General features: G+C 43.1%; 5 long non-coding RNA genes across 6 annotated transcripts in view; all 5 read right to left on the bottom strand.

The window, feature by feature from the left end:
• Positions 1–357: 357 nt before the first annotated feature.
• Positions 358–10430, bottom strand: LOC310725924. 2 transcript variants are annotated; one of them, XR_014533551.1, is made up of 4 exons: positions 10234–10430; positions 9783–9894; positions 756–980; positions 358–624 (listed from the first exon to the last, which is right to left on the bottom strand). It is a non-coding gene; the product is annotated as an uncharacterized lncRNA (long non-coding RNA). The 2 variants fall into 2 exon arrangements; XR_014533552.1 differs by lacking the exons at positions 358–624; positions 756–980 and adding an exon at positions 8767–9651 and having other exon boundaries at positions 10234–10415.
• Positions 10431–16386: 5956 nt separating this feature from the next.
• On the bottom strand, positions 16387–16838 carry LOC310725942. The gene is made up of 2 exons (XR_014533578.1): positions 16747–16838; positions 16387–16606 (listed from the first exon to the last, which is right to left on the bottom strand). It is a non-coding gene; the product is annotated as an uncharacterized lncRNA (long non-coding RNA).
• Positions 16839–25186: 8348 nt separating this feature from the next.
• Positions 25187–26765, bottom strand: LOC310725921. The gene is made up of 4 exons (XR_014533546.1): positions 26601–26765; positions 26208–26319; positions 26000–26076; positions 25187–25425 (listed from the first exon to the last, which is right to left on the bottom strand). It is a non-coding gene; the product is annotated as an uncharacterized lncRNA (long non-coding RNA).
• A 12612-nt stretch (positions 26766–39377) lies between these two features.
• LOC310725937 lies at positions 39378–40714 on the bottom strand. Its single transcript, XR_014533573.1, has 4 exons — positions 40599–40714; positions 40320–40490; positions 39738–39896; positions 39378–39453 (listed from the first exon to the last, which is right to left on the bottom strand). It is a non-coding gene; the product is annotated as an uncharacterized lncRNA (long non-coding RNA).
• A 7244-nt stretch (positions 40715–47958) lies between these two features.
• LOC310725940 overlaps positions 47959–55698 on the bottom strand; it is a 39452-nt gene continuing 31712 nt past the window's right edge. The window contains exon 4 of the long non-coding RNA XR_014533576.1: positions 47959–48047. This is a non-coding gene — a long non-coding RNA (uncharacterized lncRNA). The remainder of the gene's footprint in view (positions 48048–55698) is intronic.

Here is a 55698-nt window from a genome sequence, read left to right as displayed (position 1 = left end):
ACAGTGGATAAGAAATTGGAGTTCTGGGTGAAAGGTTCTAATGTCCTTAACTTTTAAATTCTTGGTTGTAAATGTTACTGACCCTAAATAAAAGTGTTTCTAAAAACTATGAATAAATGCTGTAAACTAAATCAGTATAAACTGCAGATTACAGAGAGAATGTTGGTGTGAAACTGGTTCTATAATCACTAGACTGGAGTTGATCTGAGAGTAATTCCATTAAAAGGTTCATGTTCTCTCAGTATAAATGCCCAGTTCCTGGAAGAACCCAGAGTTTGTGAGAGAACATCCCAGAACATCCCAACTATAGAAACAGTATTAAGAAGTGATTATTCAGAGAAACAAACCAAGAGGTCATGAGTTATAAATGTGCTTTAATCTGTGTCGAGGATGGAAATAAATCAGTGCCTGCAGTTACAGGTGTCTTTTTAATATAACATCAATTTGGTTTAAATAATGATACAAATGAAGCATTTATGAAAAAATAAAAGCTAATTCATGGATGGAGAAGGTTATTATGTTGTCCGAGTCTATTCTAATGGATTACGTTAGATTTCGATGATCATCTTCACCCAATCCACCTCAGTATCTACACACATCCGTAATCCCTTTTTTGTTGTAAGACTGCAGAAGAAAGAAGATAAACATGAGGAGAGAACCAGAATCTGTGAATCTCATCATTTAGATTAGATTTTGAAATCCTCTGAGAGAATTTAAAATGAATAAAAAAATAAAGTTAAAATGATAAATCGTACATGAGTCCAGGAAGTGTGCAGTCAGATCTGGTTTCCTCCACAGAGATGATGTTCGCTGCAGGAATTGGTCTTTTATGAAACTCAAAACAGCACAAATCTGCTCCACGCGCACTTGTGACAGAACATTTCATTATCTTGTCTTTTATTTCAGACCGACTGATGATCTGCTTCACCCAATCCACCTCAGGATCTACACACACCCGGAATCCCTTTTTTGTTGTAAAACTGCAGAAGAAAGAAGATAAAGATCAGGAGAGAACCAGAATCTGTGAATCTCCTCATTTAGATTATATTTTGAAATCCTCTGAGAGAATTTAAAATGAATAAAAAAATAAAGTTAAAATGATAAATCGTACATGAGTCCAGGAAGTGTGCAGTCAGATCTGGTTTCCTCCACAGAGATGATGTTCGCTGCAGGAATTGGTCTTTTATGAAACTCAAAACAGCACAAATTTGCTCCACTCGCACCTGTGACAGAACATTTCATTATCTTCTCATTTATTTTAGAATAAAGGCTGGAGTTATACTGAAGTCATGAGACATTTTTAATGATCTACATCAGGGCTCTCCATGTTTTTTTTAGTTCGGTCTCCCTGAAGTGGTTTATTATCACTGATTATTTTTACAACCTGATACTATTGAAACTACTACTAATAATAATAACAAGGAAAAACCATAACTAATAATAAGGTGAGCTTTATCTTACTCTGAGCCATCGTGAAGGACTGAAGGCAAGTGAGAACCAGCAAAACCATCAGGAAAGAAGGAGAGAACATGACTGCTGATGGTGAGAGTGATTAGAGAGTTGATGATGTTGATGATGATGATGATGATAAAGAACACTGTGGTGGAAATTCACCAAGAAAAGAAATTCCAGGAAGGAGACTTAATAGTCCACACAAAGTCAGAATCAGAATCTCTTCCTTCTCTCCTCTTCAGCAGCTTATATACAGATACGGAGAAAATGAACGTCAGGATCAGGGGAGGATCAACAGAGTGTTTACTTCATACTTGTCTCTGCTTTTCCTCTGTAGATAAACAGAAGTGTGTTTTATTAACTCCTGGTTTAGAGAAAACAAAAAAAAGTTTAGTTTCTGAACTACAAATAATACATGAACAAACCTAACGTAGACATCTTCCAGTCTCGAATGAGAAGGAGCAAATCAGATTTATTCCAGTCAATTCAGGCCCGTCCCATGGAGCTCTCGGGAGTTATAGACACTGAACAGGCATAACAATATAACCACCCCCCTAATATTGTGTTTTTCCCCTTTTGCTGCTAAAACAGTCGTGAGCATCAACAGCATGACCTTTTTCAGCAGTTTGAGCTTCAGGAGCTCGTCTGTTGATCGGACCACACGGATTAGCCTTCACTCCCCATGTGCTTCAATGAGCCTCGTCCCCCACGACCCTGTCACTGGTTCACCACTGTTCTTTCCGTGGGGAAGGGTTCCTTGCACTTTTGATAGATACTCACCACTACAGTCCAGGAACATCCCACAAGAGCTGCAGATTTGGAGATGCTCTGACCCAGTCATCTAGACGTCACAATTTGTCAAACTCGCTCAAATCCTTACACTTAACCATTTTTCCTGCTTCTAAAGTCAACTTTGAGGACAAAATGTTTACTTGCTGCCTAATAAATAAATCCAACAGGTGCCATGATGATGAGATCATTAGTGTTCTTCACTTCACCACTCATAATTGTTATAATGCTATACCTGATTGGTATATGAGGTGGTATCAAAAATTATGAAAACAGAACATTTTATAGATTTTTGATTAAATGGAACCAAATTAAGTAAATGAATCATTTTGATGAAAGAGATTTAAAGAGCCGAGTCACTAAAATGATCCGATCTTTCAATCTCTTTTTTATTCAGTGTATCAATAAATACGACTCATAAAACTCACTAATAAAAGTCATTTCTTTTAGCTCTCAAATGATTCCGTTGCAATTTTCAACAACTGTTAATACACAACCATTTACACTTCATTAATCCTGGAAAGCAGGATGTGTGGGGGATTAAGGGGGATTTGGTTGGGATGGAGGGGTAAGAGGATCTTTATCAAATCAAATCAAATCAAATTTTATTTGTCACATACACATAGATACAGAGTATGACATGCAGTGAAATGCTTTATACGACTGTCCGGCATGAGGTAAGGGCATTTAGGGCATTTAGGGTTCTTTAGGAACGGGTGGGGGTCGGGGGGCGTTAAAATTTTTCTATCATGCGTTTAAATGTAAAGATAAACGAGTGAACACTCAGAAAAACAGGAAAAATTTGTCAAATGTCAGGATCTTCCGGTTTAGTGGGGCGCACTTCCGGTTCCCAGGTGCGCACTTCCCGGCTGGCGGCCATCTTGCTGTTTTTCCCGTGCCTCCTGGTATTTGAGGACAACCAAGACTTTAGCTCAGGGCCAGATTATCTCACCGGCTTCCTAAAGTCCCTGGGATTATTCCTACCATTCTGTCTGCTCTGGATTCCTGCTCTTGTTCCTGACCCCTGTTCTGCTTTACTCTGGTTTTGAACTCTGGACTGCTTTTTGGTTTGTGTTTCTGCTCTGCCCTTCATGGTTCTGTTCGCCGGTTTTCTAAATCTTGGACTGTTTTTGGTTTTGGTTTTGCCTGAGTTTTGCTAATGACGTGGTCCAGACCTCAGCAGAGGGCGTTTTTCCACCTCATTACCTGGAGGCTCGCTCCACGCTTTGTTCGGCCTTGTCTGTGTTTTGACCCTGGGCTGTTTTTTTTTTTTTACTTTGCCTTTGCCTGTGCCCAATTAAAACCTGCTTTTTTTCCTTACTTCCTTTGTGCATCCTGCATTTGGGTTTCTCTCTTCTGGTCGTGCATCATATCACGTGAGCTCACTGACATAAGAAGCTTTATGCAAATCTTCATGAAGGCAACAACAAATGAACCACAGGTTATTTGCATGTACAACACACATTTGTGTGTGTGTGTGTGTGTGTGTGTGTGTGTGTGTGTGTGTGTGTGTGTGTGTGTGTGTGTGAGTGAGAGAGAGACAGGGAAAGATGAACAATTCAAAGCGCTTGAATACCATCAACATGGACTTCTTCTAAAATATAAACCCTGAAAATGCTGAAATAATTAATGCGTAAAAAATTAATACATTTATTTCGGCTCTATAGAATAAGATTAGGTTACATTTATGTTTAGATTTTTATTATCATTTTATAGCTTTTATAGCTTCATTCTCTGTAGTGCAGGTTTATACTGTATTAATGCTCTCGTTCTGATACGTTTCTATAGCAACAGTTCAGTCACAGTGACGTGTACAGCAGACGCTCCACATACACCCGTTAGAAATGTGTAATTGTTGATATGGTGACGTTTACAGAGATTTATGTTTGAACATTTATAGAAGTCTCCAGTCTTATAGGAATATATTTAATTAAAACATCAATTTGCTTCAAGAACATTCTGAAAAGATAAAGCTAATTTATGGAGAGGCTTTTTTTTTTTTTATGAGGTCTGATTCTATTCTGATTATTTATTGAACCCACTCCATCTCAGGATCTGCGCATAACCAGAATCCCTTTTTGGTTGTAAGACTGCAGAGGAAAGAAGATCGAGGTCAGGAGAGAACCAGAATCTGTGAATCTCCTCATTTAGATTATATTTTCAAATCCTCTGGAAGAATGTAAAATGAAGAAGAAATAAGAAAGTTAGAACCATAAATCGTACATGACTCCAGGAAGTGTGCAGTCGGAGCTTGTTTTCTCGACAGTGATGATGTTCGCAGCAGGCACTCGTCTTTTATGGAACTCATGACAGCACAAATATCCCCCAGTTGCTCCTGTGACATGTGGTAGTGGTGGCAGTCACATGGTTGGGTGGAGCAATTGGAATGATGGGTGTGTTTCACTTCACTAAATTAGTGAGTCTATAAAGGAATTCGTAGGTGTCTTGTTGAAGTCAGTTTTCCATGATTACTGGTGACGTCACCGGATATCCAGCGCAGCTGGGAGATGTTCGTGTGATAAAAAACATACCTTGAATTGGGTTTTGAGGGTGGTTTGAGTTCTTCTTTGGTGTGGACTGAGGAATCCAGCTATTATCAGGTTAAAGCAATCCCACTTCCCTGTTTTGAGTTTTTCTCCGCACCGTGAACTGTTTTTTTTCGTAATTTGGAAGTAGGGAACTGAGAGCCATTGTAGCAGGTTGTCTGTGGGTCGCTGAAGTGATGAAGGTGGTGCATTTCTGTACCGCCGTTTTCTTCTATTTACGTTCGGAACACCAGCGTGGGACGCATGTTCTGGCCATACAGTGCTGTGGCTGATTACCAGATTAGCTAAGGAGCCTGTTTGAGTGTTCGACACTCTGATAATCAGCTGGGAGGTGGCCTGATGAACTGCTGCCATACATTTTCGCTTTTCTGAGGGGTTGGAAGATCGGGATGATTACTCAACAGTCATCAGAGTGCTAAGAGGTCATGTGTTTCTTTGTGAGGTGTATTAAATGGGACTGATTGTTTTTATTCATTTGTTTGTATTTTCTTTTGTTGTGCTTTTACGGCCATCATTGTTCACTCGTATTTTTGTTTTCTCTTGTTGTGGTTTTCTTCATTGTGTCTCTGTGTGTGTGTGAGCAGGTCATTTGGCTTGACCATACTGTGGTTTGCTTCTTCTCCAGGGGTCTGGGTGACCAGTTCTAGTGTGAGGAACAAGTTCAAATCTGCTTGGTGTTGGTTTCCTTCAGTGTGCAGTGTCCAACAGGGGGTGTTGTGTCGTATAAGTGCACGTGTGCTTGCTGTGTATACGAGATCAATAGAGTGAGGTCCTCAGCCTTGGAGTGATAAATGACAACAAAAAGTGTTGTCATTTAAATTCTGTCTCATGTCCTGACTCAGCTGTAGTTGAACCTGGGTTCCATAAATATTTCTTTATAAAGGGTGATCCCTGTTATATGAGCTCCCAGGGTGGCGTGGTTTCATTAGTAAGATTCTTAAATGCATTTTTTAATCTTACTAGTAATTCTCTATTTGCAATACATTTTCTTTGGGAACAAGTTGGACCTTCCGGCGCCACAGACAGAACAATTAATTATCTTCTCATTTATTTCACACTAAAGGCTGAAGTTCTATTAAAGTCATGAGGTATTTTGAATGATCTATATCAGGTGTCTCTGAGTGTTTCTGTGAGTTCAGGCTCATTGAAGGGTTTAGTAACACTGATCATTTTCACAACCTGATAATACCAATAACAATAATAAAAATAATACTAATAACAATAATAATAATAATAATAATAATAATAATAATAATAATAATAATAATAATTGGGACTTAAAACGTACCAACAACAAAGTGAACTTTATCTTACTCTGAGCCATCATTAAGGACTGAAGGCAGGAAAGAACCAGCAAAACCATCAGGAAAGAATGAGAAGACATGACTGCTGATGCCAGTAAAGACTATAGCAATGAAGATGATGATGAAAAAAATCCAGGAACGGCACGTAATAATCCACACAAAGTCAGAATCAGAATCTCTCCCTTCTCTCCTCTTCAGCAGCTTATATACAGATATTTAGCACAAAGAGGGAGGAGAAAGGAAAAGTCAGGATCAGGGGAGGATCAACAGAGTGTTTACTTCATACTTGTCTCTGCTTTTCCTCTGTAGATAAACAGAAGTGTGTTTTATTAACTGCTGGTTTAGAGAAAACATTACTCTCATCACGGACACATTCATCTTCTATCAGCATTAAAATACTGACTGTTCTCATTTTACAGTGTTTCCATAAATCTTCTAGAAAAGCAGTTACAGAATATCATTTAATATAAATGTTTCTATATTATAGTTTTATCTTTCCTGATGGTAGCAGAATGAAGCGTGTGTGTGAGGGGTGTGTAAAGTGTGTGAAGTGTGAGGGGTTTGTGGGGTCGTCCACAATGCTACAAAAATGTTTGAATATATATTGAATATATTTATTTATTTATATTTTAATAAAAATAGTCAACAGAAATGCTGCATTAACCCCGCAATAATAAAATGATTGATGTTCAAATAAATTTGCGTTAACATTTTATTAATGCTTTAAATTTGACACCCCTAATTAACATATTAATATAAAACAATTTTCTAATTTTGACAAATTTTGTTCCTGGTCATGTTTACATCGCTGACTCCGTCTGTCTCGTCTTCTTGTGGCCTTTTGCCTGCTTGTTGTTGACTTTGGAAACCAGCCCATATCTGTGGTGTGTGAGAGCCAGGAAATAATACACCAGTGGGAGATTAAAAAACACACAGAAAAAATATTGACATTTCACCAAATAGAATAAATCTAAAGTAACGAGTCTGTTTTAAAAATGTAAGAAGTAGAAACTACAGATATTTGTGTAAACATGTAATGAGGGAAAGTAAAATGTTGTTCAAAAAATAAAAAGTAAAGTAAATACAAAAAAAAGTAAAATCTACTGAAGTACAGTAACAGTATTTGTACTACCGTATTTTCCGGACTATAAGCCGCTACTTTTTCCCCACGCTTTGAACCCCGCAGCTTAAACAATGAAGCGGCTTATTTATAGATTTTATAACATTAGACCAATGAAATTGGGGAATGGGTTCAGGTAAACCAATGATACTCTTTATATTAAATCAGATGCGCTCCCACTGAATCGGGCCGCACCACATCATAAATATGGATGATGTTCCTCTGATGTTTGACCTGCCGCTCACTCGGACTGTCTACAGGAAATGTGAATCATTCGTCACGCTGAAAACAACCGGGCATGAAAACACACTTCACCTGTGTTCTGAGCTGCACAGCATCGGGAGAAAAGCTTCACTGATGGTGATTTTTAAACGCACAACGATGCCAAAAGATAAACTCCAGAGAGAAATAGTTGTGAAACAAAGGAGGAAGACAGTGAACAATGACTTTCTTGGTCGGCTACTGTTTAGATACAAGCCGTTGTAGCGCGTTAAGTCTGGGTGAAGGGAGAGCTCGCTAACTCCAGTTACAACAGAAATCATATAGGCACAGACAGGTTTCCAAAACTCGTGCTTTTTTATTTTTCTTGGCAACAGCGTTACGGTTTAGTCAAAGAACCTTAGAAATGAGCAGCAGAAAATAATAAGGACATATTCCTCGGTCTTGCACACACGCAGTTATAGCGTAAAAATGCGGTGGCAGGCTATTCCCAAAATGCCGCTCTACTCTTAAAGGAGCCACAACATATTTCACCCATTACACTGTGTAACAGACACTGTCTTTCATTAAAGACTGTGTAAAATTCATTAGTTTCAGCGTAGACACTTACACTTAAATCTGATTGGTTGCAGCTTATAGACAGGTGCGTCTTATTTATGTTTAAAATAAAAATCTGGCTTATATTTGGGTGCGCTTAATAGCCTGGAAATGACGGTACATACTGTATATACACACACCTGAATTTCTCACGCACTGTAGATGTTATTCTCTGATCAATCTGCGCTGTTGGGGGCACAAGGGGCTTTTAGACACGCCACCGTTTCTGAGTGAAACGCTTTACTGCTTTCAGCTTTTTGTCTGTTTATTGCTGTAAAAGTCTTCTGTTTAAAAGTGACATGAATAAATGCTGTAAACTAAATCAGTATAAACTGCAGAATACAGAGCGAATGTTGGTGTGAAACTGGTTCTATAATCACTAGACTGGAGTTGATCTGAGAGTAATTCCATTAAAAGGTTCATGTTCTCTTAGTATAAATGCGCAGTTCCTGTGTATAAATGTTGCATAAACAAAAACACCATATTGATGATCACACACACCTTCTCTGAACTTCGTGGTTAGAATTTTTCCACAAGATGGAACCAGGATACACAGAAAAGCAGCACAGGAAATTCATTTTCTTCTTTTTTAATATATTATAATATTATTATTATTAATCTTATAATATTCTTATAATCTCTTTCTCTATTGAGACATATTTCTGAAGCTGTCAGTTGACATGAAAACACAGAAATGTTAAAGTTGTTAATGTTAAATGAAATTCTGAATGTTAAAGAATGTCATTAAAACTTTTATTAACTGGATTCATTTGATTCACTTTCATTAATCCTGTCCATTTATGGAAAAAGTGAATTACGTGAAAGAAAACTGATTTGTTGATAGAGATTTGAGGACGGGGATGAGGTGGACTTTGGATTATTCTTTCAAACTTGATCTGATCGATTCATTTCATGTGTTTCTGCACCCACGCGAGTTCAGGGTCTACACACACTGGACAGCTGTTCTTCAGTATAAAGCTGCAGAGCAGAAAGAAGATTTACATCAGTAAAACATAGAACTGAAAATAACTAAACCCCAAACTACTGAAATTATTAAAACATATAAACATATTAAACAAAATCACAATGCAATAATGGACATTAAATAACGACTATTTAATAGCTTATTATATGTAAATGAATAAACATGTGTTCTATAATAAGATATGAAACACTTTTATATCCAGTATAAAATGCAGGTCTGTGTCACTGTTGTTGAATCCTGGATCCGGATTAGTTGCCAGGTGTTGATTAATTCTACAAAACAGCAGATCTGACAGTAGTGCAGGTTTGTACTGAATGAATGGCTCATTTTGGTACATTCACATTCCACAAACACGGATTAAAAACGTGAAATTGTTGATACGGTGACGTTAAGAGAGATTTATGGTTTAACATTTCTAGAAGAAGTGTAAAGTGTCAGACGTATTTTTTTATTAAAACATCAATTTGCTTTAAGTAACATCATAAAAAAGAAGCATTCTGGAAAAAATAAAGCTAATTTATATATAGATTTTTTTTGTGTGTCGTCTGAGTCTATTCTGATCATTTACTTTTGATGATCTGCTTCACCCAATCCACCTCAGGATCTGCACATATCTGGAATCCCTTTTTTGTTGTAAGACTGCAGAAGAAAGAAGATAAAGGTCAGGAGAGAACCAGAATCTGTGAATCTCCTCATTTAGATTATATTTTAAAATCATCTGATAGAATTTAAAATGAATAAAAAAATAAAGTTAGAATCTTAAATCATACACGACTCCAGGAAGTGTGCAGTCAAATCTTGTTTCTTCCACAGAGACGATGCTCGCTGCAGGAATTGGTCTTTTATGGAACTCATAACAGCACAAACCTGCTCCATTCACTCCTGTGACAGAACATTTCAGTTTCATTTCAGACTAAAAGCTGGAGTTATACTCAAGTCATGAGGCATTTTTAATGATCAACATCAAAAATCTTCAAGTGTTTGGTGAGTTTGTCTGCCTGAAGTGATTTATTATCACTAATTAGCTGATAAGCTGATAAACAAGCTGATAATAACTACAAGTAATAATAACAACACCAATAAATAAATAAATACAATTAATAAAATAATAATAATAATAATAATAATAATAATAATAATAATAATAATAATAATAATAATAATAATAATAAAATTAATAATAAAAAATCTTAATTAACAATAAGGTGAACTTTATCTTACTCTCAGCCATCATGAAGGACTGAAAGCAGGCGAGAACCAGCAAAACCATCAGGAAAGAACGAGAGAACATGACTGCTGATGGTGAGAGTGATTAGAGAGGAAATTCCAGGAAGGAGACTTAATAATCCACACAAAGTCAGAATCAGAATCTCTCCCTTCTCTCTTCTTCAGCAGCTTATATACAGATATTTAGCACAGAGAGGGAGGAGAAAGGGAAAGTCAGGATCATGGGAGGATCAACAGAGTGTTTACTTCATACTTGTCTCTGCTTTTCCTCTGTAGATAAACAGAAGTGTGTTTTATTAACTCCTGTAAGCCAGTGGTACTCATTCAGCACTACTGAATCTGAAGGCCCTGGGCAGAATAGATTGACATGGCAGCACATAGAGGCTGAAATCTGCTATGAAATCAGTGCTTCTGATAGTGTTTAGGTGGGCAGAGAAGGCCATGCTGTCCCTGATGGCCCACCACAGCATAAACATATAGCGGTGTATTAACAATGTTTATTTACATAATCTAATATTGATACTACTACTAATAAAAGGTGATCTTTATCTTACACTGGGCCGTTGTGAAGGACTAAAAGCAGATGAGAACCAGCAGAACCAATAGGAGAAAACAAGAGATCATGACTGTTGGTGATGATGAGGATGAGGTTGATGGTCACTTTGTGATCTCAATGGTATTAATGCAGATATCCCCTAATTCTTCAGTTGATAAAGTTGGTATTAAGTGGAGTTGTTTGGGTGTTTTGACTCCAAGAGTCCAGGCCTTGATGGGTCCGAGCTGTTTTAGTGAAACATTTAGTCAATGTAAATGTCTGCAAGACAGTTTAACTGTTTTTTGTTGTCATTACAAGTTCATTTCAGTTCATGGAAATTTAAACAGAAGGTTAAAAATTAAACGTAACGTTCAGAGAATGTGTATGTGCATGTTTCTTTAAACTATGTGATGTACACGTGATGCCAGACATGGACACGTGAACATGCTGATATGAACGGCTTGCACAAATAACTACCATTTATCTGCATGTGGTTCAAAAGGCGCACAAAGTAACTGTTAATATTGTGTCTAATATTATAATGTTTATGTGCTGTAATGTAGAATGTGTTAAGTATTATATATATAAGTTGTATATAAGTGTATTGTGTATTGTAATGTTGTGATTGGGACTAATTATGAATGGATTGTGTTTGTGGATGTTTATTGTGATTGTGAGATGTGAATTTGAATATATGTTATATCTTTATATTTTTTATAGTTTTCACGGTGTTTGAAGAGAGAGCGAGAGAGAGAGAGAGTGCGTGAATAAACTCAAACAACATCAGTACGATGCGTGGGCATTATTAATTGAACCAGTGCAGCTACAGTTAGTATTTACCCAATATCAGGCAGGGTGGTTGAATGTTCTGACTGATCAAAGTACAGTTAATAATTAACAGATGTTTACTGACCACTGGTTTTGCATGTCAATAACAAAAAAATCTGCTGGATTTTCATTATAAAGGTCAGCAACTCTAAGAGGATTTGAGGTCATTAATGAAAATTATGAGTTAATGAAAATGTTGAACTTAGTAAACTTTAATCATTTACAAACTGCTAACAATCAAACTGAATAAATGATGGAGTAATTGCTAGCAGTTAGAATCCTGAGTCATTTATTTAAAGGGTAAAATCCAGTAATGCTTACCAGACACTCTTACAATCATGATTCATTTATTAAGTGTTAGATGCAACAGAGCAGCTCAGAGAACCAGTTTCAGTTGAATTTACCTCAGGATTTACACATGAACTGATTGAATGTGTCCAAATGCTGCTATTATTTAAGCTCCAAAAGATATCATAATTACTGAGGAAGAAAGATTGTATTGGAAACATAGAGGCACAAATGACCTCCTCTTTGTCTTCTTCTTCTTCAGTGTTCTCACACTGTTTTATTGCCATCTATTTGACCACTTCAAACCACAGACCTACTGTTTAATATTTCGTTCCATAAATCTAAAATTGTGTTGAAAAGGATTATAGATTTAACCAGTTTAACTTGAACTTACCTCATTTTTCAAACATTAACACATTTATTAACTTTTTTTGACCCTGCCTCTCTTGTATTGCCCAGTTTGTTGGTTCTTGGTTTTGGAACTGTTTACTCTGATCTACCATCTTATATAATGGAATAGCCAGAATAGAATAGACTTTATTTGTCACATATACATTACAGCACAGTGAAATGTTGTTCTTCGCATATCCCAGCTTGCTTGGAAGCTGGGGTCAGAGTGCAGGGTCGGCCATGATACGGTGCCCCTGGAGCACAAAGAGGGTTACGGGCCTTGCTCAAGGGCCCAAGAGTGGCAGCTTGGCAATACCGAGGCTTGAACCCCCGACCCTTACATTAAAGTGAAAGCTATCTTACTGCAACCGAAATGTTATTAGTTTTTCTCTACAATGATGTTATCTGGGTGTCTCTAAGCTGAGGTCAAAGACAACTCGGCCCACCCATCCCTGCCTCATCCAATGGCGACTCCCCTCTGGACCTCAGCTGTTGTGTGAATTATCATGATCTGGGCACAGTCTTCAGCAAAACCTCCAGCACATTCTTCCTGAGATTCACCCTTTTGGCAGTAAGTGTACAGATGAACCCCAACAGAAACATGCCGAGCACCCTTTTGTCATCTGGACTGATTATCACAATCATCACATTCTCCATCCATCCATCACAGTTTGGGCCCCCAACCTTGACATTGAGAAAAAGGTGTACCAGCTTTGTTTTCAGGTCCTTCAGTGGTACCTCACAGCACTTCTGGAATCAGGGTACCCCACACATTTTGTCTCCCTGCAGCAACAGTTTTGATGGCACACAGTCAAGGAAGATGTTTGACAGTTTGTGGCTGCTGGCCCCACATGCGGCCAGCACAACACCCCTAGGGCACCCCCGGCTTGACTGCTTTGCCAACTCCTGGTACCCACTCGCTGTTGTTCCCACATCGCCTCGGAATTTTGCTACCAGTTTGCCCCCTCATGTAGACTCACTGCCATCTTCTCAGCAATAGACCGGTTCTCCATGATAGCTCACTTCATACCTCTTGCCAAACTGTCCTCTGCTAATGAAACCGCAGGGGTCAGACATTACCTTTCGACTTTGGGAGGGAGTTCTGCTGACTCTTGCAGATCTCAGTCAGCCTGTCTTCTGGTTTTTATCCCCAGACAAATAGACAAACTAAGTCGTAATCAAGATCTGGAGATGGCACTTCACATCCTATGCCAAAGACACAACCTCATGGTCCTCCCAACTGGTCGGGTGGAATACGCCTATTACACACTTCCCTTTCAACCACCAGTCTATTGCTTTTCCAGGCTGCCTACAAGTACAACCCACCCTTGGTTGTAGAAACAGGGGGCTTCCGGGTGAAATCCAGAGAGTAGTTTGGCTGCCGATCCATTGCGGTAGGGCGATTCCTTTTTCTATTAAGGTCAGATCTTCTGTCATGGCAGTGACAACACGAAGGAAACAGGATTAACTCAATCATGTTTATTGCCAATTTACAACACAAACAAGAGTCAGGGAGTTATGAACCGTGATGTTGATGTTGATGATGTTGATCATAGCAGGGGAAACTCGAAAAAAAAGCTGAAAAAAGTAATTCCAGGAAGTAAAATTTAATAGTCCACATGTGGTAGAGGGGACAGTCACATGGTTGGGCGGAGCAATCTGAATGATGGCCAGGTTTTACTTATCAAATTAGTGGGTCTATAAAAGGAGCAGTAGGTTTCTGGTTGGAGTGTGTTTTCCCGAACACTGGTGACGTCACCGGATATGGGAGAGATTTGTGTGTGTGGATTGAGGAATCCAGCCATTATCGGGTTAAAATCATCCCACTTTCTCGTTTAGAGTTTCTCTGTGCATCGGGACCTGGTTGAACCAGAAGTGAGGAACTGAGATCCGTTGTAGTGGGCTGTCTTACCAGGGTGTCTTCCCAGGGTGTCTTCGTGCCGGACTGTCTTCTTGCTAGGCTGCCTTTTTGTTGCTTTGCTGGGCTGTCTAGGAGTCTGGTACCGCGACATCGCTTTCAGCAAGTCTGTAAAGCGCGACAGCGCCTTTGGTGGTGTCTTGAAGCGCGAGGCGCGAGACGTCGCCTTCACAGGGACTTGGAGTGGAGACGTCCCTTTCGCAGCCAGGCGGAGGTACGACATCCCTTTCGTGGCCAGGCGGTGGTATGACGTCCTTATCGCGGACGGGTGGCGGTACAACGTCCCTTTTGCAGCCGTGCGACGGTTTAACATCTCATTTGCGGCCCTGGAGCGGAGCGCATCGCTCGTCGGAATACTGGAGCGGAGCGCTCGGCGGAACACTGAAGCGGAGCAGCGCGCACAGCAAAACTCTGGAGCAGAGTGGCGCGCTCGGTGGAACTCTGTAGAGGAGCGGCGTGTTTGGCGGAATTCTGGAGCGGAGCAGCACGCTCGGAGAAACTCTGGAGCGGAAGCAGCGCGATCGGCGGAACTCTGGACCAGAACTGAGGGGGCTGTAGTGGAGGTCCGCCGTTACCATCCCAAACATTCCTGTGAAAAGCCTGATGAAATTGCCGTACGAGTCAACAGAGTCTGAGCATTCTTGTGTGGTAGATTATGTATGGTTTTATGTAATTTTAATAGTTCTTAATAAACTGTGTGTATTATACCTCTGTCTCATGTCCTGTAGACGAACCTGGGTGCTTTGTGCATGTCTTTATAAAGGGTTATCCCCGGTAACTGAGCCCCCAGGGTGGCGTAGTCGGTTTCTATTAGTAACATTCTTAAATCTATGTCACACATTTTATTGTCAAATTCTTCTATGTACTAAATTTCCCAATCAGAATTACACATTACACAGAAAACATTAGACTTGTCTAATAGGTGTCTAATGGCTTAGTACTTCAATTGCCATGAAGTGTTTGCACTCTGGTGTTCATCAGTGAATCAGTCCATCAGTGTCCACCTAGATGAGAATGGTTCCTCTCAAGGTTTCTTCCACAGACCTTCTCAGCGAGACCTCCATCACCTCTAGTTTTCTCATTAGGGATAGATTTATAAAGACTAAATTGTAGAAACTGAATTGATTTGAAATTTGTGTCCATTTTAAGAAACTTCTCAAGTTCTCAGTTGCTCTTGTTAAGCAGTTGTTCCACGGGAACCAGAAAGTCCTTCAAGACCACAGTGCCACTGCCTCACCATAGTGAACAAGTTGTCGCAAAGAGTGATTTGTTTATTTTGTACTGCAGACCAGGAACATCCCACAAGAGCTGCAGTTTTGGAGACGCTCTGACCCAGTCCTCTAGACGTCACAATTTGTCAAACTCGCTCAAATCCTTACGTTTGCCCATTTTTCCTGTTTCTAACGTCAACTTTGTGCACAAAATGTTCACCTACTGCCTGATACATAAATCCACCCACAAACAGGTGCCATGATGAAGATCAGTGTTCTTCACTTCACCAGTCATAATTGTTATAATGCTATAATGCTATACCTGATTTGTTATACAAGGTGGTATCAAAAAGTGGCATCAAAGTTGGTGTGTGTGGAAAAGTGAAGGGAACTACATAATGAAACAGAACATTTTATTAGATTTTTGTTCAAAGGAACCAAATTAACTAAATGACTCATTTTGATGAACGAGATTCAAAGAGTCGAGTCACTAAAATGATCCGATCTTTCAATCACTTTTTTTTGTCAGTGTATCAATAAATATGACTCATAAAACTGATAAAAGTAATTTCTTCCAAATGAGTCCTTTGCCATTTTCACTGATAAAATGATTCTATAGTGCGTTTTAATGTGAAGATAAACGAGCGAACAAGAGCGAAGAGGAAAAAGGAGTAAAAATGTTTATGCAAATGTTCATGAATGCAACAACAAATGTGTTGTGTCATGTGTGCGTGTGTGTGTGTGTGTGTGTGTGTGTGTGTGTGTGTGTGTGTGTTGAGAGAGAGAGAGAGAGAGAGAGAGAGAGAGAGAGAGAGAGAGAGCGAGAGAGAGAGAGAAAGAGAGAAAGATGAACAATTCAAATCAACATCAACATGGACTTCTTTTAAAATGAAAAGCCTGAAAATGCTGAAATAATTTATGTATAAAAAAAAAATCAATAAATTTATATCGGCTCTATAGAATAAGTTTAGGTCAGGTTTATGTTTAGATTTTTATTATCATTTCATAGCTTTTAAAGCTTCATTCTCTCCACCTGCACACAAAAGTGAAATTCGTGAAGGTCTTCAGGACTGAGAGGATGAGTTTGTAGTTTTCATCATTATATTATACTCCATCTGGTCAATTCTTCTCATGCATCTCTGCACCCACTCGCGTTCAGGATCTCCACACACCTCACTGCTGTTCCTCAAGAAAAAGCTGCAAATTAGAAAGAAGATGTACATCAGTGTAGAAGTGCAATAAAATCAGAGAATCTCACACTCACACACTCCAAACCTCCACCGTTATATACAGTTATATTATATAAATAAAAAAACAACAAGGAGGTGAAAACTTACATGACTGCAGGTTTTGAACACTGATGGTCTGATACTTTATACCCTGTAATGAGTCTGATAGGGATTGGATTTCTCTGGTATCTGTTACAGCAGTCTGGTACATTTTTGTCTGTAAGAAAACATTTCCACATTCAGTTCTGTGATTAAATGTTCAATAATTCGATATTAAACACTTTTATATTCAGTATAAAATGCAGGTCTGATGTATCTGTTAAACTGTTTCTGATTCCTGGATCCTGATTGGTTGCCAGGTGTTGATTAATTCTGTAGAACAGCAGCTCTGACAGTAGTGCAGGTTTATACTGTATTAATGCTCTCGTTCTGATACGTTTCTATAGCAACAGTTCAGTCACAGTGACGTGTACAGCAGACGCTCCACATACACGCATTAGAAATGTGTAATTGTTGATATGGTGACGTTTTTTAGAGATTTATGGTTTAACATTTATAGAAGAAGTAAAGTGTAAAGTGTCACAGGCATATTTTTTATTAAAACACTGTTAGATTTTTATCATGCCCAAAACGAAACTTGGAGAGATTTTCCATACAACCTGTGATGCTCCGTAGTGCCTTTCTGAATTCAGGGAAGAAGAAATACACAGCACACAGAATGTAGCAATGTTTCCTCTCTTCAGTTTATTGCAGGTGGCAGACACGTATTTATACACACAGGATGATACAGATCACGCACACACACACGAACACGCACACACATATTGGGGAGAAAGCTGACCTAAAGTCGTTTTCCTGTTTAGACAAGAGGATATACCAGCCCGAGATTTGTGAGCCCAGATAAGACTCTCTGTTTACCTTACAGACTAACATCGTAAATATCCTATAGACACTGAATGGACAAAAGAATGTGTGTGAGATAGTGTGAAAACTGTGTGAGATAGTGTGAAAAGTGTTTTAACACTAACAAACACCAATTTGCTTTAAGTAACATCATAAAAGAGAACATTCTGGAAAATTTATATATATACTGTATGTGTCAGGAATCCCCCTGCCACGCCCCCTTCGGAGGCTGTCTTCCCATGGGATTCCCTGACGCACCGCGCACCTGTTCCCGTACGCGTTCCGCCCGCATGCAGCTGCTCGCAATCGGGCTTCACGAGGAGCAGCTTAAACTCATCTCCGTTTGCCCTTACGCCACCCATATAAACCCTTTGTCTGTGCAGGTTCCTGAACGCGCGCTGCTCCGCGTATGCTTCCCCCGCTACGCATCTTCTCCATCCGGATTCCTCGTCCTCTCCACGGCGGCGTGTGAGTTTCCCGGCGCGCCTCGGACTTTTGACGCTTCTCCGTCTCTGCCTCCGCGCCACACTGTACACCGTGGATATTATTTGTTTTTAATTTGTATTTCGGACTTCCGTTTGCCGGTTTATCCCGCGCTGCGGGTGCTTTACGTTGGCTCTGCCTGTTTGTGAAATAAAAACGCCGGCTTCTATTACTGCCTCCGCCTCCATCTACGCCGCGTGACAGAATAACCGACCACCGAAAAGGAATAAAGGACTGGAGAAAAGAGGAAAGAAAAGACTAAAGGACATGATCGGATTAACGCTGTGTTCCCGGCGCGAATCGCACCTCGGTGGGCGGGTTCGCTCGGCCGCGACTACGAAGCAGCCAAGCCCCGCCTCCAGGAAACCCCGGAAACACGCGGCCGATTCTCGTTAATGTTCGGCGGTGCCACACCCCTACGATGACGTCACGGGATTCCCAAAGCGCTTCTCTGGCAACAGAGCAGAATGGGGAAATTTTTTACGGAGCGTATGTAACTTTATGGAGGTGAATGCGTTCCGCTACCCGACAGAGAGAGCCAGGGTCGCTTCAGTCTTCTCTCTCCTGACGGGGGAATCACTCACTCTCGCCGTACAGCTATGGGACGTGTATGGGGGTGAGTTTGGCACGTGCACCCGGTTCCTACAGCTTCTCATCAGGCGACTCGGGTTGGTCACGGCTATTCTTCAGCTCCTCTCACCCTCCCTGAAAGCTCGGCTCCGCCCCGGGACCTCCCTGAAAGCTCGGCTCCGCCTCGGGACCTCCCTGAAAGCTCGGCTCCGCCCCGGGACCTCCAAGAAGGCTCGGCTCCGCCCAGGGACCTCCAAGAAGGCTCGGCTCCGCCCCAGGACCTTCAGGTCCCTGCAGAGAGCTCCGCCCAGCTCCAGGTTCCGCCAGAGAGCTCCGCCCAGTTCCAGGCTCCACCAGAGAGCTCCGCCCAGTTCCAGGCTCCACCCCAGAGCTCCGCCCAGTTCCAGGCTCCGCCCGAGAGCTTTGCCTCTCCGCTCCAGGCTTCTCCCGAGAGCTCCTTCTCTCCGCTCCAGGCTCCGCCCGAGAGCTCCGCCTCTCTGCTCCAGGCTCCTCCCGAGAGCTCCGCTCCAGGCTTCTCTTGAGAGCTCCGCCTCTCCGCTCCAGGTTCCTTCCGAGAGCTCCGCCTCTCCGTTCCAGGTTCTTCAAGGGAGCTCCTCTCCGCCTCCGAGCGACTCCGTGAGCTCCTCTCCGCCTCCAAGCGACCCGTGAGCTCCGCTCCGCTCCAGTGTCCCAAGGAGTGCTACGCTCCGCTCCAGTGTCCAGAGGAGAGCTCTGCTTCGCTCGTGGATCTCCAGGCGAGCCCCTCTCCGCTCGTGGATCTCCAGGCGAGCCCCTCGCCGCTGTGGATCTCCAGGCGAGCCCCTCGCCACTCCTCGGCTTCCATGGGAACTCAGCTCCGCCCCAAAACTCCCAGGAGAGATCTGTTAAGCCCGAGCACGTCCCCGTAAGCTTTCCCCGTAAGTTTCTGGCCGCAGCGTTAGGATGTGTTCTGCTCCTAGGTTCAGTGTTGTCCATGGTCCCCTTCCGGCTCTTCTTGCAGGGGGTGGCTCCGCTTCAGGTCCTTCCCGGCTCTCCCCGGCTCCATGGCGGTTCCTACCTGGTCCCTTTAGGCCGTAGACGATCAGGGGGGCCGTCCTCCTAGTGCCCCAGCCCTCCGGGCTTTCTGTGGGTTGGGGGTGTCCAGTGCCGCCCCGTCGGGGGGGGGGGGGGGGGGTGGTGGTGTCAGGAATCCCCCTGCCACGCCCCCTTCGGAGGCTGTCTTCCCATGGGATTCCCTGACGCACCGCGCGCCTGTTCCCGTACGCGTTCCGCCCGCATGCAGCTGCTCGCAATCGGGCTTCACGAGGAGCAGCTTAAACTCATCTCCGTTTGCCCTTACGCCACCCATATAAACCCCACGCTCACCTTCACAAACTGTCGCTTATTGTATGTACGTGTGTGTAGTCTGGTGTTTGTCTGTGCAGGTTCCTGAACGCGCGCTGCTCCGCGTATGCTTTCCCCGCTACGCATCTTCTTCTTCCGGATTCCTCGTTCTCTCCACGGCGGCGTGTGAGTTTCCCGGCACACTTCGGACTTCTGACGCTTCTCCGTCTCTGCCTCCGCGCCACACCGCACACCGTGGATATTATTTGTTTTTCATTTGTATTTCGGACTTCCGTCTTCCTATTTCTGCCTCCGCCTCCATCTACGCCGCGTGACAGAATAACTGACCACCGAAAAGGAATAAAGGACTGGAGAAAAGAGAAAAGAAAAGAATAGAGGACATGATCGGATTAACGCCGTGTTCCCGGCGCGAAACGCAACTCGGTGGAGGGGTTCGCTAGGCCGCGACTACAAAGCAGCCAAGTCCTCAAGGTCGTGACACGAGCCGTTGCTAAGCTGGATCTAGCTTGGCCGGTGGAGCAGCAGAAACAGCGCGCGCCCAGTAAGCTGGATGAGCGCTTTCTGCGTCCTGTGTAGCTTCCTCGGCGCCGGGGCCTGCCGTTCTTCCCCAATCTGCACGCCGAGGTGTTCAGTTCCTGGGAGACCCCGTACTCAGCGCGTTCTTCGTCTCGCCACTCCTCGCTCTATGCGAATGTGGTTGGGGCTAAGGCCTGCGGCTATGGGGCTCCCATGGGTGTGTTGCAGGCATACCAGGCTGACCTGCTACATGATTTGGATGAGGGACTTAGCTCTGGGGCCTCTGACATTAAGGAGTTGCGTCGCGCTGCCGACTTAACCCTTCGGGCCACGAAGCACACGGCGCTGGCCGTTGGTCGGTCCATGGCGGCCCTGGTGGCCACAGAGAGGCATCTGTGGCTCACCCACCTTGTCCGACCTCCCGGACAAGGATCGAGAAGAAGCAGTCGGCTGCGTTTCAGCAGTACCTCCCTCACCGATCGCGTGGGGCTGGTCAGCGGCAGCCCCAGCCCAGTCCCTCAGAGCGCGGCCTCCCTCCCGAGGAGCTGGTTCCCCTAAGGAACTTTCTGGCGGCATGGGAGGGGCTGCCAGAAGTCTCCCGGTGGGTCCTGCGGACCATAGAGGGCGGTTACGCGATCCAGTTCACGTCCTCTCCTCCCCGTTTCAACAGGATGTGTCCCACCCTGGTGGGACCCGAGCAGGCTCTGGTCCTGGAACAGGAAGTGCGCACACTCCTGGGGAAAGGGGCCATCGAGGTGGTTCCCCCCTCGGTTCAAGAGTCAGGCTTCTACAGCCCGTACTTCGTCATTCCGAAGAAGGATGGTGGGTTGCGTCCCATTCTGGATTTTCGCTCCTTATACCGCTCTCTCAGGAGGCTCAGGTTCAGGATGCTCACCCTCAAGGGGGTCGTGACTCAGATAAGGTCCGGGGACTGGTTCGTCACGATAGATCTAAAGGACGCGTACTTTCAAGTCGCCATCCTTCCTGCGCACAGGAGGGTTCTGAGGTTTGCCTTCGGGGGCGTGGCATACCAATAACGGCTCCTCCCGTGCGGCCTGGCACTCTCGCCCCGCACCTTCACAAGTGCGTTGATGCAGCACTGGCCCCGTTGCGGCTCCAGGGCATCCGCATTTTAAATTACATCGACGATTGGTTGATCCTGGCTCATTCAGAGCGTCAGGCGATTCGGCATCGAGATGTCGTCCTCGCCCACATGAAGGTGCTCGGGTTTTGGCTGAACGCCGGCAAGAGCGTGCGTTCTCCGGCACAGAGAACCACCTTTTTGGGCGTAGTGTGGGATGCGGCCAGGATGCAGGCACAGTTGTCGCCTGCTCGGGTCGAGGTCATCCTCGCCGCCGTCGGGAGAGTGCGGGAAGGCCAGCCACTTACTGTGAGGCAGTTTCAGAGGCTGCTGGGTCTCATGGCGGCGGCATCCAGCATAGTTCCGCTCGGACTCCTGCACATGAGGCCCCTCCAGTGGTGGCTCCGGGGCAGGGAGTTCTCCCTCAGGGGAGACCCGCATCGTGCTATCAAGGTCTCGCGGCGTGCCCTTCGAGCCTTGGATGTCTGGAAAGACCGTCCTTTCCTGTCCCGTGCCCCAGTGCTGGGGGCTCCGTGCCGTCGCGTGACGCTGACTACAGACGCTTACCTCACGGGGTGGGGAGCGGTCATGAGTGGCCACTCCGCCCAGGGTCTGTGGAGTGGCCCACGTCTCTCGTGGCACATAAATTGCCTGGAGACGATAGCAGCGTTTTTGGGGTTACAGCACTTCCTCCCGGCCCTGAGAGATCGGCATGTGTTGGTCCGGACGGACAATACTGCGGTGGTTTCTTACATCAACCACCAGGGGGGTCTCCAGTCTCGCCCCTTGTACAAGCTGGCACAAGCGGTCCTCTTATGGTCTCAAGACAGGCTCCTGTCTTTGAGGGCCGTTTACCTCCCGGGTCAGTTGAATGGCAGAGCAGACGCCCTGTCGAGGCAGGGCCCGAGGCCTGGGGAATGGCGACTCCACCCCGAGAGGGTGGAGCTCATTTGGCGGAGGTTCTACAGAGCCCAGGTGGATCTTTTTGCGACCCAGGAGACCTCGCACTGTCCCCTCTGGTTCTCTCTCTCTCACCCAGCCCCATTAGGGCTGGATGCCATGGTGCAGTCGTGGCCGAGGCTACGCCTGTACGCTTTTCCCCCGATCGCTCAGCTCCCTGGAGTTCTGGAGAGAGTTCGCCGGGAAGGAGTCCGTCTCCTCCTGGTAGCGCCTCATTGGCTGGGCAAGCCATGGTTTGCGGATCTGGTGTCCCTGCTCGAGGGCCCTCCGTGGGAAATTCCTCTCAGGAGGGATCTCCTCTCACAGGCGGGCTGAACCCTGGTTCACCCCCGCCCAGAGTTGTGGAGGCTATGGCTGTGGCCCCTGAGGGGGCACAGTTCGTAGCGGCTGGTCTCTCTACCAAGGTAGTTGGCACCCTTCTCCACTCCAGGGCTCCCTCTACGAGGAGGTCGTATGCTGCACGGTGGTGACTGTTCGCATCATGGTGTGTGCACCGTGGTTTGGACTCGGTTAACTGCCCGGCCGGTTCAGTTCTGGAGTTTTTGCAGGAACAGTTTGCCGCAGGGTTGTCCCCTTCGACCCTCAAGGTTAACGTGTCCGCCATCGCGGCTTATGGCACCCCGCCCGCGGGGCAGTCGCTGGGCAGGCACCCACTGGTGACACGTTTCCTCCGCGGCACCCAGAGGCTGAGGCCCGGGACACGACCCAGAGTGCCTGTCTGGGATCTGGCTGTTGTGCTGGCGGCTCTGTCTGAGCCCCCCTTCAAGCCGTTAGCCGATGTGGCCCTTAGGTTTCTGTCAGAGCAGCTGCTGGTCTGCTATGGCCCGAACAGAAAGATTTCCCAGCCAATAAGCAGACTTTGAGCAGATGGGTTGTGGATGCGATTGTGTCGGCTCACGAGTCCTCTGGCCTTCCCGCACCGCTCGGAGTGTGGCGGCCTCGACGGCCTAGTCCGCTGGAGTCCCACTCCAGGACATCTGTGAAGCGGCGGGTTGGTCCACCCCACTGACCTTCGTCAGGTTCTATGACCTTGACCTCAGAGCCACCCCGGGCTCCTCTGTCCTGCGTGCTGGTGCCGAGGCCCTCACTCTCTAGGCAGGGTCTGGTCAGTGTGGCGTGATTGGACACTCGTTCCCATAGCGTTTCGACGCAGCTCGAGTTCCTGAAGGGGAACGTCTCTAGGTTACGACCGTAACCATAGTTCCCAGAGGGAACGAGACGCTGCGTCTCCATGCCACACTCCCTGCATCCCTGCGGCGCTTACTTTCTCTTACAGTAGCTAGCATCTGGTCCATCTCGCAGCTATTTGTAGCTTCCTGTTTACGCGACGTCGCCCGCTGATGACGTCACGTACCAAACGCCTATTGGTCAGATTACACACGTGGTTCAGAGCGCGGTCACGCAGGGACGTTCCCAAAGCGTTTCAACGCAGCGCCTCGTTCCCTCGGGGAACTATGGTTACGGTCGTAACCTAGAGACGAAAAGCTTCACCGATGGTGAATTTTAAACGCACAACGATGCCAAAAGATAAACTCCAGAGAGAAATAGTTGTGAAAGAAAGGAGGAAGACAGTGAACAATGACTTTCTTGGTCGGCTACTGTTAAGATACAAGCCGTTGTAGAGCGTTGAGTCTGGGTGAAGGGGGAGCTCGCTAACTCCAGTTACAACAGAAATCATATAGGCACAGACAGGTTTCCAAAACTCGTGCTTTTTTATTTTTCTTGGCAACAGCGTTACGGGTTAGTCAAAGAACCTTGGAAATGAGCAGCAGAAAATAATAAGGACATATTCCTCGGTCTTGCACACACGCAGTTATAGCGGAAAAATGCTCTGGCAGGCTATTCCCAAAATGTCGCTCTGCTCTTAAAGGAGCCACAACATATTTCACCCGTTACACCATGTAACAGACACTGTCTTTCATTAAAGACTGTGTAAAATTCATTAGTTTCAGCGTAGACACTTACACTTAAATCTGATTGGTTGCAGCTTATAGACAGGTGCGTCTTATTTATGTTTAAAATAAAAATCTGGCTTATATTTGGGTGCGCTTAATAGCCTGGAAATGACGGTACATACTGTATATACACACACCTGAATTTCTCACGCACTGTAGATGTTATTCTCTGATCAATCTGCGCTGTTGGGGGCACAAGGGGCTTTTAGACACGCCACTGTTTCTGAGTGAAACGCTTTACTGCTTTCAGCTTTTTGTCTGTTTATTGCTGTAAAAGTCTTCTGTTTAAAAGTGACATGAATAAATGCTGTAAACTAAATCAGTATAAACTGCAGAATACAGAGCGAATGTTGGTGTGAAACTGGTTCTATAATCACTAGACTGGAGTTGATCTGAGAGTAATTCCATTAAAAGGTTCATGTTCTCTTAGTATAAATGCGCAGTTCCTGTGTATAAATGTTGCATAAACAAAAACACCATATTGATGATCACACACACCTTCTCTGAACTTCGTGGTTAGAATTTTTCCACAAGATGGAACCAGGATACACAGAAAAGCAGCACAGGAAATTCATTTTCTTCTTTTTTAATACATTATAATATTATTATTATTAATCTTATAATATTCTTATAATCTCTTTCCCTATTGAGACATATTTCTGAAGCTGTCAGTTGACATGAAAACACAGAAATGTTAAAGTTGTTAATGTTAAATGAAATTCTGAATGTTAAAGAATGTCATTAAAACTTTTATTAACTGGATTCATTTGATTCACTTTCATTAATCCTGTCCATTTATGGAAAAAGTGAATTACGTGAAAGAAAACTGATTTGTTGATAGAGATTTGAGGACGGGGATGAGGTGGGCTTTGGATTATTCTTTCAAACTTGATCTGATCGATTCATTTCATGTGTTTCTGCACCCACGCGAGTTCAGGGTCTACACACACTGGACAGCTGTTCTTCAGTATAAAGCTGCAGAGCAGAAAGAAGATTTACATCAGTAAAACATAGAACTGAAAATAACTAAACCCCAAACTACTGAAATTATTAAAACATATAAACATATTAAACAAAATCACAATGCAATAATGGACATTAAATAACGACTATTTAATAGCTTATTATATGTAAATGAATAAACATGTGTTCTATAATAAGATATGAAACACTTTTATATCCAGTATAAAATGCAGGTCTGTGTCACTGTTGTTGAATCCTGGATCCGGATTAGTTGCCAGGTGTTGATTAATTCTACAAAACAGCAGATCTGACAGTAGTGCAGGTTTGTACTGAATGAATGGCTCATTTTGGTACATTCACATTCCACAAACACGGATTAAAAACGTGAAATTGTTGATACGGTGACGTTTAGAGAGATTTATGGTTTAACATTTCTAGAAGAAGTGTAAAGTGTCAGACGTATTTTTTTATTAAAACATCGATTTGCTTTAAGTAACATCATAAAAAAGAAGCATTCAGAAAAAATAAAGCTAATTTATATATAGATTTTTTTTGTGTGTCGTCTGAGTCTATTCTGATCAATTACTTTTGATTTTGATGATCTGCTTCACCCAATCCACCTCAGGATCTGCACATATCCGGAATCCCTTTTTTGTTGTAAGACTGCAGAAGAAAGAAGATAAAGGTCAGGAGAGAACCAGAATCTGTGAATCTCCTCATTTAGGTTAGATTTTAAAATCATTTGAGAGAATTTAAAATGAATAAAAAAATAAAGTTAGAATCATCAATCATACACGACTCCAGGAATTGTGCAGTCAGATCTTGTTTCTTCCACAGAGACGATGCTCGCTGCAGGAATTGGTCTTTTATGGAACTCAAAACAGCACAAACCTGCTCCATTCACTCCTGTGACAGAACATTTCAGTTTCATTTCAGACTAAAAGCTGGAGTTATACTCAAGTCATGAGGCATTTTTAATGATCAACATCAAAAATCTCCAAGTGTTTGGTGAGTTTGTCTGCCTGAAGTGATTTATTATCACTGATTATTTTCACAACCTGATAATTCTACTACTACTACTAATAATAATAACACCAATAAATAAATAAATACAATTAATAAAATAATAATAATAAGAAGAAGAAGAAAAAAAATCTTAATTAACAATAAGGTGAACTTTATCTTACTCTCAGCCATCATGAAGGACTGATAGCAGGCGAGAACCAGCAAAACCATCAGGAAAGAACGAGAGAACATGACTGCTGATAGTGAGAGTGATTAGAGAGGAAATTCCAGGAAGGAGACTTAATAATCCACACAAAGTCAGAATCAGAATATCTCCCTTCTCTCTTCTTCAGCAGCTTATATACAGATATTTAGCACAAAGAGGGAGGAGAAAGGGAAAGTCAGGATCAGGGGAGGATCAACAGAGTGTTTACTTCATACTTGTCTCTGCTTTTCCTCTGTAGATAAACAGAAGTGTGTTTTATTAACTCCTGGTTTAGAGAAAACATTACACTCATCACGAACACATTCATCTTCTATCAGCATTAAAATACTGACTGTTCTCATTTTACAGTGTTTCCATAAATCTTCTAGAAAAGAAAATTATGTGTGGAATAAGATATTAATGACATTCAAGCAGCAAGCAGGAATTTTCTGGCAAAACAAAAACAAACAAAAGGGACAAGCAGCTTCGCAAAAGGCTTTGGTTTAACATCTAAATATTTATGTCTCCAAAACCAAATTTTTTGTGGGAGGACCAACCTGTTGGCCTACAACGTGAGATGAGAGAAAGCTCTAATACTAAAGCCCAAAAGTTGTGGCATATCCTGAAAAGAAGAAGAAAAAAGAAGAAGAAAGGAAAAAAAGAAGAGTCTGGAGAGGTGGAGGTACACGCTGGAGAGAAGGGGAATGAGAGTCAGTAGGAGTAAGACAGAGTACATGTGTGTGAATGAGAGGGAGGGCAGTGGAGGGGTGCAGTTGCAGGGAGAAGAGGTGGAGAAGGTGGAGGAGTTCAGTATGTTCTGATAAATAATAATAAAAATATATTCCTCCTGCTCAACTACATAAAAAGTCAATTTTGGATGAATATGAATTATTCATTGGAAAGAGGAGTTTCGATCATTCTTTCATGTTCCATCTGGTCAAGTCGTTTAATGTGGTTCTGAATAATTTGCAGCGCTCCCCAGAGGATGTAAGCCAGTGGTACTCATTCAGCACTACTGAATCTGAAGGCCCTGAGCAGAATAGATTGACATGGCAGCACATAGAGGCTGAAATCTGCTATGAAATCAGTGCTTCTGATAGTGTTTAGGTGGGCAGAGAAGGCCATGCTGTCCCTGATGGCCCACCACAGCATAAACATATAGCGGTGTATTAACAATGTTTATTTACATAATCTAATATTGATACTACTACTAATAAAAGGTGATCTTTATCTTACACTGGGCCGTTGTGAAGGACTAAAAGCAGATGAGAACCAGCAGAACCAATAGGAGAAAACAAGAGATCATGACTGTTGGTGATGATGAGGATGAGGTTGATGGTCGCTTTGTGATCTCAATGGTATTAATGCAGATATCCCCTAATTCTTCAGTTGATAAAGTTGGTATTAAGTGGAGTTGTTTGGGTGTTTTGACTTCAAGAGTCCAGGCCTTGATGGGTCCGAGCTGTTTTAGTGAAACATTTAGTCAATGTAAATGTCTGCAAGACAGTTTAACTGATTTTTGTTGTTATTACAAGTTCATTTCAGTTCATGGAAATTTAAACAGAAGGTTAAAAATTAAACATAACGTTCAGAGAATGTGTATGTGCATGTTTCTTTAAACTATGTGATGTACACGTGATGCCAGTGTTGTGCGCAGAAATAGGGAATTATGGGTCAGAGCGTAGCAAAGACATGGACACGTGAACATGCTGATATGAACGGCTTGCACAAATAACTACCATTTATCTGCATGTGGTTCAAAAGGCGCACAAAGTAACTGTTAATATTGTGTCTAATATTATAATGTTTATGTGCTGTAATGTAGAATGTGTTAAGTATTATATATATAAGTTGTATATAAGTGTATTGTGTATTGTAATGTTGTGATTGGGACTAATTATGAATGGATTGTGTTTGTGGATGTTTATTGTGATTGTGAGATGTGAATTTGAATATATGTTATATCTTTATATTTTTTATAGTTTTCACGGTGTTTGAAGAGAGAGCGAGAGAGAGAGAGAGTGCGTGAATAAACTCAAACAACATCAGTACGATGCGTGGGCATTATTAATTGAACCAGTGCAGCTACAGTCAGTATTTACCCAATATCAGGCAGGGTGGTTGAATGTTCTGACTGATCAAAGTACAGTTAATAATTAACAGATGTTTACTGACCACTGGTTTTGCATGTCAATAACAAAAAAATCTGCTGGATTTTCATTATAAAGGTCAGCAACTCTAAGAGGATTTAGGGTCATTAATGAAAATTATGAGTTAATGAAAATGTTGAACTTAGTAAACTTTAATCATTTACAAACTGCTAACAATCAAACTGAATAAATGATGGAGTAATTGCTAGCAGTTAGAATCCTGAGTCATTTATTTAAAGGGTAAAATCCAGTAATGCTTACCAGACACTCTTACAATCATGATTCATTTATTAAGTGTTAGATGCAACAGAGCAGCTCAGAGAACCAGTTTCAGTTGAATTTACCTCAGGATTTACACATGAACTGATTGAATGTGTCCAAATGCTGCTATTATTTAAGCTCCAAAAGATATCATAATTACTGAGGAAGAAAGATTGTATTGGAAACATAGAGGCACAAATGACCTCCTCTTTGTCTTCTTCTTCTTCAGTGTTCTCACACTGTTTTATTGCCATCTATTTGACCACTTCAAACCACAGACCTACTGTTTAATATTTCGTTCCATAAATCTAAAATTGTGTTGAAAAGGATTATAGATTTAACCAGTTTAACTTGAACTTACCTCATTTTTCAAACATTAACACATTTATTAACTTTTTTTGACCCTGCCTCTCTTGTATTGCCCAGTTTGTTGGTTCTTGGTTTTGGAACTGTTTACTCTGATCTACCATCTTATATAATGGAATAGCCAGAATAGAATAGCCTTTATTTGTCACATATACATTACAGCACAGTGAAATGTTGTTCTTCGCATATCCCAGCTTGCTTGGAAGCTGGGGTCAGAGTGCAGGGTCGGCCATGATACGGCGCCCCTGGAGCACACAGAGGGTTACGGGCCTTGCTCAAGGGCCCAAGAGTGGCAGCTTGGCAATACCGGGGCTTGAACCCCCGACCCTTACATTAAAGTGAAAGCGATCTTACTGCAACCGAAATATTATTAGTTTTTCTCTACAATGCTGTTATCTGGGTGTCTCTAAGCTGAGGTCAAAGACAACTCGGCCCACCCATCCCTGCCTCATCCAATGGCGACTCACCTCCGGACCTCAGCTGTTGTGTGAATTATCATGATCTGGGCACAGTCTTCATCAAACCCTCCAGCACATTCTTCCTGAGATTCACCCCTTTGGCAGTAAGTGTACAGATGAACCCCAACAGAAACATGCCGAGCACCCTTTTGTCATCTGGACTGATTATCACAATCATCACATACTCCATCCATCCATCACAGTTTGGGCCCCCAACCTTGACATTGAGAAAAAGGTGTACCAGCTTTGTTTTCAGGTCCTCCAGTGGTACCTCACAGCACTTCTGGAATCAGGGTACCCCACACATTTTGTCTCCCTGCAGCAACAGTTTTGATGGCACACAGTCAAGGAAGATGTTTGACAGTTTGTGGCTGCTGGCCCCACATGCGGCCAGCACAACACCCCTAGGGCACCCCCGGCTTGACTGCTTTGCCAACTCCTGGTACCCACTCGCTTTTGTTCCAACATCGCCTTGGAATTTTGCTACCAGATTGCCCCCTCATGTAGACTCACTGCCATCTTCTCAGCAATAGACCGGTTCTCCATGATAGCTCACTTCATACCTCTTGCCAAACTGTCCTCTGCTAATGAAACCGCCGGGTTCAGACATTTCCTTCCGACTTTGGGAGGGAGTTCTGCTGACTCTTGCAGATCTCCGTCAGCCTGTCTTCTGGTTTTTATCCCCAGACAAATAAACAAACTAAGTCGTAATCAAGATCTGGAGATGGCACTTCACATCCTATGCCAAAGACACAACCTCATGGTCCTCCCAAATGGTCGGGTGGAATACGCCTACTACACACTTCCCTTTCAACCACCAGTCTATTGCTTTTCCAGGCTGCCTACAAGTACAACCCACCCTTGGTTATAGGAACAGGGGGCTTCCGGGTGAAATCCAGAGCGTAGTTTGGCTGCCGATTTCACCGGTAGGGCGATTCCTTTTTCTATTAAGGTCAGATCTTCTGTCAGGGCAGTGACAACGCGAAGGAAACAGGATTAACTCAATCATGTTTATTGCACGATTTACAACACAAACAAGAGTCAGGGAGTTATGAACCGTGATGTTGATGATGATGATCATAGCAGTGGAATCTCGAAAAGAAAACTGAAAAAAGTAATTCCAGGAAGGAAACTTAATAATCCACATGTGGTAGAGGGGAGAGTCACATGGTTGGGCGGAGCAATATGAATGATGGCCAGGTTTTACTTATCAAATTAGTGGGTCTATAAAAGGAGCAGTAGGTTTCTGGTGGGAGTGTGTTTTCCTGAACACTGGTGACGTCACCGGATATGGGAGAGATTCGTGTGTGTGGATTGAGGAATCCAGCCATTATCGGGTTAAAATCATCCCACTTCCTCGTTTAGAGTTTTTCTGTACATCGGGACCTGGTTGAACCAGAAGTGAGGAACTGAGATCCGTTGTAGTGGGCTGTCTTACAAGGGTGTCTTCCCAGGGTGTCTTCGTGCTGGACTGTCTTCTTGCTAGGCTGCCTTTTTGTTGCTTTGCTGGGCTGTCTAAGAGTCTGGTACCGCGACATCACTTTCAGCAAGTCTGTAAAGCGCGACAGCGCCTTTGGTGGTGTCTTGAAGCGCAAGGCGCGAGACGTCGCCTTCACAGGGACTTGGAGTGGAGACGTCCCTTTCGCAGCCAGGCGAAGGTACGACATCCCTTTTGTGGCCAGGCGGTGGTATGACGTCCTTATCGCGGACGGGTGGCAGTACAACGTCCCTTTTGCGTCCGTGCGACGGTTTGACATCTCATTTGCGGCCCTGGAGCGGAGCGCATCGTTTGTCGGAATACTGGAGCGAAGGGCTCGGCGGAACACTGAAGCGGAGCAGCACGCACAGCAAAACTCTGGAGCGGAGCGACGCGCTCGGCGGAACTCTGGACCAGAACTGAGGGGGCTGTAGTAGAGGTCCGCCGTTACCATCCCGAACATTCCTGTGAAAAGCCTGATGAAATTGCCGTACGAGTCAACAGGTGGGATTGTGGTGTCGTATGAGTGCACGTGTGTTTGCTGTGGATAGGAGATCATTAGAGTGAGATCCCCAGCCCTGGAGTCTGAGCATTTTTTTGTGGTAGATTATGTTTGGTTTTATGTAATTTTTATTGTTCTTAATTAACTTTGTGTATTATACCTCTGTCTCATGTCCTGTAGACGAACCTGGGTGCTTTGTGCATGTCTTTATAAAGGGTTTTTCCCGGTAACTGAGCCCCCGGGGTGGCGTAGTCGGTTTCTATTAGTAACATTCTTAAATCTATGTCATACATTTTATTGTCAAATTCTTCTATGTACTAAATTTCCCAATCAGAATTACACATTACACAGAAAACATTAGACTTGGTGTCTAATGGCTTAGTACTTCAATTGTCATGAAGTGTTTGCACTCTGGTGTTCATCAGTGAATCAGTCCATCAGTGTCCACCTAGATGAGAATTGTTCCTCTCAAGGTTTCTTCCACAGACCTTCTCAGCGAGACCTCAATCACCTCTAGTTTTCTCATTAGGGATAGATTTATAAAGACTAAATTGTAGAAACTGAATTGATTTGAAATTTGTGTCCATTTTAAGAACCTTTTTAAGTTCTCAGTTGCTCTTGTTAAGCAGTTGTTCCACAGGAACCAGAAAGTCCTTCAAGACCACAGTGCCACTGCTTCACCATAGTAAACAAGTTGTCTCAAAGAGTGATTTGTTTATTTTGTACTGCAGACCAGGAACATCCCACAAGAGCTGCAGTTTTGGAGACGCTCTGACCCAGTCCTCTAGACGTCACAATTTGTCAAACTCTCTCAAATCCTTACGTTTGCCCATTTTTCCTGTTTCTAACGTCAACTTTGTGCACAAAATGTTCACCTACTGCCTGATAAATAAATCCACCCACTAACAGGTGCCATGATGAAGATCAGTGTTCTTCACTTCACCAGTCATAATTGTTATAATGCTATAATGCTATACCTGATTTGTTATACAAGGTGGTATCAAAAAGTGGCATCAAAGTTGGTGTGTGTGGAAAAGTGAAGGGAACTACATAATGAAACAGAACATTTTATTAGATTTTTGTTCAAAGGAACCAAATTAACTAAATGACTCATTTTGATGAACGAGATTCAAAGAGTCGAGTCACTAAAATGATCCGATCTTTCAATCACTTTTTTTAGTCAGTGTATCAATAAATATGACTCATAAAACTGATAAGTCATTTCTTCCAAATGAGTCCTTTGCCATTTTCACTGATAAAATGATTCTATAGTGCGTTTTAATGTGAAGATAAACGAGCGAACAAGAGCGAAGAGGAAAAAGGAGTAAAAATGTTTATGCACATGTTCATGAATGCAACAACAATTTAACCACATACATTCATGTGTGCGTGTGTGTGTGTGTGTGTGTGTGTGTGTATGTGTGTTGAGAGAGAGAGAGAGAGAGAGAAAGAGAGAGAGAGAGCGAGAAAGAGAGAGAAAGAGAGAAAGATGAACAATTCAAATCAACATCAACATGGACTTCTTTTAAAATAAAAAGCCTGAAAATGCTGAAATAATTTATGTATAAAAAAAAAAAAAATCAATAAATTTATATCGGCTCTATAGAATAAGTTTAGGTCAGGTTTATGTTTAGATTTTTATTATCATTTCATTCCTTTTAAAGCTTCATTCTCTCCACCTGCACACAAAAGTGAAATTCGTGAAGGTCTTCAGGACTGAGAGGATGAGTTTGTAGTTTGCATCATTATATTATACTCCATCTGGTCAATTCTTCTCATGCATCTCTGCACCCACTCGAGTTCAGGATCTCCACACACTGATTAGAGAGTCTCCACACACTGAGAGTCTCCACACACTGATTAGAGAGTTGATGATCTAGAGAGTTGATGTTCTTTCGGCTTCTCCCATAAAGGGGGGGGCACAGCGGATCATTCGTCTCCATATCCCCCTGTCTCTATTCAATGATGAAGAACACTGTGGTGGAAATTCACTAAGAAAAGAAATTCCAATAAGGAGACTTTATAATCCACCCAAAGTCAGAATCAGAATCTCTTCCTTCTCTCCTCTTCAGCAGCTTATATACAGATATTTAGCACAGAGAGGGAGGAGAAAGGAAAAGTCAGGATCAGGGGAGGATCAACAGAGTGTTTACTTCATACTTGTCTCTGCTTTTCCTCTGTAGATAAACAGAAGTGTGTTTTATTAACTCCTGGTTTAGAAAAAACATTACACTCATCACGGACACATTCATCTTCTATCAGCATTAAAATACTGACTGTTCTCATTTTACAGTGTTTCCATAAATCTTCTAGAAAAGCAGTTACAGAATTAATTAACATTATGTTTATATTATAGTTTTCTCTTTCCTGATGATAGCAGAATAAAGTGTGTGTGTGAGGGGTGTGTGTGTGTGTGTGTGTGTGTGTGTGAGGGGTTTGTGGGGTCGTCCGCAATGCCCCAAAAATGTGTGAATAAACGTGTGTTTTGCTGAATGTTTTAGTTTCTATTCATTTATATTAATTAATTAATTAATTATATTCATTTATATTTTAATATAAATGGTCAAACAGAAATGATGCATTAATCCCGCATTAATAAAATTAGTGATGTTTAAATTAATTTGCATTAACATGTTATTAATGTGTTCATTTTCACAGACCTAATTAACATATTGATATAAAACAATTTTCACATTTTGTTCTCGGTCATGTTTACATCGCTGACTCCGTCTGTCTCATCTTCTTGTTGCCTTCTGCCTGCTTGTTGTTGGCTTTGTAAACCAGCCAACGTCTGTGGTGTGTGAGAGCCAGGAAATAATACACCAGTGGGAGATTAAAAACGGCACAATGAGAAGAAAGAATATTTACATTTCAACAAATAGATTAAAACTAAAGTAATGAGTCTGTTTTAAAAATGTAAGAAGTAGAAATTAAAAATATTTTTGTAAAAATGTAATCTTCTTCTTCTTCTTCTTTCGGCTTCTCCCATAAAGGGGGGGGGGGCACAGCGGATCATTCGTCTCCATATCCCCCTGTCTCTATTCAACCTTCTCTCTACTCTCACCACAAATCACAATATCATCCGCAAACATCATAGTCCAGGGAGACTCCTGTCTGACCTCGTCCGTCAACCTGTCCATCACCACTGCAAACAGAAAAGGGCTCAGAGCCGATCCTTGATGCAGTCCAACCTGCACTTTGAACCAGTCTGTCGTTCCTACTGCACACTTTACTGCTGTCACACTGTACTCATACATGTCCTGCACCACCCTCACATACTTCTCTGACACACCTGACTTCCTCATACAACACCACAACTCCTCTCTCCACTCTGTCATACGCTTTCTCTAAATCCACAAATACACAATGCAGCTCCTTCTGACCTTCTCTATACTTCTCCATCAACATCCTTAAAAAAAAAAAAAACACGTCTGTGGTGCTCTTCCTCGGCATGAACCCATATTGTTGCTCACAGATGGTCACCTCTTCTCTCAGCCTGGCTTCCACTACTCTTTCCCATAACTTCATGGTGTGACTGATCAACTTAATTCCCCTGTAGTTACTGCAGGTCTGCACATGTCCCTTATGCTTAAAGATCAGTACCAGCACACTCCTTCTCCATTCCTCAGGCATCTTCTCAACTTCCAAAATCCTGTCAAACAATCTTGTTAAAAACTCCACTGCATCTCTCCTAAACATCTCCATGCTTCTACCGGTATGTCATCTGGTCCAACCGACTTTCCACTCTTTATCCTCTTAATCGCTGCTCTCACTTCCTCCTTACTAATCCTATCCACTTCCTGCTTCAGCATCTACACACCATCCAACCTTCTCTCTCTCTCATTTTCCTCGTTCATCAGCTGCTCAGAATACTCCCCCCATCCTCCCAACACACTTTCCTCACTAGTCAACACATTTCCCTCTCCATCCTTTATTGCTCTAACTTGCAGTACATCCTTCCCAGCTCGGTTCCTCTGCCTGGCCAATCGGTATAAATCCTTTTCTCCTTCCTTAGTGTCCAACCTCTTATACAGCTCCTCATATGCCTTTTCCTTGGCTTTCACCACATCCCTCTTTACCTGCTGCCGCATCTCCTTGTACTCCTGCCTACTTTTCTCATCACTCTGTCGATCCCAATTCTGCTTTGCCAACCTCTTTCTCCTTCTGCTCTCCTGCACTTCCTCATTCCACCACCACATCTCTTTTTCTTCCTTTCTATTTCCAGATGTCACACCAAGTACCTTTCTAGCTGTCTCCCTTATCACTTCTGATTTAGTTCCACAATCATCCGGCACCTCTTCACCACCACCGAGCTCCTGTCTGACCTCTTCCCTGAACCTCACACTACAGTCTTCCACCTTCAGTTTCCACCATCTTATTCTTCTTTCAGTCCTCACTCTTCCCCTCTTTTTCTTCGCCTCCAAAACCATCCTACAGACCACCATCTGATGCTGTCTAGCTACACTGTCCCCCGCCAACACCTTACAGTCTCCAATCTCCTTCAGGTTGCATCTCCTACACAGAACATAATCCACCTGTGTGCACCTTCCTCCACTCTTATACGTCACCCTATGATCCTCCTTCTTCTTAAAATACGTGTTCACCACTGCCATTTCCATCCTTTTAGCAAAATCTACCACCATCTGCCCTTCCACATTCCTCTCCTTAAAACCATACCTACCCATCACCTCCTCATCACCTCTGTTCCCTTCACCTACATGCCCATTAAAGTCTGCCCCAATCACCAATGGTTAGTTCCTAGGTTCACCATCTACCACTTCATCTAATTCACTCCAGAATTTTTCCTTCTCCTTCATCTCACAGCCGACTTGTGAAGCATAAGCACTGATGACATTTATCATCATCCCTTCAACTTCCAGCTTCACGTTCATCACCCTATCAGAAACTCTCTTCACCTCCACTACACTCTTACTGTACTCTTCCTTCAGAATCACCCCTACACCATTTCTCTTTCCATCCACACCATGATAGAACAGTTTAAACATGTGTAAAAATGTAATAAGGGAAAGTAAAAAGTTCGAAAAATAGTGAAGTAAAAAATTGATACCAGAAAAATCTACTGAAGTACAGTAACAAAGTGTTTGTAGTTCATTACTTCCCTCATATATATATATACACACACATACATACACACACACAAATTGCCCCTGCTTCTGAGTGAAAGGTTCTAATTCTTTCAGCTTTTGTTGTAAATGTTACTGACCCTAAATAAAATTGTTTCTAAGAACTATGAATAAATGCTGTAAACTAAATCAGTATAAACTGCAGATTACAGAGAGAATGTTGGTGTGAAACTGGTTCTATAATCACTAGACTGGAGTTGATCTGAGAGTAATTCCATTAAAAGGTTCATGTTCTCAGTATAAATGCCCAGTTCCTGGAGGAACCCAGAGGTTGTGAGAGAACATCCCAACTATAGAAACAGTATTAAGAAGTGATTATTCAGAGAAACAAACCAAGAGGTCATGAGTTATAAATGTGCTTTAACCTGTGTCGAGGATGGAAATAAATCAGTGCCTGCAGTTACAGGTGTCTTTAATATAACATCAATTTTTTTAAATAATGATACAAATGAAGCATCGTAAAAAATAATGCGAATTTATGTAGATAAATTGTCACAGGCCGGGGTGGCCTTCCCCTTCCCTTCACAACGTACCACCTCGGAGTTACCCAGAGACACCAACAGACCAGACAAGGTAATTAATATCAAAAACTTGTATTTTATTTAGTTAAAATAAGTCCAATCTCAAACTAAAATCCGCCGACTGATCCTCCTCTCTTTTACCGGGTGGCGTGGGAAGTTCGCACAACGATCCCTCTTCAGACGGACAGAAGCAAACGATGGAGCAGACACTGGTAAGGGTTCAGACAACAGTTCCTCTTCAGCCGGAAGTAAGTAATGGAACAAGCATCGATAAGGATTGGCACAGCAACTCCTCTTCGGCCAAAGATGAGTAATGGAGCAGACACAGGTGAGGATCCGCACAGCGGCTCCTCTTCAACCGGAGATATGGGTTGCGGCAGACACTGGTAGGAAATTGACAACAAGGGAAAGGGTTACTTTTCTCACAGGACAGCATCGATCATTTGAGTGTCACCTCTTTTTGGGATAGGGGGGAAGGATCGGGCAGGGGGTCATCTGACGCAATACAATAGTCCGTCGTAGATGGCAACCGGGGAGCTCTCTCGTTCCCTCCACGGGACGCACCCGCTAGCTGGGGGCCACTCCCCTTCCGCAAGCCGACGGCCGTTGAAATACAGCGGCGGACAGTAACTTCCTCACAGAACAGTGATGGCCGCCACAGGGCAGTGATGGCAGCATGCAATAGCAGAGGGCAATCTCTCTATGTTCACAGAACCACAGTGATGAGTACAGGTTTCAACGGTCAACAACTGGGTCTTCTTTCCACAGGGCAGTAGTAGCAACAGTCAATGGCGAAGGACAGTTTCTCTAGGTTCACAGAACAGTGGTGAGTACAGGATTTGACAATCAATAACTAGATCTTACCACGGAGCAGTGATGGCAGCATTCAATGGCGAAGGACAGTTTCTCTAGGTTGACAGAACAGTGGTGAGTACAGGATTCGACAGTCAACAATTCTTACCACAGAACAGCAATGCATAGATCTCTCAAATCCTCTTCAACTTAGACAGAATGGAGCTGCATTCCTGTACAGCATATGCTCAACACACAGCAGTTAATTAATTTCAGTTTGACCTTCAGAGCCCACAAGTAGCCAACTGGAGAACGGGCAGACACAAAATTACAGTTTCCACACCAGTGCACAATTCAGTCACTTCAAATGATCACACGTGTTCACTTCACATTAGGCACGGCAACTCACATCAACTCAGTGAATAGGGTCTCCTCTCGTGGTCCCGGCCGACTCTCTCCGCTCAACTGACAAACTGTACATCCAAGCTGTGTAGGTGGTTGACTATGGGAACACAACTGACATTGAAAGGCTTCACAACAGAACTCACTGAACGCCAGGGCGGCTTCACCACATCATAGCAGGTAGCGGGCACTACAGGCATTTACTTCCTAATAGGACTGGCAGACAACACTTATCTGTTCGATGAGATAACGCAGTTCAATCATACCACTGCTCTCCAGCTCTTCCTTCTCTGCATACAGTCTTTCCCGTCCGTTAACGATCTGCCCTCTCGTGTACTGCTCGACGGGATCAACAGATCAACAACCAAAGATTTCCTCCAGTCTGCACCAACCCCAAAGAGTTCGCTCCAAAGTTTCTTCCCCTGCTGCACATCAACCGGATCCTTTTATAATCCCCCTCACAAATCCATACCCCTCGTGGCCCAATCTCTGCTCATTGCCCAGCTGCCACTCATTCCCTCATTAGCAAGCTCCGTCAGCCTGTTTACACGGAAAAAAACCGGAACTGTTCTGGTGTTACATTAAACTCGCTCCCACCGGAAACAAGAATGGGGAGGAACAGTTCCTCTTATTTGTCACCCCGTGACATAATTTTTTTAATGCTCTGTTTTTTGTCTTGTTTCTTTGACAGTGGCGATGTTTGCTGCAGGAAGTGGCCTTTTATTAAACTCAAAACAGCACAATCCCGCTCCATTCGCTCCTGTGGAACATTTCATCCAATTAAATGTAAAAAAAAAAAAAATAAAGAATTATAAAAATCATGAAGCATTTTCAATGACCAATATATCTGAAATCAATTTTGGGTAAAAAAAACAGCCAACATGTTTATTTATTTATTAAATATGGATGCGTCTTACTTTTTTACTTCCTGTTAACATTATAGCAGCCGTTTCTTCTCCAGCCAATTACACACAATCCCCAATAACCCAAAACCATCTGCCTAGTTTTGTATTGATCCCCCTGGTACCACAAACACAACACTGACCTGAAAATCCCGGACTACATGAGACTTCTGTAGGTGTGTTGAGGGTTTGGGCACCACAACATCTGCAGCAGATCCTTTCAGTCTTGTAGCTTGTGAGATGGAAGCTCCATGGATCGGACATTTTTGTCCAGCACATGTGGAGATCGAGTCAGCACCTTGAACACACACACACACACACACACACACACACACACACACACACACACACACACACACACACACACACACACTTCTACACACATTTCCTCCACATATAACATTTTCATGTTAAATCATCTGCACCACCAATCACATGCCACTGCAATGTTTAATTTAGACAACCAAAAAAGTCTTGTGAGCAGTCTAATGCTGTACCCCCTCAGTTACCACTGCCCACATGACATACCTCCTAACCCACTTACTTACATTTAGATTTATTAATGGCGGAACATTTAGCGAAGCGAATTGTGGAGCATATAACCCAAAGCCCCCAAATCCCACTCTAGACTGGCCCTATATCTTGCCCATAAACATACTCAATTATATGTTCTACCCATAAACTGGGTTGAAAGTGTTTATTGTAGTCACATATCACATACCTGAACGTATATGTGTTTGTACAGTGTGTAGATGTTCTTTGTGATCCTGTTGACCTGAATTCGTTGTGCCTGAAGTAGAGGAGGTTGTTGAGATTTCTTGACCTTGCACTGTTGAGGAATCCATGTGTACAATTGAATCCTCATTGAAACAAAAATGGGTCATGAGCTCATCTATGATAAAAAATTTAAATAAAATAAAAAAACTAACAGAAAATTGGTAATAAGTTTATTCTGTGTGGTAAAATAGTAAAATATGTGAGCGGCTTTTGATAAACTTACCATCACATTCTGCGCAGTAATAAAAGCAGGTGGTTACCAGTAGAACCAGCAGAACCGAATGACTAGTGGAGAACATTGCTGATGTTGATGGTGGAAAATGGACTGAGTAAATGAAAGGAAGACGTCTGTTGGGTATATAAATAGTCACCAGTGATAAAATGGTAGCACAGGAAACTCATGTGTGACTTTTTACAATAACAAAACATGCAAAGCTCAGAGGCACTGGTGTAAAAAAACAACCTGTAAAGGATGTGTACTTACCTAGAAAACAGAAAAATAAGATATGATACAGTGATTATTGACTTTAATACTTGTACGGATTTTTGTGAAATATGATCAAAGTTTTTCTGCTCAGGCGCCAATTTGTTTTGCTGCATTGTGGATACGCAAGTGTAGATTAGTCTTACAAATAATTTTTGTATGTTTTATTGCAGTGAATTTACATTTATAGTATATTAAAGTAGTAGTAAATGCATTAGTGCATGTGTTTATCCAATATTTTGTAAAGGCTGATCAGTGACAGTGTAACTTAATTTTATCAGTATCCTAAGTGATGTGTAGTCTGGTTTATTAATATTTACAGTTATAATGCTAAAAATGATAAATAGATTATTACAGGATACAGTTTACATATTATATTGCACACAAATCCACAGAGAGGTTTTTGTATTGTTTTATAATATATATATATATATATATATATATATATATATATATATATATATATATATATATATATAGTCAGAAAGGGGTGGTGAGTGAAAGACCTTAAATGCAGGACCCAACAGGGGTATGGTGAAAGCTGTCCTTGATGGAGGGAGTGGGCAGAGTAAACAGAGTACAAAATGTGGTCAAGAGCAAAAACACGGTCCCAAAAACAGTCCTTATTCAGAGAGCAGGCAGTCAGAGCAATGCAGGGAGAACCAAAAATCAGAAATCAATCAGTCCAAAAAATCCAAGAGCCGGAAAACAGAGCAACAAAGGGCAGAGCAGAAACACAGACCGAAAAACAAGTCCAAAGCAATGCCAATCCAATCCAAACCAGGGTCAGGAACTAGAACAGGCAGGGAGGCAAGAATAATTTCAGTGAGATAAGCTGGCCCCGAATATATGTCTTCTCAGTCCCTAAATAACGGGTGGCGTAGGAAAACTAGCAAGATCTGGAAGTGAGCGCCATGAGCCCAGAAAACCCCGACAATACACTGTATATCAACATGTAAATGTATCTTTGCAGTGAAGCCAGTGTCTGCAGGGTCACTGTCACATTAGACTAATATGTGGATTATTGCATAGGGACAGATTAATGAGACAATAAGGGGCTGGACATGTTTTATACTTAAAATATTTAATAAGATGCAAAATCTGATGATTTGTTTCCAATTAAATGATCATTTGCATTCCATTCAAGCCACATAATCACTGGAGCCTTTGCGGGTTTGTGTTGGGATGGCAACATTAATTTTTAATCGGTGACCCTGTGGTGTAGACGCTATTTCATGCAATTGGTGAGTAACTTTGCGTGGAAGTTAGCTGTTGTTGCTGTTAGCTGTTGAAAAACACAGCTCTATGTGGGCATGTTGTGAATTGAACTCTCTTTTGCATGGTAAATTGCAAATACACCGTGTTCATTTAAATGTTCAACCTATGATAGTATTCAAGTAAAAGCATTTGCTTCTGTCTTAAGTGAATGTGAAGAGACAAGTCACATATACCCGCTACTTATTTTCACAACATAAAAAGAGTAAGGTATAGATTAAGTTTATACTATAAAGGGAATCAGTTTAGCTGTAGTTAATATGCTGTCATTGTTTTTTAGGTGTGTTTTAGGATAGAGATACTGAATGACTACAGTTTATCACAAGATACCAGTACATTTTCTTATCGCTATTTGAGATATATAAGAATCCCAGTATGTGTAAATGAATGGATGAATTTATGAGTTTTCTGAATTTAGGATTTTGAGTCCAAAAACACCCCTGATGGCAGAAACGATTAACTGAAAAAATTAAGAGATTGAAAATTAAGTTGGGAAATATTTTTATTGTGTATATATTTGACAGTACATTAATGATGTGAGTATACAATAAACTCGCTCAAACACAAAACAACTTATTTCCAGCAAAAAAACATGAAACGGCCTAAACATGGTGAGACTAATCACATGCCATCCTTCTAGGGATATTCTGGTATCGTAATTATCTACACGTGTCTTATTTCACAGCTTACATACAAACATCTTTTTATTAGGCAGGAAAAAAGGGAAAATGTTTTTTTCAGGGTCAGGAGAAGTTTGAAATTATGTTTTCATACTTATCTTTTTTTTTCTTTGCATCTAAAAGGAACTGGTTTTAATGAGCTTGGGTTAGAGAAAACATTTTTAATCATTTTTAATCAGCATTAAAACTACCATTTTGCAGTCATTCAATATTTCTTTCAGAAAAGAAGTTACATTAAGGATATCATTGAACATTAAACTGATTATGTATTGTGATGGCGACCCGGCATGGATTTCTCTCTAAACATGACTGTGAACAGAGTGCTGAACGGACAGCGACCATTCAGTGTTCTGAAAAGCTGATGAGAGCATGGCACGAGGCAGGATGGAAAAACAAGACATGGCTGGTGGCAAGTCCAAACATGCATCTGCCTCGGACAACCCCAGTACAGGTCCCTCAGTGGCTTCCACTAACTCCTCTGGACCACATAGTTTTTTACCCACTATCACAATACTTACCTTTACTCACACACACACACACACACACACACACACACACACACACACACACACACACACTTTCACTGTACAAAGAGAACACAATGAACACTTGTGTGCACCCTGTGAAGCGGTGCTCCGTATTCTTCTTCCGAGGTGGGAGAATTTTGGAGAGCGCTCTCCGAGGTGAATTTTGGAGACGTGAGCGTTCGGCTCTCGATGGTATCGGCTGTTAGCATTAGCCGTGTGGCTATGCACTCTCGGATGCTAGCCGAGCTCCCGTTACCCTGGGAGAGCGCTCGTTTGGAATCGGTTCTTTTCCCGGTGTGTGTGACGCGGTGCTCCGTATTTCTTCCTCCGAGGTGGATGAAATTTCGGGAAATTAGGAGCAGCATGCCTGGCGGCTGCTTCTTCTCCCGGTGCGGGCGGCGCAGCATTGCATGTCTCTCTCTCTCCAAGGAGGATGGGATGATGTATGCTAGCGAGCCTGCGGACTCCTCACAGCCTGTGCTGTATGTGGAGATCCCTGAGGTCATGGCGCGGGCCGGATTTAGCTTGGATTTAGCTTGGCCTGTCGTGTGGCAGATGCGGCGCGCACCCAGTGAGCTGGTTGTGCGTTTCCTGCGCCCTGTGTCACAGCCTCAGCGCCTTCCCTGATCTGCGCACCGAGGTGTCTGGGTCCTGGGAGGCCCGTGTGTGCACGTGCTTTTCCGATGTTCTTTCGCTGTGCGCGAATGTTGTTGGAGCTAAGTGGCGTGACTACGGGACGATGCCGCTTGTGGTAGAGACGCTAGCTAGCTATCTCTCCCCGAGTGTTGCGTCTGTGACGGCTATCGGTTTGCCTACGTAGAGCCGCTTAGCTCTGGTGGGTAGGGCTACGCGGCAGGTCAGGCTACAGGTTGCTTCCACACGATGAGTGTGTTGCAGGCATACCGGGCTGGTCTGCTATGGGGGATGATGCGAGCTTCCTTCTGAGCACCATGGTGTCCCCTCCTGGCCTGACCTGGTAATGCTGTAGGTAAGGGCGATTGTTGGCGGGTTCAGGAGACCGCGGTGGCGTTTTAATGGTAGTTCCTTGCTGCTCCGATGGGGCTGCTCGGCAGCAGCCTCGCCCTGGTATGTCCAGGTACAGTGAAATAGCCCGGTGAGAGTGTTGCCACCCGATTCCCACGGTGAGGTCCTAGGGGCCCCTGGTGACACTCTAAGCCCGAGGAGGGGCTGGACGGCCTGAGGGTCTTCCTCGCCTCTAGTGAACAGGCTGTGGTGCGTAGGCCTAATGGCTTGCATCTTGGAGGGCCGTGCGCACCTCATGCTACGGTGCTCATCCCTCCCCGGCACCGCCGGGAGGCCAGTCTGTCGGCCCTGCCACAGGGTGTTCAGGACACTGCCTCCCTCTAGCGGTTAACTCCCTTATTTCCCCCTGAAGGTTCGTTGCGGATGGGGGTCATCCGCTGCCTCTCAGGGGGCTTCAACGGCCGCAGTGCGCTGCTCCTGCCGTTCGGGTTCAGAAGGACTGTCTGCTAGCCCTGCCACGGGTCGTGTTCAGGGCGCAGCTTTCTCCAGCGGTTTGCTCCCCGGATTCCGCCCGTATGTTTGCTGCGGATGGGGGGGATCCGCCGCCTCTCAGGAGGTGTAGTCGGCTGCACAGCACCGCTCCAGCCGCTCTGAGTGGGTCAGGGGCCAGCCCAAAGAGGTTGGTTCTCCCTGTGGAGACTTTCTGTCAGTCTGGAGGGCTGCCTGGAGTCTCTCAGGGGTCCTGCGCACTGTGGAGAAGGGCTGCGCGAATCTGTTTGCGTCTTCTCCTCCCCGGTTCAACGGCGTGTGTCCCATCCTGGTGGGACCCATGCAGGCTCTGGTCCTGGGACAGGTGGTGCGTGCTCTCCTGGGGAAACGGGCCATCGAGGTGGTTTCCCCCTCCCTTCAGAGAGTCAGGCTGCTACAGCCCGTGCTTCGTTGTTCCGAAGAAGGATGGTGGGTTACATCCCATTCTGGATCTCCACTCCTTGAACCACTCACTTTTGAGGCTTGGGTTCAGGTTTCTCATTTAGAGAGGTCGTGTCTCAGGTCAAGTCCAAGGACTGATTTGTCATACGTTAGATCTGGAGGTTGCATGCTCCCATGCAGCTGTCCTTCACCGCACACGGGAGATTCCTGAGGTTGCTTTCGGGGCGAAGCTTACCAATATCGGTCCTTCCGTTCGGCCTAGCGCTCTCACCCTGTGGCTTCACAGAGTGCGTGAACGCGGCACTGACCCCGCTGCAGCTTCAGGGCATTTTGTATTATATCGACGATTGGTTGATGTTGGCTCGTTAGAGCACCAGGCGGTTCGGCATTGAGATGCTGTTCTCGCCTGCATGAAGGTACTGGGGTTCAGACTGAAACGCCGGGTAAAGTGTACTTTTCCCCAGCGCGGAGAGCCGCTTTCTCGGCGTGGTGTGGGACTTGGCCGGGTTACGGGCACGGTTGTCTCCCGCCCGGTTTGTAGTCATCCTCACTGCAGTCAGGAGGGTAGGAGCAGGCCACCCAGTCACTGTGGGGCAGTTCCAGAGGCTGCTGGGTCTCATGTCGGCAGCGTCCAGTGTTTTTCCACTCAGCCTTCTCTGCATGTGGCCCCTCCAGTGGTGGATCCGGGGCAGGAGGGTTCTCCCCCTGAGGGAGTCTGTATCGTACCATCAAGGTCTCGCGGTGTGCCCTTTGAGCCTTGGTTGCATGGTAGGACACTACGTTCTGTCCCGAGGCCCCATTTTAGGGACTCCTTGTCGTCGCGTAACGCTAACAACGGACGCTTCCCTCACGGGGTGGGGGGGCGGTCATGAGTGGCCACTCCGCCCAGGGTCTGTGGAGCGGCCCACGTCTCTTGTGGCACATAGGGTGCCGGGAGATGCTGGCAGTGTTGTTGGGGTTACAACACTTCCTCCCAGTCCTTAGAGATCGCTATGTGTTGGTCCGCACGGACAATACTGCGGTGGTCTCGTACATCAACCAACAGGGGGGCCTTCTGTCTCGCCCTTGCAAACAACTGGCGCAGGAGGTCCTCTTGTGGTTCCGGGACTCATATCGGGAGTTCTGGACTGAGTTCGCCGGGAGAGAGTCTGTCTCCTCCTGGTAGCACCTCTAAAGCGGGCGGAACCCTGGTTCACCCCCGCCCGGGGTTGTGGAGGCTGTGGCCCATAAGGGGGCACAGTTCATAGCGGCTGTTCTCTCTACCGAGGTAGTAGAGGCCCTTCTCCACTCCAGAGCTCCCTCCACAAGGAGGTCGTGCGCCGCACAATGCCGACTGTTCACGTCACAGTGTGAGCACCATGACTTGGACCCAGTTAACTGCCCGGTCGGATCAGTTCTGGTGTTTTTGCAGGTACAGTTTGCCGCAGGGTTAACCCCTTCAATCCTGAGGGTTTCCGTGTTCGCTTGGTAGGCCCCATTGGTGACACGTTTCCTCTGCGGCGCCCGGAGACTGTGGCCGGGACGCGACTCTGAGTGCCTGTCTGGGTCTTGGCAGTTGCCTCGTCCTGCCTGGAGTTGCCCCCTGGCATGGCCAGGGTGTTTTCTTACACGAGGCTGGGTGCTCCCACACGATGTGTCGTGTTACAGGCATTCTGCCCTCCTCTGTTTATAGCCCCCAACCAGGGGTTACGAGGCCCAGCGGGTCTGTGGGTAGGTCCACCGCGCTGACCTTTGTCAGGTTTTATGGCCTTGACCTCAGAGCCACCCCGGGCTCCTCTGTTCTGCGTGCTGGTGCCGAGGCCCTCACTCTTTCGGCAGAGTCTGGTCAGTGTGGCGTGATTGGACACTTGTTCCCATAGCGTTTCGACGCAGCTCGAGATCCTGAAGGGGAACGTCTCTAGGTTACGAACGTAACCCTAGTTCCCCGAAGGAACGAGACGCTGCGTCTCCGTGCCACACTCCCTGCATCTCTGCGGCGCTTACCTTCTCTCTTTGCAGAAGCTAATGTCGCTACCACCGCACAGCCATCTTGTAGCTTCCTGGTTTACGCGACGTCGCCTGTCTATGACGTCACGGCTTGCCTATTGGCTAGATTTCACACGTGGTTCAGAGCGTGGTCACGCAGGGGCGTTCCCATAGCGTTTTGATGAAGTGTCTCGTTTCTTCTGGGAACTAGGGTTAAGTTCGTAACCTAGAGACGATGTCTATTTACACAACCATCACTATCAGTCTAAATTAATACACAGAAATAAACAATACACAATACAATATCTTATGCTACAGTAATTATTTATTGATTTTAATTCTTTAACAGGTTTTTGTGAGATATAATCAGTCTTTTACTGTATTGGTGCATGATTAGAAAACTCACATAACTTATAAAATAGAGAAAAAGATTGGATGTAGCAGAAAAAAAAAAATCACTATATTGCTAGATGTGCTATATATATATACACACACAAACACACACACACACACACACACACACACACACACACAAAAGAATGTCTGTGGAATTGAATAATAAAACAAATAAATCATGCTGGGCTCAATTCATGTTTTGATAAATAATTTTAATAAAAATCCCTAAAGCATGAAACAGAAACTACATAAGAAGTGAATTTTGTATGAATATGAATTACTTATTGGAGAGAGGACTTGTAAATGGAGGTGGAGATGAGGAAGTACTCGTAGAAATTTTGTTCAGGATCTGGTCAATTCTTTTCATTTGGTTTTGCAACCACTCGAGATCAGGATCTACACACACACGACTGCTGTTCTTCAGGGTAAAGCTGCAGATTAGAGAGAAGATGTACATCAGTGTAGAACTGCAATAAAATCAGTTCTACAATTATACAATAATAATGCACATGAAAATGATCACTTTTTATTATTATTCATTAAAATGAATAAAAAGAACAATGAGGAGGTGAAAACTTACAGGACTCCGGCTTTTGTACACTGACAGTCTGTTACTTTATACCCTGTAATGACTCTGATAGGGATTGGAGTTCTCTGGTATCTGAAACAGCATGTTGCTGCTTTAATTCTGTCTGTGAGAAAACATTTCCACATTCAGTTCTGTGATTAAATGTTCAATAATTAGATATTAAACACTTTTATATTCAGTATAAAATGCAGGTCTGATTTATCTGTTAAACTGTTTCTTAAATCTGGGTCCTGATTGGTTGCCAGGTGTTGATTAATTCTGTAGAAGAGCAGCTCTGACAGTAGTGCAGGTTTATACTGTATTAATATGTTGCTAAAGTAACAGTTCATTCACAGGGACGTGTCCAGCATTTTTCTTACAATAAAATGAAAAGATTTGCTGATGGGAAAATAATTAACAGAAAGTTTGCTTCATCACCACATTCCATTACTTAGTATTTAACTTTAACATTTTCATAAACATACAGGTGTGTATTAACAATGTTTATTTCCACAACCTCTTACTGCTTCTATTGATAATAATTAAAGGGACATTAAAAAGGATAACATTTTGAAAAGGTGAACTTTATCTTACTCTGGGCCGTTGTGAAGGACTGAAGGCAGGTGAGAACCAGCAGAACCAGTATGAGAGAATGAGAGCTCATGACTGATGATGATGATGATGATGATGGTCACAATGTGAACAGAAGGTATAAATGCAGATATCCCCTAATTCTTCCGTTGATAAAGCTGGTATCAGGAGAAGAGTGTTTTAGGTGTTTTGACTGCAGGCCTTAAAGGATCAGAGCTGTTTTGGTGACACATTTAGACAATATTTAGACAATATCAGGCAGGTTGGTTAAATGTTTTGGCTGATCAGAGTCAAGTTAATATTTAACAGATATTTACTGACCACCAGGTTTGCACACTAACCACAAAAAAATCAATGAGATTTTCATTATAATCTTTATTATCATCTGATGAAAATGAGGTAAACTAAGTTATTTTTTTATTGACATGAAAAGTGGAGTAAATGATAAAGGAATTGCTAGCAGTTAGAATCAGAGTGAATTATTCAAAATGCAGTAAAGCTCCCGAAACACTGTTAAATATGAAGTTGAGATCCAGTCAGGAAACGTACAAACACAAATGACTTCCTCTTTTTCCTTTTCCTTCTTGTTCTCCTTCTTTTTCTTTAGCATTTTCAGTGTTTTATTGCCATCTATTGGACCACTTCAGACCACACATTTACTCAAACTCTCCTATATTTTGTGCCATAAACCTAAAATTGTGTTTAAAATGGCTGTAAACTGAACCAGTTTCACTAGAACATACTAGCACATGTGTCCAGCTCAGATACTTACATCACTAATATTATATTTGTCTCCATTAATCAATAACAGAAATGATCTACTGTATTTAAAGTATATTTAGAGTACATTTAGAGATGATAAAATTGTATAGGTTTTCCACAAACGATAATATTTCGTGGAAAGGGCTAAGCATAGAAAATAACTTGTATATAATATGTGTTATTGTTATTGTATTATTATATTGTCTATATAATAAACTCAAAAGAACTAAACAATGTTAAATATAAGTTACTTTAGAAGTCGCTCTGAATCAGAGTGAATGCCATGTATGGAAGTGTAACAATGAAGTGAAGATCCAGTCAGGATTCAGTCAGTAAGTGGAAGCCAACACCAAGCAACTCAAAAGCACCAGTTTCACTATAACTTACCTCAGGATTTAACCATAAACACATGTTTTCACCTCAAATACTTCACTTATGTACAAAATGTTTTACTCTCTATAAAAATATATTTAGAGTACATGATGAGAGGATTAGATTGTTTGGATTGCACTTTGATGTCTTTATTAATGATATAACAGTTTTTACTGAAATTAGTTGAACTGGGCATTGGTAAAAAAAAAAAAAATCAAATAAATTTGCTTCAGATTCCTTCTATGGTTCATGAAAACCTTAAAAAAAAAAAAAAAAAAAAAAAAAAAAAAAAGTTTCAATTTCTGTTTCTCTGAGGCTTCCTTTTTCTGTGTGATCTAAACTAAATCTATTTATTTATACATGTTCTCCTCTGGTTTCTGATACTAAGCACATCCAACCTCTTTTTTGGATATTGTTCCATGATCTTTAAAATGAGATCATTCCATTCCAGAAAAAAGCAGGTACTCTTTGCTAATGGGAATGTAATTCTTTGTTCTGTTATATTACAGAAGTCAAGTGATGGCATCACAGTTTGGGTTCTGAAAGCCAGCGCTGAGCAATTTGCACCAGTGATTAGCAAAATAATCCACCTCTCCCTGGAGCAGTCTGTTGTCCCCTCATGCTTCAAACTGTCCACTATTGTTCCTGTCCAAAATAAATGCCAACTCACCTCAACAAATACCACCCTCCAGCCCTGACCTCATGGCTGGAATGTCTGGTCAGAGACTTCATCACAGCATCATTACCAGACACACGGGATCCCCTACAGTTCATGTACCGCCAAAATGACTAAAATCTACTGAGGATGCCATTAGACGTGAAGTCTCTGAGGTAAGATGGTGCTGGTCCATTTTTGGCCTTGTAGGCAAGCATCAGTGTTTTGAATCTGATACGTGCAGCTACCGGAAGCCAGTGGAGGGAGCACAGCAGTGGCATGGTGTGGGGGAACTTGGGCAGGTTGAACACAACAGCAGCATTTTAGATAATTTGCAGTGGATGAATAGTGTTTTAGAGGTAGACATGCCAGCAGAGAGCTGCAGTAGTCCAGTCTGACTGATCAGTCAGACTGATCAAGCACCTGAGCAGCCTGTGTGGACAGAAATGTTTGAATACTTCTCATGTTGTAGAGAAGGAACTGACAAGACCGAGCCACATTAGCAACATGTAAGGAGAAGGACAGTTAATTGTCCATAGTTACCACATAGTTACCCCAAAGTAGTGAGCAGAGTTATTCTGAGATCCTGACCTGGAGATAAGTCACCTGGGATGACCAGCAGTTCGGTTTTGCTGGGGTTGAGTTTTAGTTGGTGCCGAGGTCCGAGCGGAAGCTGTGGTATCTGATGGAGGGAAAGAAAAGATTAGTTGAGTGTCATCTGCATAGCGGTGGTAAGAAAACCCATGTGAGGATATGACTTTACCAAGAGAGTAAGTATAGAGGGAGAAAAGTAGGAGACTAAGTACTGAGCCTTGTGGGACACCAGTGCATGGGGCAGATGTAGAAGCCCTTCATGTTACCTGGTATGAGCGATCTTCCAGGTAGGAAGCAAACCATTCTCAAGCTGCTTTGCAAATACAGAAGGTCCTGAGGTTGACAAGAGAGTCTTGTGGTTGACTGTGTTGAATGCTGCTGAAAGGTCATGGAGGATGAGGACAGACGACAGTTTGGCTGCTCGAGCAGCATGTAGTTTCTCAGTGATCGCCAAAAGAGCCATCTCTGTGCAATGTGCCGCATGAAGCCATCCTGGTATGGATTACGGAGGTTGTTATTTGAGAAATAGACAGACAGTTGGTTAAAAACAGCACAATCCAGAGATTTAAAAAGAAAGGAGAGAAGTGATACTGGTCTGTAGTGGTTAATGTTTGATGGATCTAGAGCAGGTTTCTTCAATGTGCTTGCTTGAAGGCAGCACATTGCCAGACACTAAGGACCCATTGATGATCATTGAGGTCTGGCAGATTCCCTCAAACTTCTTATCACAGAAGGAGGCAAAGTCTTCAGCATTCAGGGATCATGAAGCAGGTGTAGCAGGGGGTTTGAGTAGTGAAGATAAGCTGTTATGGAGCTAACAAGGATCTTGTGCAGAGGTTGTGTTCTGAGCCCCCTGCTGACGGGTAGCATCACTTCCTTGTTCGAGAACAGCACACTGCAACACAGGCGAGCCCTCCAGAGGGAGGTGCAGTCAGCTGAATGTACACTCCGGACCAAGCTCCCTGACCTGCAGGACATCTACAGCATGTGGTAACCAGAGCCAGGAAGATTGTGAAGGACCTCAGCCATCCCAACAATAGACTATTTTTTCTGTTACGTTCAGGAAAGCGCTTTCACTCCTTGAAAGCAAACACAGAGAGAATGAGGAGGAGCCACCACCCAGCAACTACCACCTGGACTTCTCTCGCTGTCCCACTTCACTGCACAATTTTTTACATTATTGAATGTCACTTTAACTATGAACTGGCACAGCACGATGTCACTTTTATATCAGCACATGGACACTAGGACACTATAATGTCAAACACACTGAATCACTTTAATCGGTACTTCAGTCAATATCAGTCATATACATATCCGTAACTTTCTGTGTAATTCGTACACACACACACACACACACACACACACACACACACACACACACACACACACACACACACTTTATATAATTTTTTTCCTAGTGTGTGTGTGTGAAATGATATATATATATATATATATATATATAGATATGTATATATATATATATATATATATATATATATATATATATATATATATATATATATATATACAGTGAGGAAAATAAGTATTTGAACACCCTGCTATTTTGCAAGTTCTTCCACTTAGAAATCATGGAGGGGTCTGAAATTGTCATCGTAGGTGCATGTCCATTATGAGAGACATAATCTAAAAAAAAAAAATCCAGAAATCACAATATATGATTTTTTAACTATTTATTTGTATGATACAGCTGCAAATAAGTATTTGAACACCTGTCTATCAGCTAGAATTCTGACCCTCAAAGACCTGTTAGTCTGCCTTTAAAATGTCCACCTCCACTACATTTATTATCCTAAATTGGATGCACCTGTTTGAGGTCGTTAGCTGCATAAAGACACCTGTCCACCCCATACAATCAGTAAGAATCCAACTACTAACATGGCCAAGACCAAAGAGCTGTCCAAAGACACTAGAGACAAAATTGTACACCACCACAAGGCTGGAAAGGGCTACGGGGAAATTGCCAAGCAGCTTGGTGAAAAAAGGTCCACTGTTGGAGCAATCATTAGAAAATGGAAGAAGCTAAACATGACTGTCAATCTCCCTCGGACTGGGGCTCCATGCAAGATCTCACCTCGTGGGGTCTCAATGATCCTAAGGAAGGTGAGAAATCAGCCCAGAACTACACGGGAGGAGCTGGTCAATGACCTGATAAGAACTGTGACCATTGTTTCCAAGGTTACTGTTGGTAATACACTAAGACGTCATGGTTTGAAATCATGCATGGCACGGAAGGTTCCCCTGCTTAAACCAGCACATGTCCAGGCACTTCTTAAGTTTGCCAATGACCATTTGGATGATCCAGAGGAGTCATGGGAGAAAGTCATGTGGTCAGATGAGACCAAAATAGAACTTTTGGGTCATAATTCCACTACACGTGTTTGGAGGAAGAAGAATGATGAGTACCATCCCAAGAACACCATCCCTACTGTGAAGCATGGGGGTGGTAGCATCATGCTTTGGGGGTGTTTTTCTGCACATGGGACAGGGCGACTGCACTGTATTAAGGAGAGGATGACTGGGGCCATGTATTGCGAGATTTTGGGGAATAACCTCCTTCCCTCAGTTAGAGCATTGAAGATGGGTCGAGGCTGGGTCTTCCAACATGACAATGAACCGAAGCACACAGCCAGGATAACCAAGGAGTGGTTCTGTAAGAAGCATATCAAGGTTCTGCCGTGGCCTAGCCAGTCTCCAGACCTAAACCCATTAAAAAATCTTTGGAGGGAGCTCAAACTCTGTGTTTCTCAGCGACAGGCCAGAACCCTGACTGATCTAGAAAAAATCTGTGTGGATGAGTGGGTCAAAATTCCTCCTGCAGTGTGTGCAAACCTGGTGAAAAACTACAGGAAACGTTTGACCTCAATTAATTGCAAACAAAGGCTACTGTACCAAATATTAACATTGACTTTCTCAGGTGTTCAAATACTTATTTGCAGCTGTATCATACAAATAAATAGTTAAAAAAATCATACATTGTGATTTCTGGATTTTTTTTTTTTAGATTATGTCTCTCACAGTGGACATGCACCTACGATGACAATTTCAGACCCTTCCATGATTTCTAAGTGGGAGAACTTGCAAAATAGCAGGGTGTTCAAATACTTATTTTCCTCACTGTATATATATATAAAATGATCATCACTAGGCATGTTAAGATTATCCGCCTCTCTTCTCACCCTAATGTGCCCATCACTCTGGAACAGGGTAAATCTGAACTCATCAACTGACCACATGACCTTCTTCCATTGCTCCAGAGTCTAATCTTTATGCGCCCTAGCAAATTGAAGCCTTTATTCTAATTAGCCTCACTGATAAGTGATTTTCTTAAGACTACACAGCTGTTTAGTCCAGCTCTTGAGTTCCCTTCGCATTGTGCGTGTGGAAATGCTTTTACTTTCTGTCACGGATAGACCAGGCGTCAGAACCCGAGAGTAAAACAGGTGGTCTTTATTGGTCTTGAATATACAAACACAAAAGAGTATGAAACGAGACTGCAGGAAATGGTTGACTTAACTGAGTGCTTCACCTGAAGCGTAGCTAGGAGCATGGAACTTCAGGTAGTATGAGCGATAGGTAGTCCAGGTGATCTATAGCCGTAAACTGTAGATCGGACGGTAAATGAAGGGGAAGAGAGGCCTTATAAAGGGGACGGGTAAATGGAGGACAGGTGTAGGTGATTAGTCAGAGGGAGAGGCTGAGCGAGAGTGTGAGCGTTGGAGGAAGGCGTGACTGGTGGCTCTCTGACACTTTCACTATTAAACACAGCCATAAGTTCTACTGTTGGGTTTTTTACGATCTGATTTCACCAAACGTTTAAGTGATTGCCAAAAACGATCATTCAGGATTTTTTTCTGGCCACATTTCCTCCTTGAAGATGATGTTTCCCACTACCCTTCTGGTTTTTAGTAATGTGCTGGACATTTCTTAACCCAATTTTAGTAGTTTCAGCGAATCTCCTTCGATGTTTTCTTTGCTTGATGCAGGCCAATAATTTGACCCTTCTGAAACAGATGAACGTCTCTTCTACAACCACAGGGGGTGTGTCCAACATGGTTGTTTAAGAAATAAGAAGCTACTCACTTATCAAGCAGGGTTAAATAACTTGTTGCCAGCTGAAACAATCATCTATGCAGTAATTATCCAATAGGAGGCTTAGTTAAATCCAGGGGGTGACTTTTTTTTTGGATGGGCAGTGTATATATTATATTATTCTTAACCTTATTTTTATAATTTTTAGTTATACATATATTTTTTTAATATACTTTTATACTATTTTTATGTATTTAATTTTACTTACTTTATCTTTATATTCTTTTATTTTTTCTTATTTTTTTTACATGTTGGACAGCCGTAAAAGATTTCACTACATGTCGTACTCTGTATGAATGTGTATGTGACAAATAAAATTAGAATTATAATTTTAGTCAGTGCAGCCGGGAACTGGTGATGTAGTCAATCCCCCCTGTTGCCAAGTTCGCTGTAGTGTTCCCTTTTTAAATTTTTTTATACCTTTGCA

Source organism: Silurus aristotelis (assembly GCF_946808225.1).
Source record: "Silurus aristotelis genome assembly, chromosome: 5".
In the NCBI taxonomy this organism is placed as follows: Eukaryota; Metazoa; Chordata; class Actinopteri; order Siluriformes; family Siluridae; genus Silurus; species Silurus aristotelis.
The sequence above is the reverse complement of the archived record's forward strand: the minus strand, read 5'-3'. Positions and strand labels throughout refer to the sequence as shown.